The 62048-nt window shown below is 30.7% G+C and overlaps 1 protein-coding gene and 1 long non-coding RNA gene across 3 annotated transcripts; one reads left to right on the forward strand and one right to left on the reverse strand.

Annotated features, from left to right (window-relative positions):
- Positions 1 to 5076: 5076 nt before the first annotated feature.
- Positions 5077 to 43748, forward strand: LOC145324214 (limbic system-associated membrane protein-like). Its single transcript, XM_080166839.1, has 19 exons — positions 5077 to 5242; positions 8216 to 8319; positions 8951 to 9008; positions 11050 to 11097; positions 11402 to 11468; positions 19887 to 19978; positions 20429 to 20520; positions 21031 to 21127; positions 21484 to 21567; positions 21850 to 21911; positions 22909 to 23043; positions 24115 to 24196; positions 24814 to 24877; positions 29859 to 29923; positions 30319 to 30373; positions 30554 to 30704; positions 31159 to 31215; positions 41786 to 41852; positions 42863 to 43748. Exons 1-19 carry the CDS (start codon positions 5200 to 5202, stop codon positions 43000 to 43002), a joined length of 1563 nt encoding a protein of 520 aa, XP_080022965.1. The 5' UTR covers positions 5077 to 5199; the 3' UTR covers positions 43003 to 43748.
- Positions 43749 to 51867: 8119 nt separating this feature from the next.
- Positions 51868 to 58125, reverse strand: LOC145324215 (uncharacterized). 2 transcript variants are annotated; one of them, XR_013881209.1, is made up of 5 exons: positions 58102 to 58125; positions 57509 to 57601; positions 55990 to 56045; positions 54621 to 54680; positions 51868 to 52027 (listed from the first exon to the last, which is right to left on the reverse strand). It is a non-coding gene; the product is annotated as an uncharacterized LOC145324215 (long non-coding RNA). The 2 variants fall into 2 exon arrangements; XR_013881208.1 differs by having other exon boundaries at positions 51869 to 52027; positions 54630 to 54680.
- Positions 58126 to 62048: the final 3923 nt, after the last annotated feature.

Below are 62048 nucleotides of genomic sequence, written 5' to 3' on the forward strand. Positions count from 1 at the left end.
TTATTGTGAAGAAAAATAATATTTGATAACAAAAATATAAATAAAAAGCTAAGACACAGATTTCCAGTTTCCTGCTTTTATATTGCTTTAATGTCTCTTAAATGAAACCTTAATGGCCCCATAACTTTCAATTATTAGAATATTTATAATACAAATACAATTTTTCCTGCACAATACAAACCACAATTTACATGCTCAAATTACGCAAAAAACAACCTAGTTTTGTTTTTATTTATTTATTTTAGAATTTGTGTTCCTTTGACTTAAGAAAAGCGTTTGATTAAGTGGTTATGTATCACATTACACCTAAAATTAGCGCCAAAACTGAAAAAGTAAAAAGCCCGAAAATGGCGGCAAACTGTTGAACCGAGTTTTGCTAGGCCATGGACGGTCCGTGGCACTTTCAACGAGGCTACTGGTTAGGTAAGGATGTTTGGAGTTATAAATGGGCGATGGGATGGGTGTGGGAGCGGGGGGGGGTCAGAGAAAAAGAGAATTGTTGTGTGATAAAAGAGGGAGTAAAAAGAGAGGTGGAAAACGAAGGTTTTAAACAGGGAGAGAAGGAGGGTGTTGAAGCTTGGTGGTGGCTGTGAGGGGAGGGGCTGATGGTGGCTGGTTTGTGTCAGATAATAATTATGTTGATGGCTAGTATAGATACAAAACTGTTTACATATCCATATGTTCTGTTTCCATGTATGCAGTGTTTTATTCTCGTTTTGGTTCTTTTTCAACTAGTGACATATTTATTTAAGAATTTCTATGTATTTAACATGTTTTTTTGTTCTCTATTTAATTTACATATTTTTTTTTAATAATGATGAATTTAAGAATAAGAACCCAAAGGTAGAATATATTATTTTTTATGACAAAATAAATTTTAAGTCAAGTGCTATGTTAAAAGAAGAAAATTAGCATTTTTTTTATCTTTTTATTAAAAGCAATGAATTAATTTTAAGTATTGTTTATAATGATTTAAAATTCTTCTACACTTATGATTAAACTTTAAACTTTTATTATTTTGTTCTGTCTACTTATAGTTGGCAGCCTTTTAGCAAACTACTAATAGTGAGACGACCTTTTTTTGGACAAATTATAGATATTCCAACATAAATGTAATCTGCTTTTTAAAAAAATATTCAATCAAAATACAACCGATGATACTTATTTTATATTATCTAGTATTATTATCTTTCAGCAGCTATAACCTGGTGATTTAAAAACTAACTTCATTTTTTTCATATAGAAAATTCCAATTCTATGTAGATAATGAAATTTTTTCGGCTTTTATGCAGTCAAAGTGTGTCAAAACTTTAAGGCTTGACAGCTGCACCCTTAAATACAGCGAAGGTTTACGGCGGCTGGGGATAGGTTAGAGTAGCCGCGAGTGGGAGAGTTTGATTATAACGGTTAAATATTTCTGCAGCTGAGAGTTGTTTAATGAAAATTTGGTGGCTTGAGCTGTGGCTAAAGATTTATTGCTTGTTGTTTAGAAGGGTTGATTTTTTTTAGAGTTCTTAAAGCGGCTAAGGGTGACAGAGACTAATGTTTGCTTTAGTTGAGGTAGGATGCAAAGAAATTTGATGGCTATAGCGTATTTGTATGGTTATATAATCCGCGCGGATTTTACGATGACGCTTCTAAAAATCTTGTGGAAAAGTGTAGCTAAAATTGCCGAGCCCTGCAAAATATACTGGAAATATTATGTATAACAGTTAATATGTAATAAAACTGCAAATAGTCTGAAAACCTTGTATTTTTTATATGTCTTTGATAAAGTATTTCCTAGATTATTGACTTTACATTTTTTTAAATGAAAATTTTACCTGAATTATGAAAAATTCTTAATCTTATATTGTTTTAAATGAAATTTGTCACTTTATCAAAGAGAAAAATGTTATACTCAAATTTTAAAAGGGTCAACTTTCATAATCGAGCCAACAGCTGCGCTACTAGTATCATGAGGCTCCGAAGTCGTAGGAGTAAAATCATCCGCAAATTTAAAAATTATAATAGCCCAAAACTATGAGACATATTTTAAGCTTACCTTAAGCTTAAATGAAGAACCCAATTGGTTCGGTAGGCATTGAGAGCTTTCAGATAGAAAACTCCTTACTTCTTTATATAATTTTACAACTTTTATTTAACTTTGTTTTCTTAACTTAATAGACATGGATATTTAAGATTTAATTAAGTTTAATTTGTATGCCAAAAATAAGTAGAAAATCGCATGAAATGGAAAGTTACATAAAAATCTATGAGAATTCGTAGTCTCTGGTTGAAAGTTGAAATATGTCTGTTTGACTGGACAAATGTCTCGTAATCTATTCTGCCCATCAAGAGGTATTCATATCACGACACTTATAAATTGAATTACAACTTAAACAACACTATTAACTAGCATACAAACCTACACAACAACGTAGCTTAAATATTGGAAAATGAGTCTTTTAGCCATTTTATAAATCAAAATCTCAGGTTTCAACGCTAGACCAAATAAAAACAGTTTTAGGCTAGCTAGAGTTAAAACTTCTAAGCCTGACAAAGTCATTTAAGTAAGACTTAGGAAATCCTTTCTTCTTGGTAAATGGTTTTTTTTCATATGAATATTAATAAAAATATTAAATTTTATATGAGAAAAAAAAACCTATAACCTGTCAAATTTATCGTTACCTAGGGTCGTGTTATAAAGAACATCTGAGATTTGTGTTAGGCATTATAATAGCAGTATTAAGATTTCCGGATAAGCAAAATTATAGAAAAGTATCACATACCAAAAATATAAATTCTTTCACGCTTAAACATATTCAACAAAAATATCATTTATAATATTTTTTCAAAAAACAATTTTAACAAAAATAAAACAATTTTCTATCATTTGTACAATTTTTTTTTAAATTCAGAATATAACACTTCAGCTTTATTTAATTGTTAAATATTTTGCTCTTGTCAATGAAGTGTTTTTCATAAAAAAGTATATTTTTATAATAATTTAAGTACTTAAATAATGGTAAAATTTTTGAACAATTAAATTTAGAGAACAATAACAATAAAGAAAACATTTGTTCCCTCGTTCAAAGAACATTAAGATAGCCAGGGACATATACACTGGAAAGAAAATAGTAAATGTATTCAAAGATGAGAATAATAGAATCCAGTATTTTTTATGCCACATTCTTCTTATAAACAATGGTATAAGACAATGGACGATAAATTGACGCACATATTCAACGATTATAAATAAAGATACGCTCTAGGTAAAATTTGATAATTTGTAGAAAGTTTGGACACTACTATCTGAAACCAACCAGTCAAAATCCAATTAAAGCACCCAAAGTTTTGAAGCCAACGGATAAATAACTTTGTTATTAGACGTTAGGTACCAGTGTAATGTCGCCACCCTCCCTAAAAAAATAGGTTTTTAATAATCAATCATATTCTAAAAAGTATTCTTTTGAGAAAGTTGTCCTTACTCCTCTATTAAGTCAATCTAGGGTCATTAAAAATCTTTTCTAGGAACCAATGTTAAATTAAGAATATCTCCAAATAATTGTGTTTTTTTAAAATCCTAACTTCCTATTTTACATAATATCTGTACCTTGTTCTTCATGGACATTTGAAGAGAAATTTGACTGTTCATTTGCCATAGTAGTTGAACAATATGAGTTCTTACAGATTTATTCCAATTCTGTATGCATCATGGAACAAGTTGTAACCAAGCACGCCAGTTACCAAGCCTCACATAAATGAAAATGGAAAATTTTAAAGTGCAATATCAAATGCTTATTTTTAAGATAGGAAGAAACGGTAAAAATTTAAGAGTTATATAAGGGGAACTATTGACAATGGGTTTAAGGAGGCACATTTATTTAAAGGAGCATGCCCCCCTTACCCACGCACCCACCTAAGGAAATAGCTTATAACCATTCCAGATCCCAATATGTAAATTATCTAAAAAGTAGAGTATCAGTTCAGACTTTAACAATATTTAAAGCTCTAGGTAGAAGGACAGACATTGTTATACTTAGCTTTGTAACATATATTTAAGGACAAAGACAACTTATTATTGATGTGAAACTAATAATTTATCATAAAATTACTTTTATTTTTAGAACAATTCTTTAAAAAGGTTTGCTATCAGGACAAAAATTGGAAAGCTTGAAAATATTTAGATTACATTCACTTTACTCTTAATTTTAATTGTAAAACCTATTACAACTTGTCTACATCACTAAAATTCTATAAACAAGATCGTGAAATAAGTTCTTAGAATTATAAGCTTCTAGGTTGCTTTGATTTTAATATATTTAGTATATATTTTTGAAGATACAGTTTTCATATTCATCAGGTCTTGAACTCGGTTTCTGGCGTAGGCCATGATCTTCCATAAAAAGTTGAAACAGAGGAAAAACAAGGAGGGAGGGAACATTAGGCTGTTCATAACTAGTCCCCAAAGTTTTATAATAATGTTTTTTTTATTAGTTAACAACTTTTGGGACTTTTGTTTAATTTTGATTGGTTGGTTTATTAATTTAATTAAGTGTACAAACGTCATAACCACTAAATGTAATCCAAAGAAAGGGAAACTATTGGGTATGTAAATCAATTATCTGCCATTATCTTATCCCTTTAGATCCCTGGAATAAAATATAATAGGAAGACTGTTAGTGTCTATATAACTACAATTCACGTATGCACAATATTTTTTCAGGGTTGAAAGGGATTAGTTAATATGTAATAAAAACAATTATATCCATAGGTAGCGCAGAAATGGCCAGAAACATATACTTTTGAATAATATCAATTAGCAGTTTTTTTTAAACCGTCATCAAACAAGAAAGATGCAGTTTTTTAATGTATATGTTTAAAGTAAAGGTAAACTTCATATTCTTAAACTTCCAAAAAGGGGTGATTTGAATAAAAATAATAGTAATGTTAATAAGGTGCTGCCAGGTTAACCCTAGATAAGAACTAGAATCTTCCGATATTTTTAGCTTCAGACAAAAATAATCTTACTGTTTTATATAATAGGTCAATTTTGGTTGTTTTTTCCGACTAATATTTTGCTATCAATAATTCTAGAATTATGAAAATAAAATGAATGAAAAAAATGACATCTAGTGAGCACAAAATAAACTAAAATAAAGAACCAGTGAATGTGAGATGATTTAATTAAACTAATTTTGTGACGACAATACCGCCATGAAGCGACTTTGGATTCAGCTACTGCTTATTTCTCTCTTTGGTAAGTTATTTGCAGCACAATTGTTAACAATTTTGGATATAAATCTATAGTAACTTAATGTAGACTGCCACATATTCAATTTAAGTTTTTTTAAAAGTAAAAACAACTTTGAGTCTGGGTCATTCTTTTCTAGAGGCAATTTTTATTGGGAGGTTGTTGGTGGCCATTCACAAAATAGTCTTAAACCCTCCAAGGACCTTAGAAGCAGCATGGTAAAGAAGAACCATATCCGTTCAGCGGTCAGAGATATTTTTCGGTACATAAAGACAGATAGACAGCTTGTTACTTTTATATTATGAAAGAGTGGCTTCGCTGTACTATAAAATCAGTTTAAATATTGAATACAAGGTTAATTCATACTTTTAATTTTTTTCAATGACAAAGCTTTTCTGTAATTCAATTTTTTTTACATTTTGAAAGGTATCATTGAAATTGTATCATTGTATACACTAATTACACCATTAAAATAAAAAATAGAGGAGGTTTGAACTCTCTAATAAGGGCAAGGACCCTGTCCCGAATTTGTTTTGGGTCTTTAAAATTGTTCGTTTCTGAAATGTAAACACAGCCGGGTGCCTTCAAAGAATAAAAAGCAATTTGCTAGCAGACGAAAAGGGTCACTGTGTCTGGATTACACATATATACTTATAAATTTATTATTGCACCTGAGACCCTATCCCTAGTATAGCAGGGTTTCTTAACCTTGTATTAGCCAACCATTTCATAACCAAATTAAACATTTTATATTTAAACTATTTATAAACTTAGCATGCTTTCCTTTCCATGGCTATGATTCATCCTTGTTTTGTTGTACTAAAATTATGCCCCAAGTAGCCATATTCCAATTAATCATTTATTAATTGTTGATATTTAAATCACTGTGTCTTATTTAATGTTTTTAATTGGGTTGTACATTGTCATTTTTTTTATAATTTTCCCAGAAATTATTTTGTAAGGAATTGTTATGACAATAGAACAAAAATCAAAATAAATTTTCATATTTTTTAAGCGCAGCCGATTGGTTAATGTCCTGTAATACAATGGTCAGACAAAGTATCCTTCCTATTATATTATTTTGTCTGTAGCGAAGGATCTCGCTAAACACTGAACCGATAATTACAATGAAGATTATTATAGGTCCTTAGATGGTTGTAAGCTATTTTATTTTTATAAATAATTCTGAGTATGGTTAGAAAATTTTGGACTTTACAGTCTAGATTTTATATTCTTTGTAGGCCATAGGTTAGGTAGCTTTGTTGCTACTCATTTGTAAAGCAAATTTGTCCTTAATAGAATGACATATATTGTAGTCTATAATCAAGATCGAAAAAAAATCAAGTTTTGAACAATTATCTTTTTTGAAAACAAATTTGCAAAAACCATAAGATTAAAGCGTAAGAACTAAATATGCATAGATCACAAAGGGCGATTATATCCAATCATTCAAATAAAGCCTATTGGTATTAACTAGGTATTCACTTATACAAAATACAATGAATAATTTATTTTATTAGTATTTTTGACTTATTAATCAAAGAAACTAGTCGCTTCGCAATTAGCCTCTAGGGGCATTAAAATTAAAAGGTTGGTGGCCAAGCAATTTATTTACATAAGACAAAAAAATGCAATTTTCAAATAAAGTCTTGTTTATAAGTCACCGAGATTTTGAGGGACAGGCATACATACAAACGAATATTATTGTACATTATAATTTAAAATTTAGATTTCACAAAAATTTACCAACTTTATAATAAAAAGAATTAAAACAATAAGCTGATAGGTTAATTAATGACCCGGGACTTTTTCAATAAACTTTTTCTAATTCAACCCTTTTTATCAATTATACACTACAATTATTCTATTTTATATATCGATCATATTTAGTTAAATGCATGTATTGGTTGACAATCAAAAAGTTTAAGGATACTTAAAACAAGGACATCGCAATCATGTTTAGCTAATCTTTAAGCATTTGTCTGTCTGTCCAATGGATAAACTTTTATGTCTGGTACATATTTAAATAGACATGATATTATTCTACTCTTTGTCATATACTTTTAAAATTCTTTTTAATGTTTTATTCAAATTTTCAAAAAATATATTATCTTTAAGTTTTCTTTGATTGTCTATTATCAGAAAACCTTAATTGGCTTTAAAACAATAATCTTTAAATTGTTATTCTCTTGTTATAATGTTATTAAATCGATATAAATAAATAGAATGAGTTTAAAATGTATGTTTATTTCATTATATTTAAACTAATTTACTCTAAAGTCTAAAAGAATTGTTGTCAATTACCGTATATCGATGATTAGTGGTCAAACTTTACCTTTTCAATAGTCCATACTTTTTACTAATGGTAATTTACATGAAACATTTAACAATTGAAGCATAGGTAGGGAGGTTCTTTTTTATAAACAAGGACAATTATGTTCTTAAGTATCGCATTGTCATTTACTGTTAGGCATAACGGACAGACGGGTATAGTCCCTTTCGTAACATCGTACCTTATGGCGCGATTGTTCGTATTTTTCACAGTAGCTTTTCTCCTATTTCTAGCCCCTGCGGGGGGCTCTAACCCTGCGAGGCCAATTACCTAACCCTGTGGGGCAATCACCTAACCCAATATAACCTAACCTAACTTAGAATAACCTATAAAAAGCCATTTTTAAAAAACGACGAATCGCCCCACATGGGGCTATGTTACGAAAGGGACTATTCCCGGACAGACAAACCAATGTTACTACTTTAAATGTCACCAGTGACTGCGCCCCTTGCCTCGAGGAGATTTTTTAAAGGCACTTTCTCCTGAGATTGCGACATTACCCTCATTCAAAAAGTTGTAAATCTTCTCTAGACTTATAAGAAGCTACACTGTAAAGGAGAACCATATCGGTTTGGCGGCTAACGATATCTTACAAACAGACACACATTATGTTGCCTTTATATAAGAATAATTGATTTATTTTTCAGGTATAGATGTTGGGTTGAGCTACTGGCCCCAAGACTCTGGACATATCTATACAAACAATCAAAATAATAATCATGAAAAATCTTATTTTTTATCCAATACAGAGGTAAGTTATTATATTTTGGCTGTTTCCATAAAAGTGTCTGATGAGCAATTAACCCCTTATTAAAGGCTGGATGTAGTATTTTGTGTGTTTGTGTTTTATTTTAAATAAGGTTAGGCTGATTATATTGGAAAGCTAAGTATTTTTCAAAAATATTGGGTGGTGTCTGTGCCCGATAGGAGCTTTGAGGGAAAGCACCTTTCATCCAAACCATTACACTTTACACCATTGTAAAATTGTTATTTTTAGTTCAATTCTTTAATGCCAATTAAGTTATCAAACGTGATTTTAAGGTCAAGTTGTATTTAATTACATATAATAAAGCAAAAACTGTAGCATGTTTTAGAAACCTGAGATTGTATCACGTATAGCACAAGCTTGTCGATTGTTAGGAGATATCTTCTAAAAGCGTCATAACCATTGTGTAAAATTCAACCTACTGCTGCTATGTTAGATGTGCTACATAAATTGTTAGAGTAGAAAAAAATGTCTCAGTCAAATATAGGATCATCTCTACAGCATGCACTTTGGACTTCCAGACAGAGGTCGTGCAAATAAATGATTGGTTGTCTTTATTAGAAATTAACAAAAATAATTACTCTCTTTTTGTTTGTTAAATATGATTTATTTTTAGACATTTCGAGTGAGAATAGGTGGTGAAGTTACTTTACCATGTTATGTTGCAAATTTAGGTAAATATCATATTCCTATTCCTTCCTAATATATAAAGTAGTAAATGTTTTTTGTCTGTCCCAAAGGATCTCGCTAACCGCTGAACCGATATTGTTCTCATTTACAGTAAAGCTTCTTATAGGTCCTTGGAAGGTTTTTAGCTATTTTTTGGGGGGGTTTTACACCCCCCTCCCCCCAAAAATATTTTTTAAAATTCTTTTGAAACTCAAATTTAAAATTGGATACAGTCAACTTTTCCCCCTCCTACCAGTGCCCCTAGAGGCTTCTAGGGGGCGTAGCCGCTAGTTCCTAATATACAGAAGTTTTTTTTTCTGTAGCTTACGATTTCAATTCTACTGAACCGATTGGGTTCTCTTTTTTAGGCAAGCTCCTCTTTGGTCCTGTGATGGTTTTACGCTGTTTTATTTACAACTATTTAAGTCTTGGAATGTTTTTTTCTATCCTCGGCCTTTGAATACTGAGTCCCTAGATGCTAAGGGCGCAAGCTAGTATTTTATATTTTTGTCTATTATTGTAATAAACTAGAAAATTATATGTTAATAGCTCAGCAATAACAAACCAAAAATTGTTAAAAGACTAAAGAATTGTGTGTATCTGTGTGTTCCAAAAGATCTCTTAACAGAAGGGAAGATCTGGGGCTATTTTGGTATTTTTTACAACTAAACCCCGAACCACTTTATTATGCAATCTACATTTTCCTGGATATTTTGTCTACGGTAGTCCATAAGTGTACAGCTTTACAGTGCATTGTTTCTATTTGTTAAAGCAACACGTATGATAAAAGAAAAAGATTCTTTCTAAAGTAAAATGCTTATATTTCAATCAAAATCTATATTTTTTTTATTTTTTACCGATCCACGTCATTTTGCAAATTAAAAGAAAATCAACGAGAAAACGTTTGTTTTGCAGTTTTCTCCACTTTTAAAAAATGATTCTGATAAAATAACAATTTTTTAAGGGATTTATGCATTAATTATAATGAAAAACAGTTTCAGGTAGATTTTAATGATTTTTCTAAATAAGAAATAATTGAAAAAAAGAAATTCTATCCTTATCACTTTAGAAGACAGCTGCTGACCCCCAGTCTTATGGATGAAGCTAAATACATGTTAAATATAAAAATTACCCTGAAAAGTATACAAAAATGTTTTTTGATGTGTTAAAAAAATCCATTTTAAAATCTTGATTTTGAGGATGATGGCCTTTAAGATGCTCCTATTGGTGGTGAAGGTGAGCTGAATGTTATCTAAGTACATGACCATTACAACAACTTGTCTATTAACCTATGTACCATTTTTTGTAGTCATTGCAGCCTCCAGTGGAGCCTCTCGACATGAAATATAACCATTATCTAAAAACTAAATTATTTACTTTATGAATTTTAGTAATTAAAATTGCAATTTTTTTCTTTTTTAATATTGCTTGGCTGGAGGCTGCTATGACTACAAAAATTGGATCATAGTTCAATATATAAGTTTTCTTCAAAGGCATGCACTTTGATAACATTTAGCTCACCATCACCACCAGTAAGAGCATCTCAAAGGCCATCATCCTCAAAATCAAGATTTTAAAATGGATTATTTTAACACATCAAAAAACATTTTTGTATACTTTTCAGGCAAATTTTTATTTTTTACATGTATTTAGCTTCATCCATAAGACTGGGGGTCGGCAGCTGTCCTCTAAAGTGATAGGGATAGAATTTCTTTTTTTCAATTAAGACAAAATATCCAGGAAAATGTAGATTGCATAATGAAGTGGTTCGGGGTTTAGAAACTTTCTAGTTTATCATAAGTATATTTTTTGAAAGCAAGTTTTTAAAATATTGTTTGTATGTAAGAGGGTTAATAAATTAGAAGGAAAGTAAATGAAGGACCATTCCATGAGATTGAGGAGATAATGAGATAGAAGCTGCATAGAAAATGAAACATTAAAATTGAGAAACTGTTTAGATACTATAGGGACTTAAGGAAAAAAAAAATTATAGAATGAATGGATATTATTTGAGGAAAAAATCAAGTTGTTTTTTTTTATTAAAAGGTAACGATGTTATAACATGGACAACAGGGGACAGACTGCTAACAGCAGGTACAAAAATATCATTCATCAGAAAGTAATATGTTGTAAGATTGACCTACTCTCTAAAAGATTTCTTTTTTAAGTTACGTTTCATATCAATATTAAAATAAAGTATCATATCCTTTAATTACATGTCAGTATATGGAAAATAAAGGGGTTTGACTTGTGCTTAACCAATATAACCTAAGCTAACCTTACATAAAGTAATAAACAAACAAAACAAAAACTAGCCACAATTATCTAATTCTTGAGCTCGACAAGGCACTTCGAGGGAAATTTTGTGATGTCCAAAAATATTATAATTTATTTGTAGGTCCTGTAAAAGTGTATAACGAGGAAAGACTTATTCATAATCACAATGGAAGTGAAATAACATTGAGGTAAACATAAATTAACACTCATTAATATATGTGTACTTGTTAACTTTTAAAGCGTATCCACTATAAATAATATGGGGTACTATTTTTTTGATGAATATTCTAGAACTTAAAAAAAAATTATGAACCTTTATAACGTTTCACTTATAAAGAAATGCATAAAAACATAAGATTTTTTAATGAAATAATATCAAGAGATTGTTTTAAAAGAATATTTAATTAATACATTAATTATGTATAGAAAATACAATGTTAAAATGCACTTTTCATGTTTTATCTTTGTAGTACAGCTTCTCTAAAAGTTGCAAATGTATGCATCACACTCTTTTTTTAAAAATTGCATCGTCGTTTTGATTGCTTTTTTACAATAAATCTATCTAAGAGAATGCCTTTTTAAACTTCTTTTTTCCCTATAATGCTGTTATTTTAATATTATTGTTATCCTATACAATGTAGCTTCTTATAGTTCCTGGAACGATTTATAACTATTTTTGAGAGTACCCCTTCCAAGAGAAATCACCCTAGAATTTAAAGAAAAGTTTAAACACCCCTCAAACTTGTCACGAGAGGCGTAGCTGCTAGTTTATTATCTAACAACAAGTTGCAATTAAGTTTGACCTTTAATTATACATGCTTCTTTACATACTTTTACTTTCTTTAGATAAACTATTAATTAATTTATATTTAAATGTAATTATCCAATAAGGTTTTTCTGACTGTAGCAAAAGATATCATAATATATTCGTCTGAATTTGTTTTACTTATAAGGGAAGCTTTATAACTATCATGGGATGGTTTTAGGCTATTTACCTCACTTAACCCGGCCTCTCCTAGATGTTTGGAGCGCAGCTGCAAGTATAATTTAAAGAATTAGCTATGGTCTGATTTAGCTTCTACAAAAGGTTTTAACAGAAAGGTTGTTCTAAAATTAGCAACAGATATTTTTAAAACTAAAAATTTAGTAAAATTTTGTGGCTATTTTTCCTTGTATGTACTTTTTTTGCGTGTGTATATTCTTGGTCTACAGGGTATATGTAATCAATTTATTTGTAGGCTGGTAGCTATTTACGTTTGATTTATCAGAATGCCTATTGTATAATCATCCAAGACCACTCGTATTTGAGTAACATTCTTTATAATTTACAAGGACAGTTTTTTCCACAAGTAGCACAGCAATGAAAATAAAAAAAATATAAAAATAATATGTTTTCCTTAAATAACAGGGGTGTGCGTTTATATGTGTCTTTTTTATGTAAGATCTTCCTAATTGCTCTACCGATATGGCTCTCATTCACAGTGGAGATTTTTTTTAGCTCAAAGATTGTTTACTTTGGGGGAGGGTACCTCCAATATTTTTTTCAAAAACGCCCCCAAAAGGCCCCCAGATAATATTTTAGAGCTAGTCGCTAGTTTACGCAAAAAATTAGGAAATTTGAGTTATTTTTAATGTTAAGTCTATTTTCTTCTGTTTTATCATACAAAGGCCAATTATAGAATAGCTGAACAGGAAATAAATGTTTAGAGAGATAATAGATTATCCGTAACAAAGCTTACTTAGACCTTTGCATTCAATTATCTTGAGGTGGGATATTAAAATTATAATTGGATATTTGACTATAGGATTGATAAAAAATATTTTGAAAATTCTTTCTTTTAATTTCAAAAAAGGAGTTTATAATTATAAAAGGTTTTATCAGCGTTAAGTGATATAAAAATTTTATAATACGGTTACACTATGGCCGATTATAATTTTACAAACCATCTTTGAAAGAAAACGAAAATTATTTCATCAATTTTCTTACATATCACAATTTTATACTAAGCAAAAAACTTGTTTTGTGTTTCAACATCGTATTATATTGGATATACAGTCAAAAGTTTTGCTAATATCTAGCTGAATAAAAATAACAAAGTTATCTATAATACAAAGTAGAATGATGTATGTCCGTCCGTCTGTCTGTCTGTCTGTCTGTCCGTCTGTCTGTCCGTCCCTTAAGATCTCAGTAACCACTGAACCGATTGGATTTTACTCTTCAGGGAATATACCTACTGGTCCTGTGGTGGTTTTAGGCTATTTTCTTGGGGGGTGGGACACCCCCAACCCCCCAAAAAACAAAAAAATCATCCCCCCATTTTTTTTTTTTTTTTTTTTTTGAAGATTTCCTTGGTCCTTTTACGAATTTCGCTAAAAAAAATTTTGATCACCTCTTGGGTCAAAGCCCCTAGAGGCTAGGGGCGAAGCCGCTAGTTGTATACTAAACGTATAATATATTTTTGTAAATTGCATCTTATGAACACTGAAGTGAAATTTTCTAGAAATTTTTTTTCAATTAGAATTTTGGAGGGTACCACTTCGCTTCTTAGAGCACTCACCCTGGAACCCTCCTCCCACCCCCCCCCCCTCGATTTTGTACTAGTATTTTTAAATATAAAATTTGATGGTTTACACCCATTCACTCTAGAGGCCTCTGTGGGGTAAAGCAGCTAGTTTTATGTATATAGAAATGAAAAATACGTATAAATTGGTTTCCTGCATAAGGTGTGATAAGAAATAAGCAGCTTTATTTTTATGTATATATGTACTATGTATGTATTAATCAGGAATAGAAGAGATAAAATCAAAGTATAGAATAATAACTGCATATTATTAGATTTTCAAGAAAATTATTTTGAATGTCCCATTAATGCAACTATTTCAGAAACTTTTCCATCTCACAGAAATTGGTTTTTATTTGTTAGAAATGGTAGGAGGGGGGTGGGGGGGGGGGTAGGGTGTCCCAATAAAAAAAAACCTAAAAGAAGATCCTAATCGGTCCAGCGGTTAAAGATATAATAATCTTCATAAAGAGGGAAAGACATCGTTCTATTTTATATTGTACTTATATGTTCATATTTCGACTAGATATACATATTTTACTTTTTTGTCGATACAAATACAATATATTCCTGATTCTAGTAAATAATTTGTCGATTAGAATAATCTTCGATAAATAAAACATAATTATGCATAATTCTCACATTTGCAGTCTTTTAATAAAGTACTTATTAGAAATAATAGAAATTTTGTTCGTTGAAATGTTAATTGAATATAAAAAGAAACTTAATGGCATTGACTTTTAAAATTCTTTTAATTAAATTATGTAATATGTTAACAATTACTCTATAACTAGAGTCTGTATGAACATCCAAGCTTTTTCATTTTGGGGGGTGGTAAAAAGGCGCGCGAAGCGCTCCTAAAAAAATTCTACAGGAATTATTTTTTTTGGTGGGGGGAGGGCTAGAGTAATTATCCCCTCCAAAATTGTTTTGGTTGGTAGATATCCCCTATTAAAAGTTAGGGTATATTTTATATGCGGGGGGGGGGGAGGTTTGTTAAATATTTTTTTTTCTTCTAAATTCCTTTGTAAGGGGGTAATCACCACTTTACCTCCCCTCCCCCTTGGACGTTCTTGTGAGGTAGTTATAAATTTCAAAGCAATGTGTCAGAATATTTGGTTTATCCTTACATTAAAGTAATTGTCTGTCTCTGTGCGTTTTGTATCGCTTGTAAGATTTTGATAACCGCTGAATCAAAAAAGGCATCCTTTACAGTGAAGCTTATGACAGGTTCAGGTGAGGTTCCTTGGTGTAGATAGTGTTTTAATCAATATTATATGTTTTTTACTCCTTACCTAAAATTATTTTTATTTTAGTAGGTATGTCATATATATCATTTTACCGACCTTAAACCTGCATGAAATCCGTACGCTAAATTAATATTTGATGTAACCTATTAATTGTCAATTAACAAGAATATAAAATCCGTGAAAATAGAAATTGGTACATCCCCATTGATGGTACATAGAGTTACCCCTTCTGTAGATTACGTTCAGTTGTTGACTCTCATCTTAATAACCTTAACCATATCCAATCAGAATGCAAAAAAAAAGTCACCAAAGTTCTTAAGCCAGATTTTATTATTAAACTTTGGGGGAACGTGTAATTAACAGCTCAAATTCCCCTTCCTCCGTACAAAAAAAGAAAATATACAATATACCTATGTAGATAGACAATCGATTATTATAATCACATACACTGAAAGGGTAAACCAATCATATTTGAAGTTTGAATATTTCTTGAAAAATATTAAATAAATCAAAACTAGGGTGATTTCGTAGTGAAATATTACTGTTTATCAATATTTTGTAAATATTATTTTCCCGTAAATATATTAAAATTTCTTAATATCCCATGTACCCCGGAAGTCCAAACTTCACACCTTTCTGTATATTTCCTAACACATAGAAGGGGAATATTTAAATTGAAAATCTGAATATACTAATATATATTAACAGAGGGTAATATCTTGTTACCTTCTCAGCTGGTCAACAAATATTAAAAAATATGTTTTAATATTTCAAAACCCGCTAAATTAGAATAAGGTTTGGTGAATATATTTTTGATGTATATTCACTAAATCTCGTAAGTACTGAAATAAATATAATCTATTTTTCCTTATTCCGTTCAATTTTGCTTCGACTCTTATACATTTATATTCTGATTATTCAGTTCTGACACTATACAAGTGTTAATGTCTTTTTGTCCTACCGTTTCAGTGCTTTTATGGATGTTGTCATCCTTGTTAATTATGTTTTCGTTGGCTTTAGATCTTAGGGACTTTTATTGAATTTTGATTGGTTTGTTCATTTAGTTCAGTGTCTAAACTTTTCAACCTCTAATTTTATCTACAGATGGGGCAAGACTGTGTCTCATCATTTATCGGCCATTGTATGTTGTCATGTAAGTGTAACTTTTTTCTTTAATTAAGTGTATTTTTTTTGAATGTTTCTTCCAATGATTTTAAAAGTTAGTCATGACTTGACTTGTTGTTTGCCTTTTTTTCAATATGAAAAGCCACAGAGACTATGGCTGGCGAACCCTGAATGAAAGAAAAGCTTTTCTAGTATGGCTTTGAAACCAATTAATATCCGCTGCATTTTCCATAATTTTCCACGGATATTAAAATAAAAAAGTTTGCATCCTTTAATACACCAATTTATCAGCCATTGTCTTATCAAAATTAAACTAGGAAACGGCTATACTTTATTTATTCCACTCCTTGGGGGGGGGGGGGGGCTATAAACATAGATATCATACGTGTCCTGTGACTTTACAAAGCCGGTCCAGGATATCATATTCTTAATGAATTCCGGCGAGGGGGGGGGGGTTGTTTTACAATGATGCATAAATGATGAAAATTAGCTATTTATCTATTAATTATACATTTAATATATTTTAAGTACAACTACGGACAAACAGACATCCTGTTAATTTTAATGTAAAACAGTAAACACACATGAAAGAAAGTAGGGGGGGGGGGGTAGTATTTATCCGTATCATATTTCGCTTTACCATAGAGGGAAAGGGGTTGGCGTTGCGTTGGGATAGGATAGGAGGATAGGACATTTGAGGATAAATTTAATTCCCCTCTCATCTCTAAATATAATAATATAACTATTCATTATCATAAACAGCTTTCCACAGACATTGAAATTCTTTCTTATTATTATTTGATTAGAATTGAAAATATCCTAAATGCCTACACCAATTTATCAGCCATTGTCTTATCAAAATTAAAATAGGAAATTTATTTAATATTATATATATTCATAATTCTCCTCCTATTCTATCTATTCTTAATGAATTCCCGCGGCTTGGGGGGGGGGGAGGGTTTACAATGATGCACCAATAATGAAAATTAGCTCTTTATATAATATACCAAATACTCAAGTTTTTAAAATTTTGTCTTATTTTTCTACATAAATAAAAGTAAATCATTGTGTTTTTTGTTATATTTAAACATTGCTATTCAATATGTTTCTTTTTATTTAAACATTTTTGTACGAACACCGTGGCTGACCCAAAGATCAAATATCGTCCGTCTGTCACTAATTTTACTTTCATTTACTTACTTTAACTTACACTGCATTTTAAAAGCAAAGCTTTTCTATAATTTTCTATAATTAGGATCGGTTAATTACTGTAACTTACACTGCATTTTAAAAGCAAAGCTTTTCTATAATTTTCTATAATTAGGGTCGGTTAATTAGAGTCTTCCAAAAAAATTAACTTACAATTTTGCCCTGAATCTTTAAGTGTTAATATCCGCTTTTATGGAAGAAGAAGTTATAAAAAATCCTTGTTAGTTCCAAAATGAGGGTGGGGGAAGGGGAAGATAACATGACACCTAGGCTTTATAAGTTAACCCCCCCCCCCAAAAAAAAATAAAATCCCCTATATGACGATTGATATATATGATTTTGAGTTTTGACCCATCCCCCCCCCTTCCCTATTTAAGAAGGGTTGACCAAAATGAGGGTGGGGGAAGGGGAAGATAACATGACACCTAGGCTTTATAAGTTAACCCCCCCCCCCAAAAAAAAAAATAAATCCCCTATATGACGATTGATATATATGATTTTGAGTTTTGACCTCTCCCCCTCCCCCCCCCCCCCAAGAAATAACAAAAACATATGGTAATAGATAAAAGTTCCCCTTCTAACTAAGCGAAGCTTTTCTATAATTTGTATAAAAGGGTAAACCGTAAATGGATTAATTAAAATAAAAGATATATGTTGGCGTCGGCTATGAAGGCTTTTGGCCCGTGTTTTACAGACGGACAGAATACTTACTTATAATTTTGATTATACTAAATATACTTATACGTTTATGTTAATGTTTTGCATTAATGGATATTGTCATCCTTGTTAAAAATTTTCCACTCCACACATCCCAAATAACAAGCCGGAAGGTGATAATAGAAAGTTATAGTTATTAAGGAAGATTAATAATTTTAGCAAAAAAATAACACAAGTTCCCAAAGTTTTATAATAGCGTTTTCTTATTCGTTGGCTTAACAACTTTAGAGTTTTATTGAATTTTGATTAGTTGTTTCATTAAATTGAGTGTCCAAACGTTTCAACCGCTAAATCTAATCTACAGAAGGGGTAATTTTGTGTATCATCATTGGGGATAGACATCAATTTATCGCTCATTGTCTTATACCTTTAGCTCCTTGAACTATATCTGTTATCACCCTAGTAAAGCTATTAATCAAGATAATAAAACAAAATAATATCAATCATATTTATTTTATATAAAAAAGAAGTATTAAAACAATTTTTATCAGAAGCAGTTTTGGGAAATTCGCATATTTTGCAAATGGAGTATTAGTAGAAAATTAGGATCATGGAAAGAAAAACGAAGTTGCGGGCTTCATCGTACGTTCACAGTAGCTTATGAAGATTAGGTTAGGTTAGGTAAAGTAAATTTTAATGATTACCCGACAGGGTTAGAAAATATGCACCGCTTTTTGCTTCTTATAATTTCGGTATTTTTTAATTAACGTTAAGCTACAAAAAAAGCCAAGAAAGTTCTAGAAAATATGCCAAGGTTCCGTGATTCCTAATCATGCAAATCACATGATATTTAGCTAAAAAATATTTTATATTCTGTCCAGAAGGGTAGTGAGATATTACAGAATTTTAATATTTTATATCCCCTATATTTTGGACTATTTCACACCTCTCGGACAAGGGTCAGTATATACTCGTATATGGAAATATAATAATAAACCCCTTACACCCGATATTATCAGACTTTTTCCCACGGACCCCAAATAAAACGAAAATTAGCCGTTTATTGCCCTAACTTGAACATTTACAGAGTCAAAATAATATTTGAAACTTCACATATGACTGGGGTAAACCATTTAAAATAATGTAGAATTTAGAACAATTAAAATTGTCCTTTTCTGTATCAGTCATTATTCAATTAAAGTATGTCTGATGTATTAGATAATATATAATTAAAGTATGTCTGATGTATTAGATAATATATAGATAATTGCACTTATTATTTGGAAATAATTAAATAAGGAAAGTTTTTTTCTTGTATTTCTTTATAAATTTTGGTCAGGCTTCGTTAGGTTAGATTGGGTGTTGGGTGATACCACAGAGGTTAGGAAAAAAAGAAATTACCCCTCCACCCTTTTTTCAATTTTTCAGAAAAAGGGGGAGGGGGTGTTAGTGCTCGATAATCACTTTAAGTGAGTGAACTAATAGTATTATAGTATTATTTTCTATTATATTGCAAATAATTTCTAAGATTACTTAGTGGAAAGGGATGGTTGATAACATTAACTTAGCGCCAGATCTTGGCAGTGGAATTATTCATTTTAGGAATAGATAACAATATCTTTGAGTCAATACCCATTGGACACTGACAACTGTCTTTCTTTTTTAGTTAGTTAGTTATACATCTAAAACTGCAGTGACAGGTAAAAAGTTTAGTGTCTTAAGGTTGACATGTCCTTTGGCAAGAATCATACCCACATTTACTGTGATAAGTAGCAATTAATTTTATCCTTATTATACTTTTCAGGGATGTTCAGCCCCGAGATTCTGGTGAATTCCGGTGCCAAGTAAACAATGTGAAAGAACCTATGATTCTCACTCATACTCTTGATGTTCTAAGTGAGTATATTATTATAGGAATACTGAAGGAAATACACCGCTGTAACTGATGAAAGACTACCACAGTTTGACCCTAAATTTAGAGCCTCCAGCTTTAAAAAAAAACTCTTTTAATGAGTTGAAAATCTTTTAAATATTGAATTCAACTTGCTAGAATCAAAGTTATGAGCTTTTTTGACACAAAGGTAGAATGCTTAAAGTTTTCCTGCAGGTTTCCTTTAAAAGTTATTAGTGAAAGCTAAACGTTGTTTCAAATAAATCATAACTTCAAGGTTCACATATATAATGGACAAGAATTCATATTAACTAGATTTTGTCACTATATGGCATTAATCCACCATTTTGTATGGAAATTAGGTGCCAATTAAACAATCATTTGATGAACTTCCTTTAAATATATTAACTCCTCTAAATGGATTTTACACATTAACATTCAATTCAAACTTTCAGTTCCTCCAAAGATAGTGTCACGGAAGCCAGAAGTAAGAGCATCCATTAGGGAAGAGGTCCATCTTGAATGTGTTGCCCATGGTAACCCTCAGGTAGGTAATTCATATTATTAACACAACTACACAAGCGCCACAGTGCAGTGAAGAGATCCATCTTGAATGTGTTGCCCTTGGTAACCATCAGGTATGTAGTTCAAAGTATTACCACAACTGCACTAGAGCTACAGTGAATACGTCCATCTTGTATGTAATTAGAATTATTACCACAACAACATTAGTGCCACAGTGAAGGGGTCCATCTTGAATGTGTTGCACATGGTAACCCTCAGGTATGTAGTTCAAACTGTTACCACAACTACCCTAGCGCCACAGTGAATAGGTCCATCTTGAAAGTGTTGCCCATGGAAACCCTCAGGTATGCAGTTCAAATTAGAACCACAACTACACTAGCGCCAAAGTGAATATGTTCATCTTGAATGTGTTACCCATGGTAACCCTCAGGTATGTAGTTCATATTATTACCACCACTACACTAGCGCCATTACCAATGTGATCAAGGATAATTGATATTCTAAGAGAAAAGATTCATTATTATATTTTCAGCCTGTGATACAATGGAGAAGACAAGATGGATCTCCTCTGAGAGTGAATACTATTGGACACAGAATCATTCTTTACAATCTTGTTCAGTCAGATGCAGGTATATGGTATACAGTCAAAAGCTTGTGAAACATCAAGAAATGATGTGACCCTTTCACTGTTTTGAATATGATCATCGGCTGTGCCCTTAGCTTCTAGCGGTAAGAAAGGGGGAATGGAATAGCCTTAAACCATCCCAAGAATTAGTTGAAGCTTCCTTTATATTGGAGTACTCATTTGATAGCTTAACACAAAAAAAAACCTTACCACTTTACATAATAGGCTATTTTCCTTAACAAGATAAATGACACCTATCTTTCTATCAAAAAATATTTTGCGAAAATAACTTTAATTCTACCTTTCCTAAAAATTAAAAGCAATGATTACATCCTATTGATTCTATTGTGTTTAAATAAGGTGTATATGAGTGTATAGCAGACAATGGAGTTGATAATGTTCATAAGCAACCTGTCATTGATCAAGTCTATCTTATTGTTGATTGTAAGTAAACTTAATAACAATAAAGAGTTTGCAATTTGATTTGAATTACTGTAGATCACAAAATTCATACCTATTGATTATTTTTTTTAAGTAAAAGCTAATTTTACCTTAGAAAATTATTACTCTAATACGTTTTTTTCTAAAACTTTTATAAAATTAAACTTTAAGTTTTATATATTTTATTTTTATCATGAACAGGAAATATACAAGTGCAAATTGGATTAATTATGCTAATATTTACATAATGTTTCCAATAGTAAATACTAATTTGTTAAACTATAGATCCACCCAGCATAACTGTTGAAAACCAGGAGTTTATTCCTCAAATGGGGCATAATTTGCAGGTATTATGTATTGCATAAAATATTATTTCTTTTTGTAAAAAAGTTTAAAGCAAATCCTTAAATAATTGGTCTCAAGGGAATTGTCTTAGTATAATTTGCTTTATAGCTATAAACTTTAATGGGAAATCTAACCTGCGGCATTAGCGTAAATGATAGCAAGTCTGGACCACACTGCATCATACTAGAGATAATGAAAATGGTACTCATTTCTGCTATAGTTATTGTATCGGGAATGCCTTAGCGTGTAAAAGGCTCAACTCATCATCATACACAGTTTTGACTTCCAGACAAAGGTTCTGCAATCAAATGGTTGTTTGGGCGATAAATTATTTCATCCCATTGAAAGCAGATAATGCTTTTGGGATCTCTTGATGATCACTTAAAATGGAAGGAGAATCAAAAGAGGTAATTGAAGTGAAGGGAAATCTAGATCGTTGTATATAGGAAAATAGTAAAACAAGGACGACAACATCCATAAAAGCGAAGCTCTGAAATGGAAGGACAAACGAATATTAACACTTGTAGAGTGTAAGAACTGAATAAACTGAATATAAATGCATTTGCATATGTCTATACAAAGTTATAAGTAAATTTGAGGCAAAACTGATTAAATACATGTTACTGTTAGTGTTTAAGGACATACTGACGTATTTATGACTTGATTATAGAGATGCTTCGCTTATAACACTATACCTTGTTGTAATAGGAATCAGTAATAAAAATTCAAATAAATAAGATAATTTAAACATTCAAAACTTTGTTGTCAAAAAAAAAAAAAAAATCAGCTTGTTTTAAATGGACGTACGGACTTTCTGGTAACGATCATAGAGTTGCTATGCTTTCTAAGTCGTAACTAACTGTTATTGGAAACATCATGCAAAGTTTTAAATCGATAGGACAATTCTAACCTGTTTAAAGAGCTAACTTTAACGAACGGACGTACGGACCGATCCTAATTATAGAAAAGCTTCGCTTTTAACAAGAGTTGTGTTTTTAGTTGAATTGTATTGTCCATGGCTCACCCACCCCGGATGTGAACTGGAGAAAGGGAAGAAAAGTTTTAGGTTCCAGAGATAGAAATTATAATCTCACAAGAACTCATAACAATCAATATATTCTCTCTATACACAAGGTAAGAAAATTTGCAGCAAAATTAAAAAAATATAAGAATTTAGCAATTTTTGAATGCAAAATGTCTTACCGATTTCAATCTTTGTATTTATTAAGGAAGCGTAGCAACTTTATAATCTTGATGACCAAAAAGATTGTACATGCATTTAAAACATGTTGCTTTTTAACAATAATTTTTGTATGTGATACTAATTATCTAATGTTTGGAAATACTTATTCCTGTTACAATTTACAACAAAGCAAAATTTTATAAGCGAAGTTTTGCAAAAAAAATTAGTCAAATTTTGTTTAGAATTATTCATTTATATTCTGCTTATTTAGTTCTAATACTCTACAAGTGTTAATATTCGTTTGTTTTATTGTTTTAGAGCTTCGCTTTCATGGATGTTGTCATACATGTTTGTTATAAAGATGAACTGTAAATTATCCCATATAATTTACAAGTTCTTATTATATCTCTGTATTTAAGTTATGAAATTTACTTACTAAAATTATTAGAAACTTGATTCTCAGAATACAATTGGAAAAGAATATTCTAGAAACTACAAATTAGAATACTTCTTTATATATGTTTAAATGAAGAATTATTTTAAAGTATTTTTATAAGTGTTATAGAAAGCTTGAAACTTGTAATTATGCTTGAAAAATGCATTATAGTCATAAGAATAGTTATTTATCGCTTCGTATTATAGACAGCTTTACGCGGATATTAACATGAAAATTTGTAACATTTAAAGTAGTTTTGTTAGCTCTGAGGGGCCAAAGGCTCGGTCTCACAAAACTGGTATTCATTTTAAAATTCGTAGAAAAGGTCCGTAGTACGGTGATACATGATTTTTCAGTATGGCTGAGAACCTGTTCTAGTCAAGCAGATATTAATCGGTTTCGAAGCCATACTAGAATAGTTTATTATTATCTATCGCATTGTATTATATACAGCTTTCCGCGGATATAAAAAAGCACAATTATTAGATTAAAACCTGTTTATAGTATGGCTGGGAACCGGTTCTAATCCAGTGAATATTAATCGGTTTCGAAGCTATACTAGAAAAATAATGCTGATATTTGATAGGTAAAAGAGGAGGACCTAGGCAACTATACTTGCAGGGCTGAAAATAATCTGGGAGTGTCGGAACAGATCCTAGTGGTTTCAGGTAATTGTTTCATTTCTATAGTTCAGATTGGTGAGTAGATTATTATAATAAGGATGACAACATTTATAAGAACACAAAAATTCATGGATTAGACAAACCGACAAAGTAAGTCATAAGGCAGATGTTCATTTGTCATAATAAAGAAGAGAAAATTTTTTAAAAGTTAATTACTTCGCTATCTATATACTAAAGTAACAGGATGTTTGTTTAATTGTCTGTCTGTGTGTCTGTACCTAAGGATCTCGCTAACCGCTGAACCGATCGGGTTCTCCTGAACAGGGTAGATTTTCATGGGTTCTGGGAAGGTTTATAACTATTTTGAAGAAGGGTACAACAACCCTCCCAAGAGAAATGACAAAAATCGAAAATTTTTAAAATATATGGGAGAATTTAACGTAACATAAAGAAGTAACGTAGAGACTTTAACAAACAAAAACATCTAAAGTTCCACTAGAGGCATCTAGGGGCGTAGCCGCTAGTAAAAATATTGCAGCTAGCTAGTTATTAACGAATAATCATTTTACATAGATGATACGAACTTACATACATAGAACAATAGATTAATTTTACTAAAGATTACTTAACTAGAAATTTAATATTTATTTTCATATTTTTAGGTCGCCCAGTGAAGCCTGTGTTACTGCCAGGGTTTATGCAGTCTAAACATGAATATAAATTAAGGCAAGTCTTTTTAGATTAATGGATACATTATTTCTTAGATTTTATACCAGATTTTCATGTTCTCTTATAAAGTGAAACACGCAGCGGGCCTGAATAACGATTTCCCCTCACCATGTGACCACTAAATGACAGGGGAAATACCCACCTAAATTGACAACAGTTTTTCCCCTGTCATAATATCTACGTTTATATTCTAAATCAATTTTTAGATCTAAGCAGCCATGTATTTGACAGTGATATTAAAGCAATCAGTTAGGAAAGTATTATTCTGCTTGGTATTTAAGAATTTATGCAAAAAATAGTATGCTTTAAATTCATTAATTTTGGATGTTTGAATTTGTTTTGAAGATGTAAATAATTTGAAACATATAGATTTATATCCAAATAAAGTATGATTCCTGAAGTTAAGTTAAGTAGTAGGATTATAGTAAATTTTCTACATAAAAACCAGTTTTATATTGAACTGTTTTACTCTTGTTAATTTGTCTTTGAACCCAGCATAAGATGCCAGGGAGCAGGAGAAATTGAGCTGTTTATTACACTAGTCTCCAAAGCTTTATAATAGCGTTTTCTTATTCATTGGCTTAAGAACTTTAGGGACTCTGATTGGCTGGTTCATTAAGTTAATTGTCAAAACATCTCAACCACTAATTGTATCTACAAAAGGGGTAATTTTGTATATCAACATTGGAGATTTACATCAATTTATCGGCCATTGTCTTATCCCTTTATATTCCTGATAAGATGCACAGAAACCAAGCTATAAGGCGTGAGTAGTGAGCTTTAAGGTTTTGCGGCTTCTAATCTTCTGTAAGCCACATACACACACACACACACACACATACACAAACAAACACACAAACACACACACATAAACATCTATCTATAAAGAAAATCACACAGAAATGATAATGTACTGTCCTTTCATCTCATGTTTGGTTCCCTAGGCCAATCAGCTAGGGTGGTATAACAGCACACAAGCTGGCATATCTAGTCTTAAATTCAACTATAGTAGTACTATTAAAATGATTTGTATAAGGTAAAACACATTTCTTAACACATCAAATAAAATAACATTTAAACTTAAGATATAGGAATAATATAGATCAAAACTACAATGATAGAAGCCATTTGTAGCTTATCACAGTAATAATAACAATTTCAATGGACATTAAGAAACAGAAGGACAAAAAAAATCAGTAATAGAGTAGTTTTTTGCTCAAAAAAATCATTCCTTGACTTTTGAAAGGCATAGCTAAGTTAGCAGCCGAGTAAATCCTATTTATTTTCACAATAGTTTGATTGACAAACAAAGTTATACAGTAGGAAATTATATCTAAAAATTCAACAGTTTCTCTTATAACACTGAATCTCTTTTCGACTTAGACAGCGTAGCAACTCTATAATCGTTACCAGAATGTCTGTACGTCAACTTCAAACATGTTGTTTATAACCTTTTTGACAACAATTATTCATGTGATATGTTTATAACCTTTTTGAAAACAATTTTTCATGTGATATGTATAATCATCATATTCTTCTGATATTTTGAAATACTGATTCCTATTACAATATGGTACAATGTTAGAACAAAGTATGTTTACAATCAAGTCTTAAATATGTAAGTATGTCCTGAAACAGTATCCTGTATTTTCGCAGTTTCGCAAGAAAATCACTTACAATAATGTTCTTTTTATTCAAATCAAATTCAAATTCAAATATTTATTGGGACAAAACAACAAATACATTTAATAATCAACATTTATAAATAATTACATTCCATTAAGAATTTATTAATAAACTATTCCTTTTGTAAATAATGAATATTATAGATTTAACACAATATTGTTCTTCTTTATTGATACATAAAATGTTATACTTGATAAATTTGTGCCAATTAATCAATGTATTTAAATGCATTTTATAATAACAAAGATTATTTCTAAAGGTAATCAGACACATTAATATAACAGCAAAGTAGCATGTTAATTCTAACAGATATCTAATTGTTATTGTTTATCATATTGCATTTGAAAACCCGCAAAAAGTTTGTATTGATAGAGTAACAAATCTTGCTAAACACCTGGTTTTAAGAAGAAGTTTCTCTTCCTACATTGTGTATGGACTGGAATCTTATGTAAGCAATAAAGCTAAGAAAAACCTTTAATTAAGAATAAGCAATTTAAAAATTTAAGTATGTCGATAAACATTATTCTGTTTTTCAAGCAGTTTTTCAACAAATTTACTTACAATTTTGCTTAGAATCTTATACATTTATATTCGGATTATGTAGTTCTGACACTATACAAGTGTTAATGTCCGTTTGTCCTACCGTTTCAGTACCTCGCTTTTATGGATGTTGTCATCCTTGTTTTTTTTTTTTAAATATAACATATTAAACATATCAATACAGCTCTAGTTAATAGTTTTAATACTTTATCTGGCTACGATAATTAAAATTAATCTTTACCATTAGTTTGTAAAGAAGTTGTATCAACTTTTTTGCTTTTTATTTAAGATAGCTAGCCGGTTCTTTCAGTAAGTAGTAGATGTAAAATTTTTCATAGAATTCAGATATGCAATCGGTTTTTTTGTAGACCTCTTATTTTTTAAGTAATTTAAGTTTTTAAAAAAAATAATTAAGTCGGTTTTAAGGTACTAAAACGCAACAAAATAAAAGAAGAAAATAGCCAGTATGAACAAAAATAGTAAGATCTTTAATTTGACACCTTACTTTTAAAATTCTGTTGAGTAATTGTTGAAAAAATCAATATTTTTAACCTCGGTTTAATCAAAACATTAAACCTAAATATTTTCTCATACAGACATAAAAAATATGGGTTCATATATACCATTAGAATGAGAAAAATAATATGAATCCATTCTAAGTAAAATTGAAAAAGTTTTTAAAAATTGTAATAAAAAATAGAAAAAATAAAAAGTTTATTTTAAGAATTGTAACTACTAAACTAGCCAATCACAAATCGCAAAAATTGACGAATCGGGAAGCTTAACCTATAAAATTAACCTATAGACTTGCCAGAAAAAAAGGAGAACGTTCATACAATATATACAATAGATACTACAATAAATATATTGATATTAAAGAACATGTAAAGAATGAAAAATTATGAACAAATATGCATCAGTCTGTTTATAAACTTCAAAACAATGCAGTTAAAAATACATTATTGTTTCTTGTGTTTAAAAAATATCTGCTACATTGCATTGTCTTTTGTTTAGGTTTGGTTTAGGTTTGGTTCAAGCTAACCCTTTAAAGCCGAAAATTATGATTCTTAAAATAAACTTTTTTTTTATTATAGTTTTATAAAACTTTTTCAATTTTGCTTAGAATAGATTCGTAATATTTTTCTGATTCTAAAGGTATATATGAACCCATGTTTTTTATGTCTGTTTGAGAAAATATTTAGGTCTAAAGTTTTTACTAAACCGAGGTTAAAAAAATAGATTTTTTCAATAATTACTCAACAGAATTTTAAAAGTAAGGTGTCAAATTAAAGATCTTACTATTTTTGTTCATACTGGCCATTTTCTTCTTTTATTTTGTTGCGTTTTAGTACCTTAAAACCGACTTAATTATTTTTTTTAAAAACTTAAATTACTTAAAAAATAAGAGGTCTACAAAAAAAACCGATTGCATATCTGAATTCTATGAAAAATTTTACATCTACTACTTACTGAAAGAACCGGCTAGCTATCTTAAATAAAAAGCAAAAAAGTTGATACACCTTCTTTAAATTAAAAGACACTTTTTCTCGACTTCGTGTACAATCGTATAAATCTGTTTCTACCCAAAAAATGAGAATGAAAAAAAACAAACCTGAGGCTGCTTAATCCTTGTAAAATTGTGAGTAAAATTTGAACTGATATTAATACATCATTCTTCAATTGGACTAGTTTTTTTTACATGGCTTTGGCATAATTATCCTAAAAATATAATAAAAATGTGGGAGCGTCAGCCCCCCCTCCCCCTGAAAAAAAAATTCTTCCCAAAAATTTTGTTTTCTTCTTAAATCTGAAATAAAAAAATGGTTATCAAATTCAACTTTTTCCCCCTCAAGTACCCCTAGAGGCCTCTAGAGAAGTAGCCGCTAGTTATTGATAAAGTAGTTAAAAAAAGATCAGCAGCCAAATTAGGGAAGTCTTGGAATGTGTTTTTCTCGGATGCTCTTCAAGATTCCCTAAACCAATGATCATCTCATATATACCTTACTTGGTCCTTCGGTCTGTAAATCATGATTTAAAATGATATTTTCAAAGGGTTTTGTAAATTTCTATTTTATTCTTGATCTATGACCACTAAACATATTTTTAAATCACTTTGCCCATATTTAAATCATTTTTGTGTTTCGCTACTTATGTATGTTGTCATCCTTGCTAAAATATAATTTATAAATTTTAAATTTTTCAGTATTATTATTTCTGTCCATTATTGTTTTTCAATTGGTCATTTATGGTCTCAATATCATTTTCAACTTAGAATATCATCATTAAATATTTAGGCATTTATGTTAATTGAATAAGCATTTTATGAAAAATATAAGGTTTGGTGTGTCTATATGTCTGCTTTTGACTCAAACTGTTTGTTTGTCTGTGTTCTAAAAAAAATGATAAGTGTCATTTATTGCATCTTCTTAGAGATAGCAATCCGCAGATAACAAAACTGGTAATTATGTTATGATTTTTAAAAATATTCGTGGATAATTGACTGTAATTCGATGCTATACATGGGATTTCAATATGGCTGTGAACCTAGTCTAATTCAAAAGACATTAATCGAAGCCATACTGAAAAGTTTTGTATCTGTTTTGGGGAAAGATAGGTTAATTTTCCTAAAAAAGACAAATATTTTCTAAGGTGCTACAAAAACCTGAATTTGAAAGAAAGAAGCACAGCTGCGGGAAAGTTTACAAAAAATAAGAATATTTCTAGGAAAGCTTTGATAATGTGTATTTTTCAGATGGAGAATAACATCAGCGTTTGCTATCCTGGGTCATAAAATCCAATATATGCTAGACAATTCAGGTAAGTGATAGCGTAGCAATTCTATAATTACGTGCAGTAAGTCCATTCTAAAATTTCCCCCAACATTGTGATAATCGCATGAACAATAATATAATCTATAAGCAAAATAAGCTATAAGTAAGTACAAGTTAGGGCACCGTAGGTATAGGCCCCGCATTGTTAGGGTCCATCGCAGAGTTTAAGCACAAGAGAAAAAACAACTTCCCTCCATCATTTCAAAAATAAGAGGATGGAGGCAGGTTTTGTGCTCCTGTGCATTCAAAACAAAATTATTTCTTACATACAGCTATTTCATTTTTCTAAAATATTGACTGTTTGTCTTATTTCTTCCTCCTTAAACAAGCGTCTACTATGATACTTTTAAAGACCATTATCAGCGAAAAATTGTATTTTAGAAGGAAGAGAAACATATACAACGTTGGAATGTGAAGAAAGAAGATATCAGTACAGGTAGAATTATTTTCATGTTGTGCTTTACTTTTATGGTTGTTCACATTACTGATTTAAATCATAGTCGTTTAGAAAGGAGGTGTTTACATCACCCTGGCAAAAAAGGCTTGATTGATGTGGTAAAAATAAGTTGTGTAAAAAACAGAAAGATAAAAGTATTTACAAGTATAATTTATTTAGTGTCCGAACCGATGCATGGACGGGCTACAGGACAGACCTGGATAGTGGTGCGGGTCAGCCTGGCGGTCACCACCTGGATAATGATTGTGTCAAATTGAATATTTCCGCAGGACATAGGCATATCTCCAGAGAATTTAATCTCAACATTGAGGTAAAAATATCTAGAAATTCTTTGCCAATATGGCTTTGAAACCGATTAATATCAGCTGGATTAGAACCGGTTTTAGGCCACACCAAAAAATCGTGTATTAGATATTACCACAAATACTAGAATTAAAATCATACTACTAATACCAGTTTTGTTAGGCCGAACATCGGTTTCTAGGGGCCATTTAAACATAAATTAATCTTATGATTTTTATTTTACTGTCCGTAGAAAGCTCTTTGTAACACAATGCGATGAACAGCTATAATGGGAGGGAGAGGACAATATTAGAAAAATGACTACACACCATATTTTCCTTCTTAATTTATAAGCATCATAAGACAGAAGTGAACTTATTAGAATTGAAAGTAAAAATAACCTGTAATAGATTTTTTTGAAGATAAAACTTACAACCATTTTGATAAATCTAAATAAAATTAATATTTAAAAAATATTTTAGAAAGATATGGAGTACATACTGAAAAACCTGCGGCCCAAATCTCATTATATTTTACAGGTATTGATGTTTACCTATTTTTAGTTCGAGAAGCGTAACTACTATATGACTAGATTGTTGGTCAGTTACCTCAAATGGGCGAGCCTGTTTTTTTATGACACTCAAACGTCAAGTCCAACAAACAAGGATAGCTAAGAGCAGCCAAAAATCTCCTTGTCTGTTCAAATACCCGGGGCAACCAACTGTTTGATTGGAAAACCATTTTCTGAAAGTCTGAACTGTGTATGATAATGCGTTGCCGCTGATTTTCTGCTGAGGCATCCCCTCCCCTCTCTTACATTTAATGTCGCACACCTGACATAACAGCAGCGGGAACTTATACTTTAGGTTTCGCTACCTAAGTAACAAAGACTTGTTACTATATTTTTAGGGTGGGAGGGGACATTTGGCTGCTCATTACACTGGCCTTCAAAGTTTTATAATAACGTTTTCTTATTTGTTGGCTTTACAATTTTGGGGACTTTTGTTAAATTTGATTGGTTTATGAATTAAGTTGAGTGTCTAAACTTTTCAACCACTAATTGTAATCTGCAAAAGGGTCAGTTGTGTATCCTCATTTGGGATGTATTATATAGAAATGTACCGGCAATTGTCTTATCCATCAAGATCCCTTTATATTTTACTATTTATTTTATGTATTTAATTATCGTAATTACCTTCTTATTTTCTGCTTCTCATTTACAAGGGTATTAAAATATACATCAAGCAAATCTTACAGGATTTACAAAGTATATATTTACGGATATCTTTAAATATATACTTAACGGTATGTTTGACAGTCTGTTTGCACATTTGCACCAAAGATTCTTGCTAAACTGGTTTGGTTCTTTTGCATCGAAGCTTTTCAAATTTAGGTCTAGGGGGATTGTACCGCCATCCTCTAGTTAAAATGGCCCGCGAGGAATGAGAAACTGTCCCAATTTTGTATAACTTTAGCGGAACAAGTTCCAATTACGTCATATTTTTCTTTTCCGAAAAAGAGAAGGGGGAAAGAAAAAAAAGGGAAGGGGGGAAGAAAAAAGAGATGGGAGAAGAGGGGGTTTTCCCAATCTCTTTTGAAGAGATTTTCTTCCCCCCCTCCCTTTTTCGGGAAAGAAAAATATGACGTAATTGGAACTTGTTCCACTAAAGTTATACAAAATTGGGACAGTTTCTCATTCCTCTGGCCCGCCCTGAAAAAAATATATTATTTGCTTTTCCTTTTTAAAACTAAAATTAAAAGTTGAGGTATCCAAAGTTTTATAATTTCCTTAGCTCATTTTGGTAATATTAAATCTTAACTCATACCAACTTGCAGAGTCCAAACTTTTTCAATAATAATGCAATGAAGTAGTAATTTATGCGTCATACATTTTCTTAACCTATGGTTATTTGACGACATTGATATAGAATACCAAAATTCTAAAAGCAAAGTATTCAATAAACCAGTTTATTTATGTTATGCATATTGTAAGTATGTTTATGTTTATTTTTATCTCTAATCAAAATGCATTTCTTGATGTTACTGTATATCATTAAAAAGGAAAGGTATATAAAAAGGAGTTTTGATGGTTATAGCTAACTCTAAAAACTATAAATTCTCTCTTAAACCTAAGAAATAAGCAGTATGGCTTCGAAACCGAGTAATATCCGCTGGATTAGAACCGGTTCTCAGTCTTACTGAAAAATCATGAAGAACAACATATTTCAGACAATTTTCCACGAATTATAAAAAATAATTATAGAATCAATACCGGTTTTGTTTGAGAAAGCCTTCGGCACCTCGGGGCTAACGATACTGGTTTCATATTAACCCTATAAGTTTTAATTTTGACATCCGTGGAAGGCTGTCTGTATTACGATGCAATAAGTAACTGGACTTCGTCTACAATGGATTATAAAGTAAACGATAATGAGTCATGATGTCTTTTAAGAAATTCATGTATATTACAATCACATTACCCAAGAAAATTAGATCATAACATTTTCAAAGCCATCTAAGCTTAGTTGGCGGTCAATGTGTATCATTTAGTAGATTTGTATTGCCAATGCGATTCTTTACATAAATTTGAAACATCTTTCTTAAATACCAACTAAGGAATTGTAATATCCAATAGAATATTCAACACCAAGGGCTTAATGAAAAGAGCTACTCACTGAATTTAAAATTTTTAGTAGCTATGCATTAAAAGTAAACGTTTTGTTAGAGTACATATATGTTCTTTCTTAAAAACAACAAGAAATTGTAGTACCATTTCTTGTTTTAAAGTTGCATAAATGTATATATTATTACTTGGATGCTGCACCATATTTCTATTCGCTTTAATACTCGCGGCTGGCTAAAATAATGATACACCAGCCATCCACCCCCTTTACCACATCCTCTCCCCGCCTGCTGGATTAACGAACCGACCAATACATGTGGTCTATGTAAGTAATCTAAATTTATGATAAATTTCGCCTGTATTTTCCACGTATATTCTATTTCCATTGTTGCATACGGTGCATTATTTGCCAAATGTACCACTTTTCTGCACTACCTCTCCGATTTTGTTAATACTCTATATTTTGGTCCTTTGGGTCATTCAAGGATGCTGGATGGTCAAAAAAAAGTTTCAGAGTCCCTGGATGTCTAGATATCTAGCTATCTATGAAGGTAGGTAACAAAAATGTAAAAAACACCCATTTTTTCACAATTTTAAAAATTAATTTTTTCATCAATCTTACATCCAATCTATACATTTTATACACCAAAATGATCGTATATTCATGTAAAAAGCACACATAATGCTATTTTGGCCAAAACTCTAATTTTACAGGGTGTCCAACAAAAAGTGTATTTTGGATATCTAGCGTAATACCCAAAATACCTGTCCGAAAAAAATCATTTTTTTTGGCTTAAATCCTGTGTTTTATCTGTGTGCATATGTGGTATATAACGGTTCGGACCACCCGGAACTATAAGGTTGTCAAATTTCACTTTGGGACACCCTGTAAATGTGATTTTTGCGTCTGTAGAGCTAAAACTTGGTCCAAATTGGGTATTTTTTTCAAATTACTCTAATATGTGTCTTAGTATGTTTGGCCATAGTGTTTTCTGACCAGATCCATAATTTCATATTTTTTGGACACCCTGTATTTTCAAAAAAAGAGAAAAAAAATTTTTGTTTTTTTTTAAATTTTTTTTCTATTTTTAAGTTACTTAAAACTGTCATATAGATACAGATTTTGGCTAATAACAATAATATTTGCCTATTTTACAAATTTTTACACTTTTGGGACACCCTGTGCATGTTTTTGAAAAATGATGGTTTTTGCCCATTTTTGGGGGGAAGGAGTCGTTTTAGGGCCATAGACTATTTCTTCATTTTTGTAGAACTTTTTAAGACACATCATTTGTTATTTATGCAAAAACCGCAAAAACCGAACCGTTTTGCGGTTAATCACCGCCAAAGGCAGAATTTTTTACGGTTTTTGCCGTTCCCGAGGTTCTAATGGGCATTTGTGGTAAGAAGACGTTGATTTATCAAGATAACTGTGAAATACTTTTATTTAGGCATTTTAATTTACTAAATTTCATGTAAAGTAAATTTTTTTGTATATCCAACCAATTTTTGTCAAAAGGAATTTCAAATGCACATGATTTATGTTTCTTTTATCACTTATGTTATAGCAATTATTTATGTTATATTCACTTCATTTTCTTGTTTTAACAATTGAAATCCATCTCGACGAAAAACGGTTAGCTGCACAAAAAAGTTTACTTAATATGAAATTTAGTAAATTAAATTACCTAAATAAAAGTATTTAAGAGGGATCTTGATAAATCAACGTTTTCTTACCACAAATGCCCATTACAACCTCCGGAACGGCAAAAACGTAAAAAAATTCCGCCTTTGGCGGTGAATAACGGCAAAACGGTTCGGTTTTTGCGGTTTTTGCATAAATAACAAATGATGTGTCTTAAAAAGTTCTACAAAAATGAAGAAATAGTCTATGGCCCTAAAACGACTCCTTCCCCCCAAAAATGGGCAAAAACCATCATTTTTCAAAAACATGCACAGGGTGTCCCAAAAGTGTAAAAATTTTGTAAAATAGGCAAATATTATTGTTATTAGTCAAAATCTGTATCTATATGACAGTTTTAAGTAACTTAAAAATAGAAAAAAAATTTAAAAAAAAACAAAAACTTTTTTTCTCTTTTTTTGAAAATACAGGGTGTCCAAAAAATATGAAATTATGGATCTGGTCAGAAAACACTATGGCCAAACATACTAAGACACATATTAGAGTAATTTGAAAAAAATAGCCAATTTGGACCAAGTTTTAGCTCTACAGATGCAAAAATCACATTTACAGGGTGTCCCAAAGTGAAATTTGACAACCTTATAGTCCCGGGTGGTCCGAACCGTTATATACCACATATGCACACAGATAAAACACAGGATTTAAGCCAAAAAAAATGATTTTTTTCGGACAGGTATTTTGGGTATTACGCTAGATATCCAAAATACACTTTTTGTTGGACACCCTGTAAAATTAGAGTTTTGGCCAAAATAGCATTATGTGCGCTTTTTACATGAATATACGATCATTTTGGTGTATAAAATGTATAGATTGGATGTAAGATTGATGAAAAAATTAATTTTTAAAATTGTGAAAAAATGGGTGTTTTTTACATTTTTGTTACCTACCTTCATAGATAGCTAGATATCTAGACATCCAGGGACTCTGAAACTTTTTTTTGACCATCCAGCATCCTTGAATGACCCAACGGACCAAAATATAGAGTATTAACAAAATCGGAGAGGTAGTGCAGAAAAGTGGTACATTTGGCAAATAATGCACCATACATATTTTTAAAAGCGAAGATTTTCTATAATTAGGGTCGGTCCGTCCGTCCGTACGTCCGTAACGGATAGCTTTTTTCGTTAATTTAGACATGTTAGAATTGTCCTATCGATTTCAAATTTTGCATGGTGATTCTATTAGTAGTTAGGTACGATTTAGAAAGCGTAGCAACTCTATAATCATTACCAAAATGTCCGTACGTCCATTTTAAACATATTAATTTTTTTAATTTTTTAAATAGCTTTTTTCGTTAATTTAGGCATGTTAGAATTGTCCTTTCGATTTCAAATTTTGCATGGTGGTTCCTGTAATAGTTAAGTACGATTTAGAAAGCGTAGCAACTCTATAATCATTACCAAAATGTCCATACGTCCATTTTAAACATGTTGATTTTTTTACTTTTTTAAATAGCTTTTTTTGTTAATTTAGGCATATTACAATTGTCCTATCGATTTCAAATTTTGCATGGTGATTCCAGTAATAGTTAGGTACGAGTTAGAAAGCGTAGCAACTCTATTATCATTACCAGAATATCCGTACGTCCATTTTAAACATATTGATTTTTTTACATTTTTAACAACAAATTTGTATGTGACCTAATTATCCGATTGGTCTGATTTTTGGTATACTGATTCATAGGACAACAAAGTACAATATTATAGGCGAAGCAACTCTATAATCAAGTCCTAAAAATGTAAGTATGTCCATAATCATTATCCTGTATAAAGCAGTTTTTCAACAAATTTACTTACAATTTTGCTTTGACTCTTATACATTCGCATTCTGATTATTCAGTTCTGACATTATACAAGTGTTAATGTCCATTTGTCCTTCCATTTCAGAGCTTCGCTTTTATGGATGTTTTCATCCTTGTTTTTATGTAAACTACACTTTCTTTATCCTTTGACTTTTTTTAGTTCAATAGGAATAATGATTCTTTTTTTAAAAATTCAAAATATATTGATCTTAAAATATCCTTTCAGGGGCGTTTAAAGAGGTAATGTAAAACCATAAAGCTATTCGTTGGCTTAACAACATAGGGTATATTTATTTTATTTTGATTGGTTGATTCATTATGTTGTGTGTCAACTATTTGTTATCTACAGATAGGATAATATTATTTATTTTCAATGTGGATGTACATCAATTTATCGGCCATTGTCTTATCCCTTTAGATCTTTAAACCTTTTTTTTCTTTAAGTATGACATATTCTCTCTCTCTCTCTCTCTCTCTCTCTCTCTCTCTCTCTCTCTCTCTCTCTCTCTCTCTCTCTCTCTCTCTCTCTCTCTCTCTCTCTCTCTCTCTCTCTCTCTCTCTCTCTCTCTCTCTCTCTCTCTCTCTCTCTCTCTCTCTCTCTCTCTCTTTCTGTAGTATAAAAGTTATGTGTACCTGTGTATCTGTCAAACTAAGGATAAAGTTTATTGAAGTTTACGATGTTTAACTTGAGTAGATATACTTAGGGAGAAGACATAGAATACTTTAGAACATTAACAATACGCAGGATATTCATAATTTGAAAAAAGACTCAAAAAATACAATTATGTCAATAAGAGTACAGCCAAACAATACTACACCATTTAAGATGAAAATAGAAAAGTAAACTGTTATTTATTTTTTGATAAAGATAAAGATAAAGATTTATTTTCAAATCGGTTTAGTTATGATAAAAATATTACAAATCATTTACAGATATTATAAATCACATCATTAATATACTTTTACTATTGTGTTATCTACGATTATGAGGCATTCCATAAACCAGAGGTGTATTAAATGGGGCCTTCAGTGTTAGAGATAATTTAAGTATTTACATATTTAAAAAGTATTATGAAAATTGAAATGATGCATTAAAATAGGTGTTAAAAAATAACAAATAAGTTGATTATAATCCTAACCTAAGCTCTCTCACAAGCAGTGTTATATAAAATTGCTTTAATTTTTTGTTAAATAATAATTAAGATAGAAAATCAGAATTGAAAGGTGTAAGATAATCAAAACCATGGCTATGCTAAGTTTAAATATGATTATCAGGAAAGCATTCATTGCATACAGCCTTAGTACATACTGTTTCAACTTGAATCATTAAATAAGCTGTAAGGTTTTTAATAAACATTTTACGTGGTTGGTAAGAATTAAGAAGATCATTAAAGCAATTTTTATTCCAAAGGTCAGGAAAACAGAAGTATGGGAGTTTTTCAATGCTTTTGAATCTAATAAGAGGGATATAAAAATGATCACCATCCATTCTCCTGTTGTTTCTTATGTTGTTATAAACCTCGTTTTTTCTTTTCCATGTCTCTTGGAAGGAGAGTGGAAGTTTGTCATTTATATAATCATACATGAAAAGAAGTTTAGAGTAATCTGCTAATTGGGGGAGAGGCATAATATTTAATTTAGTAAACTTATCTGCTGTATGTGAGTTATATTTAGTGCCAGTAATTATTCTTATTGCTTTTTTCTGTAATTTAATCAATGGTTCAAGGTAAGATTTATGACAGGATGACCAAATTGGTAAACAGTACAATAAATGAGAATGAATGAACGAATGATACAGGGTGGTTAATGATTTTTTGCAAAGAATATTTTTTGCTCTATTTATCATATACAAAGAACTGGAGACTTTTTTTCTGATATAATCTATATGATACTTGAAACTGAGATTTGAATCAATAAATACACCTAGAAATCTTATTGCAGGTACTTTACTTCTGCCATTAACAACACCAATCTTATTAATCAGCTCAGGGTTGTTTTCATTGTCATTATTAGAATCAATGAATACATTGATATCTTCCCAGTCTATTGTGTCTTCTCTTTTGTTAAAAATCATGATTTTTGTCTTTTCTGCATTCAAACATAATTTGTTTGCCCTAAACCAATTGTTGATTTTTTTAAGTTCATTATTTAGTTTAATAATAATATCATAAAGGTTATCTCCTGACACCACAAAGCTAGTATCATCTGCAAAAAGCATTGTAAATAAATCAGTAGCTCTGGGAAGATCATTTATGTAAATTAAAAACAAAATTGGGCCAAGTATCGATCCTTGTGGTACTCCTTTTGTTATCTCCAAATATTCTGATGTTTCATCCCCAATGACTACAAATTGTTTTCTTTGATTTAAGTAATTTTTAAACCAATCCAGTTCTTTATTTCTTACTCCTATTTTTTCTAACTTTTTTAGTAGAATGTCATGGCTTATTGTATCAAAACCTTTGGAGATATCGCAGAAGACTCCAATTGAAACCTTATTATTGTTCTTAGCTAAAGCAAGTTCATTCAAAAGGTGCATAATTGGATGTAAAGTAGACTTTTTAGCCTGGAAACCATATTGGTGTTTAAAAATAATCTCATTTTCTAGTAGAAAATCATTTAATTTATTTGCAACAATTTTTTCTAAGATTTTTGAGAATATAGGCAAAAGACTTATTGGTCTATAGTTAGTTGGTAAAGACTTATCTCCAGCATCAGATGGTTTTAATTTACAGATTGGTAGTACCTTAGCAATTTTTAATTGTACTGGAATGACTCCTGTAAGGAAAGATCTATTTATAATGTGACATAAGGGTACAGCTATAAAGTTAATAATTTTCTTTAAAATTGAATTTGAGATACCAAACATATCAGTTGAGTTCTTAGGATCCATGGCTTTTACAACATCAATAACATCCTTAGGATATATCTGACCCAAGTTAAACAATGAATTTGATTCATTAAGAAATTCACAAGGATCAGAGGATGAGGGATTAATATTCTCTTCAATTTTAGTTGTAAAATGTTTGTTGAACTGAGCAGCAATATCTTTATGGTTAGAAAAAGTTAGTCCCTCATATTTAATTTTATTAATGGTGGATGATTTGTCATTTGTTTTCCTTAAAGCCTCCCTTAAAATTTGCCATTGTTTTTTTAAGTCAGATTTATTCTCAAGGATGATGTCTTTAAAATACAATTTTTTCGACAGCTTTATTAAAGAGTTATAGATATCCCTATATTGCTTATATCTAGTTGTATTCAAGACTGTTTTGCTTTTAGAATATTTAGCTGCAAGTTTTAATTTTTTAAACCTACTCTTAAGCAACCCATTTGTCATGAAAGGCTCTTTTTTGTGTATTTTTTTATTAAACCTAACCTTTTTAAGGGGGAATACACTATTAAAGGTCTCAGTATAAAAATTCATAAAATTATCAAAGCTTGTTTGTGTGTTATTTATGCTTATTACATCTTCCCAAGATTGAGAATTAAGTATTTCAGAAAATTGATTGAATTTTTCTTGATTAAATTCTCTAAATGTTACATATTTGGGGTTGTTCTTAGGTTTAAAAGATTCAGAAAAAATAAAGCAAGGATAATGGTCTGAAATTGGATTTAAAATGACACCAGAAGTATAACTGTTTGATATATTATTTATAAATATATTGTCAATACAAGATGCATTAGTATGTCCAAATCTTAGGTAAATAGCCATTTGCAAAGTTGCACTCTAAAAAATCATTTGTCTTGTGGTCTTGAAATTTCAAAATATCAATATTAAAATCTGCTAAAATATATGAATTTTTGTTGAGAAGAGATAAGTTTGCTTGAAGGTTACCATATATATCAATAAATAATAAATATTAGTTGGTGGGCGATAAATATTTGTAATTAAAGCTTTTTTGTTAGTATTAATTTCAATTTCAACAGTTATGCTTTCAAATAAGTTTTCTTCAAAAATACACAAATCCTCAAATTGAGCTACTTGACTAGCATTCTATTAATTGTTGTAAAATATTCTTTTTAAGCCAAAATAGTAGAAAACTTGAGAAGGGTTATTGCAGTATGGCCTCGAAACCGATTAATATACGTTGGATTAAAACTGGTTCTTAGTCATGCCGAGAAATCATGCATTACAGGCAATTTTTCACAATTATAAAATAAAAATCATAAAATCTAACTAGTTAATACTGGTTTTGATCTTAAAGTTTTTTATTTTAATATCCGCGGAAAGCTGTCTATAATAAGATGCGGTTAATAACTATTATTAATGTAAGATATAATCTATTTTTAAAGATTTTGTATATGATAATGGTGTAATTTTGTCAGGATTTCACCTCTGAAAGACATATAAAAAAGTTTGTTTCCTTAAAAAAATATTTGCCCGTCCTTTTATTTGTGAAGGATATTTGTATGTGTATGTTGTCAGTAAAGTAAAATAACAAGATTCAATAAAGAACAATATCAATATTTCTACATTAGGGTTCTGCTGAATTCACATCTATAACCTTTGCATAATTTCAGGGAGGTTTTGTGTTGGCCATACAAAAATTTCATGTTTTTTTTTTATTATTATCCTATAAGCTTAGGGCAAAGCTGCTAGTGTTAAAACATTCCTTTAAGGTTTAAAATATAATCTATAGATTTCTAATTTTAACAGGTGCAGTATAATTTTAAATAGTGCTATTACAGAAATATTTTTTAAGATAAGTTAAATTTCATGTACTTACACATTCTATTTTTTAGGTTAGGTAAGGTTAGTTAAGACAAATTTGTTATAGCTCTTCAAAGGGGTTATAGCTCCCTGCAGAGACTAGGAAATAATTTAAGGAATTTAAGCATAATAAAAATAACTAAAATTAAATATAACTTATATCAGTTAAAATTTTCCTTATTGATACTGAATCTTTAGAATGATTTAGTTCTGAAATATATCAAGAACCCTAAAGTCGACATTGGAATATTTTATATTAAAGTATAATGTTTCAGGTTCAGACTATCAATGATTTTGGTGCCAGTGAATGGTCAGATGTATTCTCTTTTAAAACTTTACAAGGTAAAACTTATTTTTTACATTTTTATTAAAATTTAAATTTAAGCGCAGCTTCTTTAAACTTGTCATAGTAAGTAGTATGCTATGAATGACCCTACTGGTTGTACCATAAGTTTAGGCTATTATCCTAAGGGTTGGGGTTCTCCCCCCCCCCCCACCGCCCCAAAAATGCATTAGAGGATGTAGCAGAACTTGAATAGACAAAATATTAATGTACCCCCTAATTATGATTGTGCCGGGCATAAAGCGCTCCTTTAGTCCTTAGTCGTGCATTTGTGAAAATCCTTATGTCTTTTGAAAACCTTATACCAAAAAGACAACTACAACGACCTTTCCTCAAAATCTCCTTTCCAAAACGCGGCATCTGCGTTTCCTCATTTGAACAGTCCGTATTGGGACGATTGTGTGACGGCAGCGAAATGCGTAATACGATCTCGTAGTCTGAGACAATGCTAAACAAAACTTTTTAATGTTTTGATGAAAAAGTTTGGACATTCACTGTTTATTTGTGAATCTAATTCTCGATTGAACATTACCCCAAAATTTGGAGGTTAATGAGTGGAAAACGTAATTAGAAATATTGGGGGGCAGCCTATTTAAAATCCATTGTCCACCCCATTTCTCTTTCTATCCTGTATTATTTTTATAGTGTAGACAATTTGACTTTTTCATGGCATTTGATTCTTTTTGGTATTTTGACTAATCAGTTTAAAGATATAAGCTAGTGCTAGGTTTAATATTCATGGTTGCCCTATGAATTTGCAACTTATTTTGTGTGCAATTACTTTTTTACATGTATCTTAAATCAAAAGAACTTCCATATCCCCTGTATTATAATTGTTTGGAAAAAAATACTTTTTCGAAAAAAGTTGTAAGTATGTATTTTATATGCTTTTGACTCACAATTATACAAATATTTTCACCTTTCATGTTTTAGGGAAATAATTTTCTGATAAAATTTTAAAAAATTGTTATAATATTATTGAAAGTAATGTCTCTTGCATCTTTTTCAGAACCTGTTTCTGCACTCGCGCCATGGTCTCCATTTTCCTCAGCAGCCAGCCGCCAGCTTGGACCAATACAGCCAGCTGTCTTGGCAGCTGCAAATTTAGCAATTGTTTACCATATCATACCACGCTTCTATACAGTTTGATTGTTATTCAAAAGAAGTTCTAAAATTAATATTTTTCCTTTACAAGATGTGTCTTTAAAGAAATTTAAAAAAAAAATTGGAATATTGTTTCTTTTTCAAGGCTATATACAACTCTTTTAATAATTATGTCCAAAATTAGCGCGGCAATAACTAGCTATCACTATTTTTGATGAAAAATTTAATCCTTATATAAAAGTATTCGTGAATAGTCCCTTTCGTGGCGATTCGCTGTATTTTGAAATTGACTTTTGATAGGTAACAATAGAAAAAATCTAACACCCTTCAATTTTTCGTTTTTTTAAACCAACATTGAAAGTGGTTGGGGGCTTCAACTTTCCCTCCACCTCAAGTGTCCTAGAGGCTTTTAGGGCGTACAAATGTATAGAGTATGCTCGCTATGATTAAGATTAAAAACATATATGAAATTTTAACTTCTATTGGGATTGTTATAATAAGAGCCATAATCTTATCAATTTCAAAATTATTCAAAAAATAGATCTGAGATCTACAAATAATTTTATATGAAAATCCTATTTCTTTTAGATAATATTAAATCTAATCCCATTCAAAAAATCAAAAATACCTTATATAACAAAATATATTGTTTCATTTCATTTATGATTGTTTAAAGACTTTATTTGTTTATTATAATAGTTTAACCAACCCTCAATACAAATTATTATTATATTGTAATTAAGAATTATTAAAATATGATATTTGAATTAATAAATTGTAATTAAATAAGTTTTTATAAAGTTTAGTATCATTTTCAGGTGATATCCCTAAAGGTGCAAATAAAGCACTGAACCACTCCCACCTTCCCTCCCAGGTTGGAAAACATATTTTAGATAAGCTTAGGTTGAAAATTTTAAAACCTTAAGTTTTAAATTTGAAGTCATTAAGTCAAAAATTTGAAGATTTCTGGAGACCTGGAGGCTCAGAACTTGCAAGACCATACCTGGAACCTAAAATACACTTGAACACAAACATTTCTTTATTTTTGTAATGCTTAAGGATGATTTAGTAGCGGCCACAATGCTTTGTTTGAGTGAAAAAAAATATTTTTGCTAGTTATCTGGATGACCCTGTCAGGTTTGCTGGTATTCTGTGCCCGCCAGGATGGATATATTCGAAAATCTAACTCTCATATTTAAAAAGTCGGTTAGTTAGAACACTTTATCTTTTACACAGAAATTGAACAAAACAAAACAACGTTATAAATTCACAAGCACATAAATTTATAAAACTAATAAAAAACAAAACACGTGTATCTAAAATTAAGGCGATTAGCATTTTAATTTTATTAATTTATGCTAATTAATCGATTTTGCATTCTTCTCTTTGTGAATAATCCAATGGAAACAAGAAAAAAATTCTAACAAATATTAGTCTTAATTTCTGGTAACAATTATAATCATGTTTCAGGGACGTCCAAGCTTTTTCATTTTCAGGAGGATAATCAAAGGTTTGAGGGTGGTTATCTACTCTATTTATTTTAGATTTTAAGGTGTTCTAAAGTTTGCAGGGGATAAATACCCATCTACACTTACCTTTGGGCGCCTATGTTTAATATTTTTTTTGGACAAAAACAAAACTAATTTTGAGTTAAGTTAAATTAATTTGACAAAAAAGATTTTCATGATTATTAAATTCTGAACTTTTTATTTTATCATTCTAACCTTTGTCAGTGCTACTGAGAAGAAAACATTTAAATATTATCTTTTTTTGAATAGATTATTTGATATTTTGATAGATTGTTTAAATAAGGAAAGGACTTTTACAACAATATAAAAATATTCCATAATCTTATACTATTTCTAGTGGCTACATTTTAACAATAACAATCAATCAATATATGATGTATGTATGTTTGTCTGTGTTTGTAAAGAAAATTCCCGTAATCGCTTGACAGATATGGTTTTATTTAAAGCGAAGCAACTCTATAATCAAGTCCTAAAAATGTAGGTATGTCCATAAACTTTATTCTGTATCAAGCAGTCTTTCAACAAATTTTGTGTCGACTCTTATACATTTCTATTCTAAATATTCAGTTCTGACACTATATAAGTGTTAATGTCCGTTTGTCTCACCGTTTCAGTGCTTCGCTTTTATGGATGTTGTCATCCTTGTTTTACAGTAAAGCTTCCTTTTAATTTTAAGGAGGTTTTTTTTATTGTTTTTGGGAAAGATACCTTCACTCTCTCAAGAGATATGGCCCCTAGACATCACATACACAACTGACAGACATAAAAACGTGCTGATTAAAATTTGAATTATAGAGCAGCTGTGATAAGGAAAAGGAAAAAAAGAAAATCTACAACAATAAAAAATAAGTACGAATAAATGCATAAAAAACTTAAATTTTAATATTATATTTAAAGGCGGTATATTATTACTTGGATATTGCACTAGATTTTAATGTACTCTAATAAAGTGATACTCACAGCCGGCTATAATAACGACAACCCGCCCCTATCCACCCCCTTTAACCCTTCCCCTCCCCTACCAATTGATGAACGAACTAATCAATAAATGTGGTCCATATTCGCAACATGAATTATCGACAACTTTTCCCCTGTCAATATATCCACGTGTTCAAAATCCATTATATTAATATTTACACATACCATGGTGCTAAGTTTGCTTTTTGGGTGGTGATTCCATTTTTTAGCACTTAAATTGATTATCTAGCTATTTAGTTTTTAGTTTTAAAACTGAAGCTATTCATAAATTAGGGTCTATACATCCGTACGTAATGGTTACGAAGATTTTCTGTATTTAGGGCCTGTGCGTAACGTTTTCCTCTTTTAGTTAATTTAGGCATGTTAGAAATGTCCTATCGATATCAAACTTTAGATAATGATTCCTGTAACAGTAGGTACGATTTAAAGAGCGTAACAATTCTATAATACTTACTAAGATGTACATTTATTGATTCAACGTTTTGTATGATTTAATCATTCTATTCATCTTATTATGGATGTTGTCATCCATATTTTGCTGAAGTTCCTTTGCTATCACTTCCGCTGTGTTTATATTCGCTAGACGATAAAAATCTTTTCTATTAACCCATTACAGTCGGGCCCCTTGCCGCATCTTAATCGGTCGGAGGGGGGGGGGGGGGGGGGCGGGGTGCGTTCAACGCACCCCCACCCCTATTATCTCAGTTCCTATTAGAGCTAGAGGGCTAAATTTTTGTGTCCCCTGTTTGATAATGAATTTCCGACCTTTTATAAGTCTAAGTCAATTTTTTGCTTCCTTTACCCTTTTATTTAACAACCTTTGTTTTTAGGTCTTTTTTTACTTAAAAATTTCAAACGGCTGTAATTTTCTTATTTTTGAAGCTAAAAGAACAATTTTTTTTCAGAAAATGTTTATCTTTATGCAAATTTTACATTAGAAATATCAAAATATAAATTTCTGCTCCATCAGCTGTACTTGGCAGCTGCCAGCCGCCGCAGTCGGCGGGAAAACGGCGGCTGATCTTCATAAAATTTCAATACGTTATGTAGACATGTAAGAAAAAATTAAGTTTAAAATTTGAAGTCTCTAAGTAAAAAAATGCGGCCACAGGAGCCTTTTAAAGATTTCTGGAGACCTGGAGGATCAGGACCTGCAGAATCATACCTGGAACCTGAAAGTGACTTGAACACCTGTATTTAATATCAGGATGTACTACTAGAGGCTATTTTAGTATTTTGGTGTGATAAAATGCTTTGTTTTAGTCAAAAAATATTTTTGCTCTTTACCTGGATGACCCTGCCAGGTTTGCTGGCATCCTGTGCCCGCCAGGATGAAGATATTCAAAAAATTCCAACTCTCAGTTATGTGTCATACCCATACCTAAAAAGTCACGCAGTTTAGGCTCTTTATCTTTCACACACAGAAAATGAGATAGAAAAAACCGGAGGGGGGGGGGGCGTTCAACGCCCCCCTCCCCCCGACCGTTAAGGGTTAACATGTTCTCTCATTTGTCGTCTTAAAAATTTCACATACTTTTTGTTAAATTTTAACCAAATGATACAAACTGATAGTGTTTAAATTTTTCCACCAATTTAACGTCCATTTAACCCTTCCCTAATCCCTGAAAAGGGTCAAAATTTTAAATATTATACTTCTTGTTAAACTGTCAAAGTTTGAAAGTTTGAAAATATTTTACAAATAGCTTCTCAATTTAAACATATCATATCAGTTTTATCATTTTATGCATATTGTACACAATGTATTATTAGAAATTTTATGCTGTATTTTTTAACAAGTGACTTCAGAAAGGCAATCATTATGTGGTTTGTTTAAATCTCGTTGTATTCATATGTTAATCATTTATAGGCTTTGAATTAGCGAGGCAGCTAGTATATAAAGGTGCCCTAAATGCCTAAAACGAAGAGGTGGTTAGATTGATATCCACCCACATTCCAATTTAGCTACAAACTTTCAAAGTCTTCACCGATACACTCCTCACTCCTCAGTTTTCAATTTAGTTTTAAACCCTAAATGCTTCACTGTATAAGCTATCCAGATCGGTTCACTGGTTAGCAAGATCATTCGGTACAAACAGAGAGGTATCGGGAAGCGGAAAGCACCAAAATAATTTGTCACATCTGTTAAATCAAAATCGAGGGAGTTATAAGCTTCAGACGGGTGTAATTTTGTTGTAAGGGGGGAGTATATTAAACTGGCACATAACATTAAACATTTAATTGGGCTCCTGGTAGAAAGGACGTTAAACAATAAGTACTAGAACTATAAGTTATTAGTATGCCAACTATATTAAGATCTTTTCCCTGTAAGTTTTTTCATGAATGTTATCATTCTTGTTTAAGTTCACATTTGACTAAGTTTGAAGATAAATTGTTCATAAATAATTTTTGCTGTATGAAGTATATGTATATTTGGCGGTTGGGCAACTGCAAAAATCTTCAAAAATTATTTGATATTTTATTTTATTTGATGTTTATTTTTTATTATTAATATCACTCATATTATACATTCTTATCAAAATTCAATGCTTTAGTTCTTTCTCTAAGTTTGTTTTGTATTTAAAAGTGAAGCTTTTCTATAATTAGGATCAGTCCGTCCTTCCGAGACGGATAGATTTTTTTCGTTAATTCAGGCATGTTAGAATTGTACTATCAATTTCAAACTTTGCATGGTGATTCTTGAGGTAGTTAGGTATTTATAATGTGTAGCAACTCTATAATCATTACCAGATTGTCCGTACGTTCATTTTAAACATTTTTTACTTTTTTAACAACAAATTTTTATGTGAACTAATTATTTGATTGATCTGATTTTTTGTATACTGATTCCTGTGACAACAAAGTACAGTATTATAAGCGTAATGTCCATTAACATTATCCTGAATCAAGAAGTTTTTCAACAAATTTACATACAATTTTGTTTTGATTCTTGTACATTATATTCTGATTATCTAGTTCTGACACTATATAAGTGTTAATGTCTGTTTGTCCTACCATTTCAGAGCTTTGCTTTTATAGATGTTGTCATCCTTGTTGTGCTATATATAAAAATGAACAAGGCTTAGCAACCATAACCAAATGTTGATTTTGTAATAATTCTGCATCCGCAAGTAAGTCCTTAGGTCTTAGTTTTTATTATGTCCCAACCAAACCTTGTTAGTGAAACATCCTATAGAGAACCAACCCCATGATCAAACTACCTTTGTCTGGAAGTTCTAACTGCATCTGTTTTTGGCCAATTCATTCTCCTGCTATAACCATTATTATTGGGCATCTGGCATAACAGAAATAATTTTTAACGTCTGTAATTATGCTGCATTGTTGGACCGAGATTCACATGTCCGCGAGCAGATGCTGTAGTCAGAAGTGGTGAAGAATTGAGAGAGTATATACGTGGATATATTGACAGGGGAAATTTGTCTTCATATTAGCTTGGTAATATGTTCCTCATTTTTTGGTCAGTTTGTTTATAATCCAGTATGAGGGGAGGGCATGGATTGAAGGGGGTGTATCGTTATTTTAGCCAGCTGTGAGCATCACTTTATCAGAGTAAATGAAAATTTGGTGCAGCATCCATCATCATCATTGCTTTTTAGTTCTCGTCAGAACGTAGACCATGCACAATGGTTCTCCAATCTTCCTTGGATTGGGCACGTTTTGAGGCATCGATGCAACATCCATGTAATAATATATCGATTGAAGAAGAATACAAACTGTCCATCTTCCGAACTATTTTACAATTATAGTGTCATAGAAGCACTTTTTTCTACTTCTTTATTGGGAAACTTTTCATATCACAACTTCAATTATTCCCATAGGAATCATATTGTAAGCGCAGCTACTCTATATGTTATCGATTATTCTAACTATCTGTTTTTATCCTGTTGAAAAGTAAAATGATGTTTGTCTATTCGTCTGTACTTCCAAACCACTAAATCCATATGGTTCTCATTTTCAATGATGCTTCAATTTGGTCCAGAGAAGATAGGACTATTATGGAGAAAAAATCACCCTTTTCCTTAAAAAATTGAAAGTTGAGGATCAATAACCTTCCTTGGCAAGTAATCTTTACATACAAGAAACAGGATGTTTGTCTGTCTATCTGTACTATTTTTTGGAGTGGGTGCCTCTAGAACCGTACATATTTTCAAAAAGGTAATTTAAGTTATTTGTTAACTTGTACTGAAAAAAACAGAGGGTAAATAAAAATAATCATTTTTAATTCATAATTCAACAAAGTCTTATAGAAAAGTCTAGAAAATTATTTTACTTGGGGTATAAATACCAGGCGAATTAATTCAGTTTAAACCTTTATGCATATAATCTTTTTTTTATAGAATGTTCAATTGTTTCTATTTTTTACAAAAACTGAATCCTACCTTGAAAGCAAAAAAAACGGTACTCACCTTTTATTTCCAAAGTAAAATATGATAAAAGCTTTCCAGCATGATTGATTTCAAACCGATTAATATACGGTGGATTAGAACCGGTTCTCAGCCTTACTGAGAAATTATGTATAGCATCAAATGACAGACAATTTTTTACGCATATAAATATAAAACAAAAACAATAAAATTCACACTAGTTTTATTAGGCCCTCGGGGCTTACAAAACTGTTTTTAATCTTATTTAGTTTTAATTTTAATATCCACGGGAAGCTGCATATAATACAATGCGATAAACAACGATATATATCTCCCTTACTTTATAACCCTGGTCTGTAGGGAAAAAATTAAAAATCCAAAAAGAATCTAAAATCTGTTGTTTATCTAACTTTTTAAAACTAACTTGTTTTCTTTTATTTCTTTAGCTGCTGCTAGACGTTAAACTAATTTATTAATTAGAAATATACACACAGAGACAAAATTAATATACAGAGTTATGGCAGGTGTACATGTAAACAGGAGAAAAAAGTAAACAGCAAATATTAAATAAATATTTTTTTTGAAAAAACCTAATTTTAGTACTATTATTTTATTAACTCATTTAAATAATTTTACATTTACACAAACAGGGACGTCTAAGCTTTTTATTTTGAGGGGATAAAATGAGGAGTTTTAACATTTTGAAGGGTTTTTTATCCCCTTAACCCAACGTCTATGCGTCCAAAAATATACAGAAGAAGATCAAAGTATTTAATATTTATAAACAAAGTTTTTTTTTGTAAATAATTTTCCGCTGTTTTTTCAAAGTTTCATGAAAATCTTCTCATGATAGTGTCTTTTCTTTCAGATTTCTACAGTTATTCCAAACTTAAATGTCACAATAGAGTACCTGATATAACAAAACTGAAAAAAAGTAGTAAGAACCTTTCTCGTATTCATTTGAATCCGGTGGATAGGAACCGGTTCTCATCCTTACGAAAAAACTATGTCTAGCATCGTATTACATCCAGCTTTCTACGAATATAAAAATGTACAATAATAAGATTAAAACCAGTTTTTTTAGCTGGTGCCTTCGGCACCACGGGGCTAAAAAAAACTAGTTTTAATCTTATAATTGTACATTCTATATCCGCGGAAAGCCGTTTATAATACGATGCGAGAAATAACTATTAGGGGTTTTATTCTTTAATTGCAAATTTGATTTTTCAGGTGATTTTAATGTAGGGGGACAAAGTGTCTCAAAAAATCAGCCATGTGATGTCATAAAAATGAGGCATTATCTATCTCTTTTTTGTGGGGCTTTCTTTCCGTCTTCTCCTTTAATCTCCCTTATTTGACGTCACATGGCTGATAATTGAGACAATTTATCCCCCTACATTTTAAGAAAATATTTTTTTGTCTTCTTTCTTATATTTTACTAGTGCTTAAAACCATCTTAAAACTTAAATATGAAAATGAAATAGCATTTATTCAATCTAGAGACCTATGTGAAGTTTTCTTAAAATCAAAGGCTTCAGACAATAAACCATACTACTTTATATAATACGATTGTATGATGTTTTCCAATTGTTAAGTATGAATAATGGAAATTTGTTGTAACCTATATAACATCTATTAGTCTAAGGAAACCACCCTTTCTTATGTCAGTCTGTTCATATCTTTGATCTTTTAAATCTCAGAATTCTCTCCCCCCACAGTATCAACAGTTGAGCTACAAAACATAACAAAAATATTTATTTATAACTTGGAGTAAAACACTAGAGGTGTCCTTGTGCCGACTCTCAATTGGGTCATTGAAAATCAACTAATGATGTAGGTTATATTAACAAAGCTAAGTAGTAGAAAACAGTTTGGTAGTAGACTACAAAAGTCATTGGAAAAGGGAGGGATGGAGTTATCAATATATACATCTATACTATAGATCTGTCATTTAAAAGTTCATTCTTATTTTAGGAATCTGTTTCTGTTGTAATTGGAAAGGAAATCATGTTAATCTTAAGTTCTTTTTTACATTATTTTTATTAGTTTTACAAAAAATCATCAGTTTATTTACAATTAGTACATACATAATTAGATACAATATTTTAAACACTTATAATATCAAATCCTTCAGATTTTAATTTCTATGGTCGGTTTTCTTCATCTTTTGACTTTTCAAACCTAAAATTTCATTATGTTTAGAAAAGACAGGGAGGAGGGGATATCTGGCGGTTAACCTCACTAGTACCCAGAGTTTTATAATAACGCATCTTGGGTACTCTTACTGAATTTTTATTGGTTATTTTAAAATTAGTAGTGTCCAAATGTTTCAACCAATAATTTTCATCTACAGTATGGATAATTTTGTATATTCTCATTGGAGAAGTATGTAAATGTATCGTTCATTGTCTTATCCTTAGTATCTCTGAGAAAAGAGGACATGTTTCAGAGAGAAAGGATTCATTAAGAAACAACCAACCGGAGTGTGTGGAAATGGGAATTAATCTTTCTAAAAGTTGTGTGCGTGGTAAAATTAGGAGTTTCAAAGGTTTGGGAGGCAATTGTAAACAAGGATGACAACATACATACAAAGCGAAGGTCAAAATATAAGGATGGATATCCGGAAAAAATTAACTATATTGCAGTTTTGTAAAAGAACATTTAAAAAATCACGAAACCTTGTAAGATTTATAACGTGAAAATCTAGGAATAGGTCGTGCACCTCAACCAATAAGCAAATCTTAATGAAACTTTATGGGGATATGTAAATTGTTAACTTATTTAATCCCTAAAAATATCAGCCGTCTATCTTAACTAGGACTAAAGAAAATCATGAAAACTTAAAAATCTAGGAATCGAACTAGCTCCCCAACCATTAGGCCAATCTCAATAAAACTTAATAAAAGTATGCAGAATATTAATTTATTCAATCCCTGAAAATTTCAGCCATCTATCTTCAATAAAAGTTGAGAAAATCATGAAAACTTAAAAATGTAGGCATCGATCTAGCAACCCAATTAATTGACGAATCTTGATGAAACTATAATAGAATATCAATTCCTATGTCCTTGATAAATTTATATTTACTTATTGTTTGAATGAAAAGTTTCAGCATTTTCACAAAAGTTAACAAGCAAAATGGAAGCAGGAATACAGGATAGGATAATAAACAATAAAATAATCTTCACTCAATTTTAATGTAAGGGTGGTTACGCCCCTAGAGGCATCTAGGGTGATATGGTGATTCGATACTCCTGCTCTAAAAATAATGTATAAAACCTCTCCCGAGACCTGAGAATCAACTATGTAAAGGAGAACCAAATCGGTTAGCGGTTAGCGAAATCCTATGGTGCATACAGACACAGACTCACTATAGCTGGATAAGCTTTCTTGTGTCACTATAATGCAACAAATTTTGACATATGTATACCCTTTATAATCTACCATTAAGGACAGACCGACAGACAACCTCACGTATAGAATTGATTTCCATTAGTCACATGAATCAATTATTTCTTATATAAAAGATGAGAAAATCACATTTTTTCCTATAGCCACAAAGACACACGGAAAAAAAATGAGTGCACTGAATAGCTTCGAGAATAAAAGTTACTATTAATTTATAACATTTTTTTTTCAATAGTTATTCCCTCTTCTTCTACCAACAAACTTACAACAATACAATAATTTACAAAGACATGTTAAGGTGTCACAATGAAGTTAGAGTATAGAGGGGTCGAGGGTATATGACTATATAGAACTATCGCAAAGACCTAACACTTTGCAGAAGGTTGTTTTCCATAGAAATTTATTGTCACATCTTTAGCTTTAATTCAGAATGTTGTCCTTTCAATATCATTTTCCTTTTGCTTAAATCATCTAATTTTACAAGAATTCGCCATTTTAAAAAATCAACATTGAGAGGCAACTGTTCTGTTATCTTTTTTTGTCTGCAGCCTAAACTTTCGATGACTACCAATTCGATTGATTTTTTTCATTTTAGGGCAACTTCATATAGGTTCTAAAATGGTTTTACGTTTTCTTTATTTTTAGATTTTAGTCTTGAAATGGTGTTAGGCTATTTTTATGCTGAATTGATAGATGCAGTTAGTTATAAATAACGTCCTTAAAGTAAATTTAACAAGGATGACAACATCCATAAAAGCGAAGCTCTGAAACGGTAGGACAAACGAACATTAACACTTGTGGAGTGTTAGAACTGAAAAATGAGAACATAAATGTCGAATCAAAATAGTAAGTAAATTTGTTGAAAAACTGTTTAAAAACAGGATAATGTTTATGACATACTTACTATTTTAGGACTTAATTATAGAGATGCTTCGCTTTTAAAACTGTACTTTGCTGTCCTAGGAATCAGTTTGTAAAATATCAGATCAATCAACTAATTTTATCTGATAAAAATGTGTTGTTATAAAAGTTGAAAATCAACATGTTTAAAATGGACGTACGGACATTCTGGTACCGATTATAGAGTTACTACGGTTTCTAAATCGTACCTAAATACAACAGTAATCACCATGCAAAGTTTGAAATCGATAGGACAATTCTACCATGCCTAAATTAACGAATAAAAGCTAACTATCTCGGACGGACGGACGTACGGACGGACGGATCGACCCTAATTATAGAAAAGCTTAGCTTTTAATCGACCCTAATTATAGAAAAGCTTAGCTTTTAAAAATATTACAGTAGAAACAATCTAACAACAATTTTAATAAAAAGAATATGAATAATAAATATAAAATACACGTACGTGTTTTACCTTCTTTTTGTTCTACTCATTATGTCTGTCCCATTTAAACTCTTTTCTGATCTAAAACAAAAAAGAGTAAGAAGGATGGTTGTCTTTTTTCTGTAACTTATATTTGTTCTATTTATTATGTCTGTCCCATTTAAACTCTTTTCTGATCTAAAATAAAAAAAAAGAGTAAGAAAGATGGTTTTTTTTTCTGTAACTTATTTTTGTTTTTTTCATTATGTTTGTCCCATTTAGACTCGTTTCTGATCTACAATTAAAAAAAGTAAATATGGTGCATATCAGTTTATCTGTATCTTATTTTTGTTCTACTCATAATGTCTGTCCCATTTAAACTCTTTGCTGTAAAATAAAAAGTAGTAAGTATTATATTCGTCTTTCTGGCTTTACGTATCTTTGTTCAACTCTACACAGGGACGTTTGAGAAGCCTCATAGTCCACTGAAATCTTATGGTATATACACAGACAAACAAAAACAATTTCCTTTTTAAAAGCGAAGCTTTTCTATAATTAGGGTCGGTCCTTCCGTCCGTACGTCTGTAACGGATAGCTTTTTTCGTTAATTTAGGCATGTTAGAATTGTCCTATCGATTTCAAACTTTGCATGATAATTGCTGTAGTAGATAGGTACGATTAAGAAAGCGAAGCAACTCTATAAACGTTACTAGAATGTCCGTACGTCCATTTTAAACATGTTGATTTTCAACTTTTTAAACTTTTTTGCATACTGATTCCTTGGACAACAAAGTACAATATTATAAGCAAAGCATCTCTATAATCAAGTCCTAAAAAAATAAAGTATGTCCATAAACATTATCCTGTATCTAGCGTTTTTCAACAAATTTTATTTATAATTTTGCTTCGACTATTATACATTTATATTCTGATTATTCAGTTCTGACACTATACAAGTGTTAATGTCCGTTTGTCCTACCGTTTCAGTGCTTCGGTTTTATGGATGTTGTCATCCTTGTTTACTTAGGGTTGAAATTTATCTTTGCAGTAAAACTCGAAGTCTGCTTATATTGTAAGATTTTGAACCAGTAACGATAAGGTACAAAAGTTTGTTGTTAATAAGTTGAAATTGAAAATAACTTAGACAAATAAATATAAATTTAACCAACAAGGCCACTTCTACCATTATCAAAGGTAGAATCACTGTGTTTTTGATAAAAAGTGGATGTGTTTTGACAGCTAAACTATTACTATGACAGTGCAATGACTGAATTTTTGACATTCCCACTAAATATGTAGGTGTAAATTTGACAATAAAACTGTGTTTATGACAGTTGGTTGACTGTATTTTGATAGTTGTGGAAGTGCTTGGTAACCACAATGGATAAATTGTTTATGTTAGTAAAGTTACCTAAAATGTTCACCATTTCCAATTTGATCCAGATTGTAATTTCTTCCTCCGAAAACCTAAATAGTTATTTTATGATTCAAACTACATGGTTATATAATTGTTATCCAAGGACATCCAAGCTTTTTATTTTTTTGGTATGTGGATTGTTTTACCTTGGCTAATATTTACTTGGGGGAGGGGTAAATCCATCCCATATTAAATTTTCTGTTATAAACTAGAAATTTGTTGATGACGTGTTTTCAAAATGTAATACGCACTAGATAAAATAAAAAATAGCCTTGCAATAAAAAAAAAATGAAAACTAAAATATCAATTTTACTACAGACACTTAAATTGGTTTGACATTTAAGTCAAGTAAAATTCATGAAAATTAAACAAGTAAAACTCGGGGAGGGAGGGGACAATAGGCTGATTATTACACTAGTCCCTAAAATTTTATGATAACGTTCTCTTATTAGTTTGATTGACAACTTTGTCGACGTTTATATAATTTTTATTGGTTGGTTCATTTAGTTCAGTGTCCAAACGTTTCAACCACTAATTGTAATCTATAGAAGAGTAATTTTGTGTATCATCAATGTATCATCATAAATTTGTTTTGCATTGTCTTATCCCTTTAGATCCCTGAGTAAATTTATTTATAGTTAATCATTTAAAATCAAACTAAAAACGTTTAACCCTTACAGATCGGGCCCCAATTCCCACCTCATCATATCGGGGGGGGGGGGGGGGGGGCTATAAGAGACCCCCCTTCTATCTCGGCTCCTGTTACAGATAAAGACGTACATTTTTTTCTGGTGGTTCATGTGTATTTTTAGAGAAAATTACTTTTTTTTACCACCCCCCCCCCCCCCCCCGATCTGTAAGGGTTAAAATAATATGATTATATTCAGAGATGCATACCCTGTTAATAAGTACATATATATGTACACCCTACTACTTTGACATTCTACTAACAGGAATAGTTATTTATCGCATTGTATTTAGAAAGCTTTATGTGGAGGTTTAAAACCAGTTTTTTAAGTCATAAGGAATAAAATAATTTGGAAATTACTTAATATTGATAATAAAAAAAATGCATTATCAGAGGAAATGTAAAAAATTAAAATTTTTTGCAAACATCTAAATTAGATTTTTAATTATTTAAACCAAAACATAATCAAATCTAGTTAAAAAGAAAAAAAAATTCTAGAGGGTATCCATACCTCCTCTAAAACAGCCAAGGGATATGTCAAGTTCAAAGAGTCTCGCCCCCCATAAAGTTAAGGGCTCAAAGTTTTCAACCCTCTGGCAATACGCCACTGCTTGAAAATCAACTTTTTATTAATGTCTTGACCACCTGTCAAAAAGGTATGTAATTAAAGGGTAATAAAGGGTAATTACTACCCCCCCCCCCTGAAAATATGAAAAAAAAATATGAAAGTACTTGCAAATAGGATATAAAGATTATACCACCCCCCCCCCCCTCCCCAAATGAAAAAGCTTGGACTTCGAATGCTTGATTGCATGTATCTCTTACCCCTTCTTTATTGAGCCACCAGAAAACCTCTTTCTTCTGATCTGTTATGCTCTGGGAATATGGTACCAACATCAACATAGAGACCACTAATACCTAAACATTATTGACTTGACTTTTAGATTTATCTATGGACGTACCACTTTCCACTTACTTGGTCTGTCAGTCGGTTGTTCACGAATGGATATATTAAAACTCTAAACGGGCTAAATCAACGACCCCCCCTCCCCCACCTAAACTAAATCCCATCCTCTCCACTTCTACTGGATAATAGAGCTTATCAATATTTGTCGATAATTTTTCCCTGTCATAATATCAAAGTATATTTTACGAATCTACGTCCATTATTATTCATAATGTCTGTAACCCCTAAACTTTTGCTCTATAACTCACTTTGCCCGATTTTTATCCATAATTTTTTTGTGCTTCGCTACATGGATGTAATAATATTTTCGGGTTTAGTCCCTTTCGTTGCAACGCTCCTTAAGGGGCGATTTTTCCTTTTTTCACAGTAGCTTTTCTCCTATTTCTAGCCCTTGCGGGGGGCTCTAATGGCCTAACCCTATGGGGCAATCTTTAACACCAACCATACTTACATATAAACTTAAGCACCTCATTTTATTTCTGAAAAAAAATAACAAATTCAAAATAAAGTTTTGATTACAGTTATTTAGTATATTCCAGGGCATTGCTATAGGTCCGTCCGCACGTCCATAACGGATAGACATGTTATTTCCTATCTATCTAAAATTGTAAAAGTTAGGAAAGATATTAGATACTGTGGCAACTCAGGGTTAGGTTATTAGCCCCGAAGGGTTAGAGTCCGCCGCAGGTACTAGAAATGGGAGAAAATCTACTGTAAAAATACGACGAAACGCCCCTAAAGAGGCGTTGTCATGAAAGGGACTATACCCGGCTTCTCTTATTTGGATGTTGTCATCCTTGTTTAGGTATTTTTGAAACATCTGGTTTTAAACAAAAAATGTTGACTTGTATAAAATTCCTTCCTTTAATTAAAACCATGAATGGATAATTTTCTCTTAAAAGATTTATTAGTGTCTTTTAGAGTTTAAGAATTTGAAAAAAGGAGTGGTCTAAGATTTTTATGGACAGGCATAAATATTCTCAAATAGTTTTAGTAGATTTTAAAGATCTTAAAACATACTTACTCATTCCATATAAAATACAAAGTTTTACTTTATTATGGAGGGTTTATCATGCTCCCTAATATTAGGAATAAGGAAAACCCCTCTAAAGAACCATTTTTTAAATTAAAAACGTGAATTCAAAACGGGGTCACTATCAACATCAAACCCATTTTTCTATAAATACCTATCCCCTGCCGAGAATGGTGTGTAGTGGTTGTTTATTACCTTCCTGCAAAAATAAACAAACGCAGGAAATACCAAAATTACAACGGGGGGACCAACATTGGCGCTTCAGTTTTGTACAGTTTGATTGCTAAGCTAAAAATAGACATAACTGTCAGAGAGAGAGAGAGAGAGGGGACAATGAGCTGTTTATTACATTAGTCTCCAAAGTTTTTGTATTGACGTTTTCTTATTTGCTGGCTTAACAACTTTGGGGACTTTTGTTGAAATTTGATTGGTAGGTAAATTGAGTTGATTGTCCAATCGTTTCAACCACTAATTTTAATCTACATACGTTATAATTTTGTGTATCATCATTGGGGATGTATATCAATTTATCGGCCATTGTCTTATTCCTTTAGATCAATGCATAATTGTACATATAACAAAATGGTAAGCATAAATTCTCTTTAGGTTTGTACGCTATATATAATAAACAAAACATTAGTGACTTTAGTTGGTCATAGAAATTACACCCATCTTTCATTTAAATTACACCACAAGACTTAAAAGCTTTAATTTTAGGTTTTTAGATAAATTTTGCTATGCAAATTTTATTAAGTTTTTTTTTTAAAGTATATGATATCTTTTGAACAAGTCTACCTCAAAAGAAAAATATTTAAATGAAAAATTGCCGATTTTTTAAAAGAAGGTGTATCAACTATTTTTTTTATAGCTAGCCGGTTCTTTTAGTAAGTAGTAGATGTAAAATTTTTCATAGAATTCAGATATGGAATCGTTTTTTTTGTAGACCTCTTATTTTTTAAGTAATTTAAGTTTAAAAAAAAATTAAGTCGATTTTAAGGTACTAAAATGCAACAAAAAAAGAAAGAAAATGGTCATTATGAACAAAAATAGTAAGATCTTTAATTTGACACCTTACTTTTTCAATTCTGTCAGGTAATTATTGAAAAAATCGATTTTTTTAAACCCACGAGAATAAAAACTTTGAACTTACTTTTATTATTTCACAGGTAAAAAAATATGGGTTCATATATACCTTTAGAATCAGAAAATTATAACGAATCCATTGTAAGCAAAATTGAAAAAAAAAGTTTACAATATAGTATATAAACTACAATAAAAGGAATTATATGAAAATATCATATTATATTGTACAGGCAACGTCTTAATTCTTGAATTGAGTATAAAAATGGGAAGGGGGTAAAGAGGGGGTAAAAAAGGGAAGACGATAGTGTTGCCTGAACAAAAAATATAATTGGCCATTTGTTTATTTTTTTATTTTTTTACTTTTTTTCAATTTTGCTTACAATGGATTCGTAATATTTTTCTGATTCTAAAGGTATATATGAACCCATGTTTTTTATGTCTGTTTGAGAAAATATTTAGGTCTAAAGTTTTTATTAAACCGAGGTTAAAAAAATAGATTTTTTCAATAATTACTCAACAGAATTTTAAAAGTAAGGTGTCAAATTAAAGATCTTACTATTTTTTGTTCTTACTGGCCATTTTCTTCTTTTATTTTGTTGCGTTTTAGTACCTTAAAACCGACTTAAATTTTTTTTAAAAAAACTTAAATTACTTAAAAAATAAGAGGTCTACAAAAAAACCGATTGCATATCTGAATTCTATGAAAAATTTTACAACTACTACTTACTAAAAGAACCGGCTAGCTATAAAAAAAAAGTTGATACACCTTCTTTAGTAAGTTTAACGCATTCCCTTTTAAAACATTTATAAAACCTGTAAAAAAAATTGGCCTTTAACCTAACCTTAAAAATCTTCAGCAGTTAGTGTTTAAAATCTTTTATAAAGAGAAGTTAATCAATGTAAGATTGCACTCAATTCAAAACAGCCTTTTAATAGGTTAGGCTGGGTTAAGATGGTTAAGGTGTAGTGCATAATAGTTAGGGTAGGATAGCTCTCAAAGTGCCGGGGTTAGGCTTCACCTGTCTGCCTAAGGCTAGGAGCAATTATGCATCTTTTAAGTGAAATTCCATTGGAATTTTGATATTTAGAGATCTAAAGGGATAAGACAATTACCAATAAATTAATGTAAATTCCCACATATGATACACAAAATCAACACCCTCTGTTATCACAATTAGTGGTTCAGACATTTGGATATGTCTGAACACATAAACCAACCAATCAAAATTGATTAAAAGTCCACAGTTGTTAAGCCAACCATTAAGAAAACGTTGTTATAAAAGAATTGGGGACAAGTGTAATGAACAGCCTAATGTCCCTCCCTCCCTAATTAATATCACTTTAAATCAAAAGATACAAAGAAAACTTTTTTTCCATAAAATATACAAATTTGCGTATGTTTGGTATTATTACTATGACGCACAAAAAGCGTACTCGTGTACTTTCTCAACGAAGGTTTGCACTTGACTAAACGTTGAAGTCGCGTAGTTCAAATACCCTTCAAGCACTTACAGTATAGAGAACAACAGTAAATGTTAACTTTTTACACATTTTATGTACAAATATTAGTCTTTTGTAAAACTATTCAAATAGTTGGTTTGTTGAGTTGGGAAATTACAATCAAATTTGTGTAGGTAATGGGTTCTAATCTTTACTTAGTTATAGATATTAAACTTGAACCATTGATGCTCTGTTAGATGCGTGACATAATTACCAAGGATAAAAAAAACTTTAATTCTATCAACACACAGTTAAAACTACTAGTCAAAGGTCATGCAATTGAAGGAATTGCTGCAAATAATTCCTTAGTTAATGTTAGTTTTATTAGTTTGAGCAAAATATTAAAATTATTTAATTTAGAGTAAAAAAATTGCTTTAAATCCGCTCGGGGCCTATTTCAAGCTTCTCAATTTCTTTAGTGTTAGTTACATATATAGACAATAATCCTAACAAAATTGTACAAACAATTACTACTATATGCTGTTCAGCAAAAAATGTCTAAAAAGATGCTTATTTTAAAAAAAGAGATATTATACAATTCAATTATGTTACATTTATTAAAACTATAGGTATTTTTTTATCAATCTTTAAAAAATATTGTAAAAATAATGAAAATTCAAAAAATGAATGATGGCTTTGTTTTACTTTAAGTCAATTAAAATTAAGAGATTTACAGATAAGTAAATAAGCTTTGAGAGTATATCAATGGTCAAAGGATATAGGTCGTTATTTTAGATTGCTAATATGGATACCATTTATTGGTCAGTTCGTTTATCCAGTAG

The sequence above is a fragment of the Acartia tonsa genome, chromosome 7, assembly GCF_053477335.1.
Source record: "Acartia tonsa isolate MP-2025a chromosome 7, ASM5347733v1, whole genome shotgun sequence".
Classification (NCBI taxonomy): Eukaryota; Metazoa; Arthropoda; class Copepoda; order Calanoida; family Acartiidae; genus Acartia; species Acartia tonsa.

Excerpts from the sequence above, each read along its gene's own strand:
- LOC145324214 (XM_080166839.1), top strand. The coding sequence starts at position 5,200 with ATGAAGCGACTTTGGATTCAGCTACTGCTTATTTCTCTCTTTG. Across the intron at positions 21,912-22,908 it reads AAATGGGGCATAATTTGCAG|TTGAATTGTATTGTCCATGG; the intron begins GTATTATGTATT and ends TTGTGTTTTTAG. Across the intron at positions 30,705-31,158 it reads AATTTAATCTCAACATTGAG|AAAGATATGGAGTACATACT; the intron begins GTAAAAATATCT and ends AAAATATTTTAG.